Here is a 72,089-nt window from a genome sequence, read left to right as displayed (position 1 = left end):
AATATTTTGTTAAAATAATATATAAAATTCAAGTGTCCATATATAAATTACCATTATATTAGAGACCATCAATAGTTTTTCAGTACATGTATGTAGCTACACATATTTTTGTTACATAGGCTTCTACTACAATAGTGGATACTTGCTCCCTTTAAATTAACCTAAGCAATTAATCAAGCAAAATTACAAAATGGCTGAGAGAATTAAAAACAAAGAACCAGGTTAACCAAAAAAATCTAAAATGAGTGTGTTGGCAAACCTTTATATGCTTAAGCAAGCCCAATTGAAGTAAATAATAATCAAGGAAAGAGGTAAAGGTAATCTAAGATAATTATCCTAGCTAGGTTTAAAAAAAGAAACAATTTCAGCCCATTCCATTTGAATGGGTCAAAACATCATTATGTGACATGGGATATTTATATAAATAGAAAAAGAGGTAGAAGTGTAGAAGAGTTAAACAAACCATGTATGGTGGGGGTATTTGTTTGATAATTTTGCCCATAAAAGTATATTAAAAAAGAAAAGAGAAAAATCAATTTGTGAGAACATAGGGAACCTTGAAAGACATCAATAGATATTACCTAACATTCAGCAATGGCCCCCATCCACCTCTCATCTCCACACTTGACACTCCACTCTTATTCATTTCATTTTTTCACAGTTGTGTCTAGTCTATTACTTGGAATGATTATTCATTTCATTCAGTTTATATCACTCACCAAATGCACAAACCAAACTACACATTAATTCATGAAGTAAATACTTTTACCAACAAAAGTGTATCTTTGTACTATAATATAAATATAGTAAGAAAATATATTGAATGACACAACTGAAATAATATAATATATTAGATATATAATAATTATCTTGTCTATTCAATTGTAACTTAATTTTTTCTTCTTCTATATATCAACACAACAAATGAAAAACACTCTCATATCATAACTCTCTTCAATTGAGCAAAGACATGTGTATGTATACAAAATTAAATACTAATAAAAGAAAGAAAGAGCAAAATAAACAAAAAAATGAGCATGGTATTATTAGAACCATGATTTTCCCCACCTAGTCTGAATCTGTAAGCAATGGAAACCACATTCATAAAAAAGGGTCAAACCTAGTTGTTGACCATCTTGGGTTTAGCATATATTTCAGAGTCAAAGGTTTCTTAAGGTCGCAGCACCAAGACCCAAGTTTTTCCATCTGCCTAACTTTGCTAACTCCAAATTAATTAAAATAAAAATAAAATATATTAATAAATAATAGTACATTTAATATATTTATGAATGAATGAATGAGATGAGTGGGGTGGGAATTGTTTGGATAGAATAGAATAGAAGAGAGAGAGGAGCGTCCCCTTTCATTTCTCATATATGCTTTGTTTCTTCTTCCCTCTCTCTGAAAGTGGTCCAGCCTTTCACACGTGAAGACGCTCCTCTTCTGCAATTATATTCACGTGCATTATCATACTCTTCTATCTTAATCACTTAATCATTTTTTATATATTTCTTTTTTTATTTATTTATTATAATGTGTTTTTTGCTTCCTCATACTTTGGCTTTCTAATTATGGCCCAAAAAACTTTCATAAAAAAGAAGATGAATAAAATTATTATGGCCCAAAACCTTTCTCCTCCTAAAAATAAAAACATTTACAAGAGTGGAGTGGTAGGACCTTTTTTTTAATGTCCATGGACAAGTGAAATTAGATTTATGTTTATTGCAATTACTAATTACACATTCCCTTTTGTACGAGATTTTTTTTTTTTTTTCAATGTCTTTTGCGCCAAATTAAGAGATAATGTAAAAAGAGCTTTTGTGTAAACAAATTACTTACCATGTTCAAAGTATGGAGAGGAACTAGTTGTATCAATTAAGGGATAATAGTAACAAAACTCTTGTATGTTTATTAAGTCGAAAGAAATAAATGAGTTTAAAATATTATTATTATTTTATTATGTTGTTTGGTAAACTCACTAAAAAAATATAATTATTTTATTATTTTGTTTATATAGGAAGTGAAATCAAAATATTAGTCTCAAATTGATTAGAAACATATATTCAATCCACTTATTAGTCTCAAATTTTTGTTTTTTTTTGTTTTTTTGAGTGTAGCGTAATAGTATTTTTACAATCAATTAATAGCTTGTAAATTAAAAGTCTTGAGTTCGAACTCATGACCTCTCCCTTTTCTCATCCCTCACTCACCACTAAGCTAGCCTTAGTGGCTTATCTCAATAAATTTCTTAATATAGTATGGCAGTAGATCCAATTTTGTAATGTTAGGTGACTCCAATATCAATTTATTCACATAAAGGGATATGTTAGAGTCTCAAATTAGCTGAAAATATATACTCGATCCCCTTAATTAAATAAAAAACAATCATAACAAGTATGGATTAGGTTCAATAACTTTTATAATACAAAATTTTTTAATTTAATTATATTGTCATTTTAAAAAAAAAAAAAAATTTGTAAGGCATATTTAAGGGTTTTTTCATTTTTACACCTTAATACAATTTTTGTTTGTTTGTATTTTTACGGAATTCCACACATAAACTCTTATAGCAACTAACGGAGTAACCAAAATCGGTATAACAACCCACATAGAAACTACCGGAGCAACCCAAACCGTAAATTTTAAAAAAATAGTTAAAAAATAGTATATGAAATAATTCCCCACATATTTATCTTTTTTTTTTTAATTAAGAAAAAATTGAAATAAAATAAATCCTGAAAAGGAATATAAAAATTGAAGTTTCTTTTCTCTTTTATTTATGTGGCCCTACTAGTTCTTTTCATTTAAGTTTAGTAAATAAATGAATGAGAATAACACTTGATGTTATGCAACCTACTTTTTAAGTAATTACATGTTATTAAGTAGTTTCATTTTATAACACTTGATTCTCTGTGTAAAATATTTGATAAAAAAAAATTCTCTTTAAACTTATTGTAATTCACTTTTTTAATTTATTTATTTACTTTTGTCAGGATTTCAATTTTTAATGTTTAACCTAGTGTTAAGCTTTTACTCAAAAAAAAAAAAAAACAAAAACCTAGTGTTAAGCTAAAATCACATATTTCATCATCATATTGGCCCAAAAATAGTTTTAATTCAATAATTGCTATAAAATCAATTAAAATATATTTTAAATATTAAATAATTAAAAATTAACTAGTAGATCTAAAAATTGAACCAAAAAAAAAATCCTAAAATCAAGAAAATAAATAGCAAAACAAATTAAATTTAATATTAAAAATTTAAAATAGAAGTTTAAAAGTTACATTTTCATTAGTTTCTTAATTTTAGTTTTGAAAATAGAACAAAAAATTACTTTAATGATTTTTAAATATATTTTAATTAATTTTATAATAATTATTTGATTAAAATTATATTGGACCAATATGATTTTAAGATGTGTTTAAACTTAACACTTAACTTAACAATAAGAAGTAAATTGCAGCAAATTCTTCAGCAGTTTTGCTACCAAATATTTTTTACATAAAGAGTTAAAATGTTTCGGGGCTAATATTCTAGATTTCTTTCAAGTAATTTAAACTAATCAAGTCAATATTTTCCTAAGTTAATTGTTAATTAGTTAGAGCTAATTACTACAAGAATAATAACCTTTAATGATTGTTCAAAGTCCTCATTAAAGGTGAGAGTATCAGTGAAAACATTGAAAGGTTGTCGCTGATAAAAACTATTTTTTTTTTTGTAAAATTAAACATTAGTGGCGATGTGCCACTTTCAATGACGACAATATTATCAGTAATTTTTTTTTTTTTTGAAAAATGAGTGGGTAGGAATTTTTCCATCAAAAACATTACTAACGACAAAGTCTTTATTGATGGATTGCCACGTTGATCAGTGAACAGACCATCAATGACAACTTTGTCGTCAATGATGTTGGGGCGAAATGAATTCTTAAAACTTGATCCCCTTCATCATTTTATCCATTCCATTTTATTTCTTTTCATTTTTTCTCTGTAAGAACCGACCCCTTTAACCATTTTGTCCATTTCATTTTTTCTTTAATTCTAATTTGCCATTGTTGCTTCTTTCCTTGTCGGACCACCACTCCACGAACGACAGCTAAACAGTAGCTCACGACATAAGAAAAATGAGAGGGAGCAGCTAGAGACCTCGGGGATCACAAATCATGGTGTTTCAAGGGAGTTCAGCCATGGCCTCCGTTTTTGCCAATGGTGGCTAGAGACGTATTGTCGGAGTGGGCTGAATGAAACAGAGAGAGAGAGAGAGAGAGAGAGAGAGAGAGAGAGAGAGAGAGAGAGAGAGAGAGAGAGAGAAGAAAGATGAGAAAGAGAACGAGAGAGGGAATCAGGATAAGGGGTTTGGGCTTTTGGGAATTTTGGTGACAAGAAAGGCCACTGTGGCTAGGGTTGTTCATCCGATCCAATTCGCACTTTTTTGGTCAAACAACATTCAATCCGCACTAAGTGCGGATATCAAATTTTGAATCCAATCCAATCTGCATAACAGTTTAAATCTAATCCAATCCAATCTGTAATAGTGCGGATTGGATCGGTTATTTTTTTTAATGTTGAAAATTATTTAATATTTTATTAAAAAATTAAATGTAAAAAAAAACCCTACACACGCAACAGTAGTTAGCACAATCAGAATTTAAGTTTAACAAACACTAAAAAAAATTATTATTTATTTTCTAACAACACATTACACTCTCATAAAAATAAATCATGACAGTTAAAAAAACAAGTTCCATATTCTAAACCTTAATAATCGTTTCACTTAATTATATGTTTAGAATTTTTTAATAAAAGGGCTAATTATTAGGTTTAGAATTAAAAATTAGAAATTTGTTTTTTTTTAATATTACAGTAATATTATATTATATATTATTACTAGAAATTAAAATAATATTATATATATTATAATTTTTTAAAATATATAATTAAGTGCGGATTTGATTGGTTACTTTTTGAGGTCAAACACCATTCAATCCACACAAGTGTAAATTTCAAATTTTTCAATCCAATCCAATCCGTACAAGTGTGAATATCTACATTTTGAGGATTGGATTGGATCGTGCAGATTGGATCGAATCAGATACTTTATGAACAACCCTAACCGTGGCCTTACTTTTGGCTGGCGGGGATGAGATGCAGCTCTTTGCGGAGCTGGTAGGGATGCCGCACAAGGAGACACACACACACACACAAAGAGAGAGAGAGAGAGAGAGAGAGAGAGAGAGAGAGAGAGAGAGAGAGAGAGAGAGAGAGAGAGAGAGAGAGAGAGAGAGAGAGAGAGAGAGAGAGAGAGAGAGAGCGATGGGGTCGAGGTTGTTGGTTCTCGCTAGGCGCCACCCCGAGAAGGGGAGAGAGGAATCAAGAAAGAGAGAGGGAAAGAGATGAGGTGTTTATTTTGGGTTTTGAAAATTAGGGTTTTATATATAAAAAAATAATTTGATTTATAATTATTTTTATTATTTAAAAAAAACTAACACATATCAGTGACGACTTAATAGTTTAATGTTTTTTTTTTTTTAAAAAAAATACAAATAACCAATGACGACATTATCGTCATTGATGTTTATTTTTAGTGATGACTTTGAATATCGTCATTGATACTTACTTTCAGCAATAATCACTGACAACCTTTTAGTGAGGACATGTCGCCATTGACATTTATTACTGACAAAAAAACAACCTTCGCTGACGAAATTTATCCTCATTGAAGCTTATTTTTTTGTAGTATAATTAAGTACTTATTAACCAAGCCATATAATGGATAGGGTTGAGCATAAAATCTAGAAAACTAAAAAAAAAATATTGTTCAAACCGACCTGCCGAACACCGCTAGAATTGAAACCGGCGGAACTGAAATCGAAACCGGCAGAATTAAAAACTAAAAAAACCGCCATTGAACGGTCTATTATTTTTTGGGTAATAAATCGATCGAAAAAACTGAAACCGACCGTTATACATATATATATATTAATTTATTAAGTTTTTTTTTTGTTTTTTGCTTTATGGATTGTAGCTACTAATAATATATAATAAGAATATAATATTATTTTATTAATATTAAAGTTAAAAAAATAATAAGACAATTAATTTTTGAACAATTAATTTGTATGTTTGTAGTTGTAGAATGTAAAATAATGTGCTTATAGAATAAATTTGATTATATTTTTTTTTTTTTTAAAAAAAAAAAAAAGTTCGGTTTGGGCGGTTTAAACTGACCAAATCGAGATTTAAAATGGTCAGTTCTAAGATAGGTTCTAGATTGGTCAGTCAGTTTTCAAATTGTACCAATCCAGACTAAAAACTAAATTTTAGATTTTTATACAATGAAAAAACTGACCAATCCAATCGATACTCAGTTCTAAAATGGATTACGATTTTTCTTTAAGAAGTGAAAGATGATTAATAGTATATGATTATCATTAATTAAGTTCCACTTTTTGAAATTGAGAGAGTTAGATATCCATATTCCTTTGATCAAATTCTAGGATTTGATAGCCAAGACAAAAAATTGCATAAAAACTAACATTAGCTATGTTGATTGGTAAAAAATTCAACATCCGTAAATAATTAGCAAGGATGTACATCATCATTTTTTCAAATGGGTGTGTATAGATAGCATCATTCAATATTATATTATTTATATATATGAACATAAATAGATTTATATATTATATAAGACTGAGCAATATTCTTATCTAACCTGTTACAGTTTTATTATATGCCATTTAACCACTTATAATGACAGGCCAATTTTCGGATCTTGTGTCCATTGTTTAAACCTTTTTTTTTTCTTAAATTAATATTAACAATTATTTCATTCAAATTTTCCACTTAAAGAAATACATATGGGCAGAAGAACCTCCTCCTGCCCCATAAAAAAATAAAAAATAAAAAAAGCACACTTTATTCTTCATGCTTATTGGAACCTACATAGTAAATACAATGATAAAAATAGTGTTTAAGATAACCTAAATGTTTAACAAGTCAGAAACACAAAAGGGTGGAGAGTGGAGTCTCAATGGAAAATAAAGGTTTATTTATTCTCAAAATCCAAGGTGCCCAGAGAATCAGTAATTAAAAGTATCCTTTAACTAAAAAAAGAACAAAAAGTTTGTTTTATTAAATTAAATGAAGGACACTATGACTATGTTATCACGTTTGGACCACCATCCACAGTATATAATCCAACCTCATTTTACATTAATACATAATAATAATAAGTTAATAACCTCACCACATACATCTACTTTGTCAAAATAAGGGTCAAGCCTCTCATAATTAAAAAGATTTAAATTTGTTTAGTCTTCATTTTTATTGTCTCTTCTATATCCTATTATTTTTTTTAACAACCCTATGTCTTATTATTGGTTAAAAATAATTACTGTTATAAAATAATATAAAGTAGAAGAGAAGAAAGAAGAAAAAAATGAAGAGAGAAAGAGAAAGTGAATGAGAATTTCTGAGTTGTTTATTTTAATTGGGTGAACTCCTATTTATACAAATACAAGAGTGAAATATTAAGAAACTAAGAAAAATGAAAACTAAGAAAAAAATGAATGTTAATTACAATTAATGGTAATAAATAAAAGATTTGGGCATCCACATAATTATTAATATTTATAACACTCCCCATTGGATGTCCATAATAACTGCTTTATTAAAAATCTTGTTGAAAACTTGATCAAAGAAAAAGAGTATAGTGTAAACTAACTCCCCCTCATTTAGGCATTTGTAGAGATCTTCTAATCGACGAATTTTGATCTTGTCTGTCGTTTTCTCAAATGTTGATGTTGGTAATAACTTTGTGAATAAGTTTGCAAGATTGACACTTGATTGAATATGTTGAACACCAATATGCATTTTCTTGAAGCGTATAAAGAAGAATTTCGTGAAATGTGTTCTAACTCTATCTCCTTCAATGTACCTCCTTTTAGTTGAGCGATGCAAGCAATATTATCCATAGAGAATTGCTTGGGTTGATACTTCTTTATTGAGTGCAATCTATACGATTCCCGAATATGCTATGTCAATGATCTCACTCACACACATTTTCTACTTGCTTCATAAAATGCAAGTATGTTAACATGATTTATAGTTGCCTCGTTAAAAACCTTGCCAGAAAAACCCAGTGGGACAAAATCTGAGCTAAGGAAAAAAAGAGTACAATACATATTTCATATTCATAACTATTTGCAAGTTGCCTCGTTTAAAACCTTGCCAAGAAAACCCAATGGGACAAAACCTGAGCTAAGGGAAAAAGAGTGCAACATGAATATGTCTCCCCCTCGTGCACATATGATCCATAATTCTTTTGGTGATAATAGATCTCATAAGATTATTGTTATCACTTTTAAAATATCACCATATACAATCTTTGATCATATATTTTCTATAACTCTTTCAGAGTATGTATGGACTTCTAAATTATAGATGAGGGGTTCGTGGAACATTAATATTTATCCAACTAATTGTATCATTCATGTGTATATACAATCTTGTTCATACTAAAATTTAACATTTCAAGTAAATATGAACATAACACATTAATGATAATATAAATTTTCATTTATGACAATGATGGTACTCCAAGACCATATATTTGTTCCATCTTGTTGTATGATCTTAATTTTCATATCAAATGATCAAATATCTATAATTCTTAATACATATGAAGTACTTCAGGACTTCAATACTAATGAACAAAATTTATACATTTAATATTTCTCGATATACAAAAGAAATAAAAGTTTGTTTTGCAATAAATCAAAAACTCTTCAAGAGTCTATCACAACGTATAATTTACGTATTTATACTGCATAGACAACCATAGGTATTTTTCAAACAATAATTTACTTACATGTCTTTATTTCATACAAAGATCTTTGTCATATAGTGCGCGCGACTTAGAATTTATATCACTTAAGACATGTATTAAATTCTTCTAGAATTTTTAAATAAGGCTTATTTCAAATTCTCACCATATTAGGAGCTCCAAATAAATAACTTTTTGTTGCAACATTTATGTGACGCTTATAAATCCTCATAAAATATATTCCAGGCTATAATCAAATCATGATTATATTTTCTCAATATTTAAGCCTTACTTCAATCAATCTCATGTCTATGCAAACTTTGTACAACAATTCATTATGTACAAATACATATATGCAAATTTCTCATTATAAATATTTATTTGCACACCCTACAGGTCTTACTTCACTTTATGTGAGTAAACTTGCCTGGACTGCGCCATAATATTTTGGCCAAAAATAAAATATATGTCGATGATTCTCGACAAATCTAATACCATGATCCTTGCTATCTCATGTTAGTTTATTGCATATGCACACATTCAATATTTATTGTCGACAAAAATTATATGATAATTTCCTCCCATATTGACATAACTTATAGAGATCTCTTTAATTTATAGGTACCTATATAAAATCACTTCAGGGATTCAATTATGATCAAATGTGTTATGTCTAACTTCTCTTGGGAGTCTCTTCAAGTACCGTTTTCATCACGGTTATCATTTTAATACTTTATAACATTAAGGTATCTCCATGAGTACCTCTAGATTTAACAACTTCAGGGCAAATCAAATGAACATTTACTAACAATTTCTATATTGTTCATTTACGCTTCAGGCGTTTTCAACTCAATCTAACTCAACTTTGAATAATATTGATTTGCAGTTGGTATATATCATTTTGAACTATATCGTTCTTATATACTTTGTACAAGGATCATTTTTCAAAAATTATCATCGATCCCAACTGCTTCTCTCCCCCTGATTGAGAGAATTTTTAAAAATTATGATATCTAATAATATTAATATACCTGTAGGGATTTCAGTATATCACAATGCGTCAATATTTATTTAAACTCGTATATACTATATGACATTGAACTTCAAATTCAATAAACTTCAGTTTCAAGTTCAATACTTATGAACTTAATTCATTTCTAAGAATGAGTCATACGTGTATAATTAGAAATACATAAATTTACACATTTTGTAAATGCATGATCATAAAATCTTATCACATCGATAAGAAACTATGCAATAAAAATCTAACAATGGCTCAAGATTGTTAAAAAAATATAATTTAAATATTTTTTATGTGCAAATATATGCATATTCTTCTTTTGAACCTTATAAATTAATAATGAGAAGAATCTTCTGGTTCTTCAACAAAATTTAGTCAAATCCTTTGACAATTTATTGCATATGATTGATCATGTCAAAATAATTCAATTCATGAACTTCAGGTTCACTATAATTTATATTTCAATGAAACTTTCAAAAGGTAATGTAAATTCATTACAACATAATTATTACAAGTTTCATTTTTATATACACGAATAATATAATTATATTATTCTCCAAAACATACACTCTTCAGGAGTCACTATATTATGTTTATCAAACTTTATATTTCTTCAGGAATCACTATCATCAATTCAATGATGTGTATAATTTAAAAGATACATGACAACTTTATCATGTTATTGTAATGGTTAAATAGATATAACCATAATATATCATTTATTTTTCCTGGTATTTTTTTAACAAGTCGTCTAATTTATTAATAGACTATTCATCAGTCTAATTATCATGACTTGATATATTATATATTTAAATGTACAACCAGTACATATAATAAGTTATTTCTTATCACTTTCATAACTAGATAAAAGTTATACATCTAGGTACATACAAAAATATTTTACTACTCAAAGTAGCAATTGTATGAAAGACTTCTTCAGGAAGCTTTTCAAATAATCATTTTGTGATTCTTTATCACTTTGATTATATTGGATCACTAACAAATATTAGTAAATTATATATCCACTTTTGGAAATATGCAAACTGAATTATATAGTAACTATGTATATACATATCCTGTACCAACAATAGTTTGAAACTATTGATTTCAAGAAATAATAAAATATGTATATATTAATTTGCTTCTGGCATTACCAATATATGTGAAATCTATATTCTTTGAAATAGAATTTCATGTCTATTCATTCTCTTCAGGGAATGATATTTAAATATTCTAAATGTACAATAAGTTTGTACAATTCACATTCTATTAAATAATCAAGTATACTTTTATCTTGATTATAAGTGTGTCCGTACTACAGGTACGCGGCCACTATTATTCAATTCCACACATGATATATAGATTTCATGCACTTTGATTGTGTGTGGTATCTCATCTTTTGGTTGTTTCCACTTTTTTCTGAAAATATTTGAGTAGTAAATAATGTCATTGATTATTTAAAATCATTACATTCACTTCGGGGAATGACGTTGAACAAGTAGAACATTATTATAAATTTTTTACAAATTTATTACTTGTTCATATATAAAAAGAAATTACTCAGCAATTTCTTTAACAATATTTCAAAGAATATATGAATACAATTTTTGCATAATCTCCAAGATGTATGCAAAATTTGATCTTTAATATATGTCACATGCAATAATTTCCAACATTGCAAGTAATAACAATGTATAGTAACATCACTAATACAAATAATCTTTAAAAGTAGTTGAATTCAATTCGTATCATTCTCTGCAGGGAATGATGAACAATAAATACATGTCTCATGTATTTAAATAACATTAGTCATGCTCACTGTTATTCTTATACTTTGATGTTTCAATGCAATTTTCTTAATATTATTTTTAGGTATTCAAAACCCACTATAAAATTGCATCAATAATAATCATTTTTAATGATTCTTTAGTTGTATTCACATAAATACAATCATTTTTTTTTTTTGACAAATATAAAACATTTACTTCAGGAAATGTTTGTCAAAATCTATATCGATATTAGATTACTTTTCATTGTCCTCAAAGAATACAAGAGCATATATATAAATATGTATTCATCTCTTTCATTATATATCCATCAACTATATAATGAATATTACGTTTGCATAATCTTCAGGATATATGCAAGATTTTATTGATGACGCATAATCTTCAGGATATATGCAATATTTTATCGAGGATGCATAATCTTCAGGATATATGCAATATTTTATCGATGATGCATAATCTTCAGGATATATGCAATATTTTATCGATGATACATAATCTTCTGGATATATGTATAATTTATATAGATTTTCTCTATCATATCATAGGCACACATATATTGTAAATATTATGAATGATAAGAACATAATATATATATATATGAAATCAATAATAAATATATAAAAACATATACATGCATATATAATATATAGATATATAGATAAAAAGAAAAAAAAATCAAATGATTCTTGAAATTGTTTCAGTCAGAGGAGTATATATATAAATATATATTTAGTGTATTTTGACTTTGAAACAATTCAAGAACTTTAATAAGATACTTACATTGGAACTTGGGCAGAGACTCATGCTTGAAGCTTGGGCAGAGACTCGTACTGATAAAGTGTTATAAAATAATATAAAGTAGATGAGAAGAAAGAAGAAGAAGATGAAGAGAGAAAGTGAATGAGAATTTCTGAGTTGTTTATTTCAATTGGGTGAACTCCTATTTATACAAATACAAGAGTGAAATATTAAGAAACTAAGAAAAAAATGAATGTTGATTACAATTAATGGTGATAAATAAAAGATTTAGGCATCCACATAATTATTAATATTTATAACAATTACAACTTTTTTATATAATTATAAGTAGTCATTTTTTTTAATTATATAATTATAAGTAGTCATTTTTTTAATATAAATCTATCTTGAGGCTATTTTTGTTCTATTATTATTTTTAGAAGTATTGGAGCTTGTATGTTTACAATTACCCGATCTGATATTATTGAGACTTTAGTAAGAAATTGATGTAAGGACCCTCTTGAGAACTGTTTTAATAAAAATATAGGAAGCATATTTTGCTCTAGGGTATACCTCGCCCCCCTCATAATTAGGGAATATTTTATTTAATGGCTGAGCTAATTGAATAGTTATTAGTTATTTTGAAGTAAAAGTACATCCAATAAAACTTAACATGGTTAATAAACACCTCATGTAAATATTTTAGGGTTGGTTTAGTACTCTCTATTGGAATATTTGCAATAGATAGCTATAAATATAAGAGTATATATATATTTTAGTTGATGTTTGTAAAATTAAATTAAATTCCAATATAATGTGATTTGAATTTGGCACAAATGTATTAAATTTGGCATTATAGGAATGCTACTGTCAACCTCTTATTACAATTTTTTTAATCAATTACCTCCACACACAAAATCATATACTAGAATTTTTTTTATTTTTTTTCATAGCGGTGTTCGTTATAGTTACAATATTATCTCTGTAAATTTTTGAAAAATTCTAAATAGTTTATAGTATCGAAATAGAGTTTCTCATAATTTATTTTACCACGTGTGTTCAGAAAAACCTCAAACCTATTTTCGACATTGTAAACTATTTATAAAAATTTAAAATTTTATAAGGACAATGTTGTAACTATAACGAACACCGTCAAGAAAAAAAAATATTTCGGCATCTGTTTTCAAGCACGGAGGTTGACTAAGAGATTGCAATAGGAGGTTGGCGGTAGCATTCCAAGAGTAATGCTAATTACAATCTCTTAGTCAACCTCCACGCTTAAAATTATCTGTCGAATATTTTTTTTTCATTTTTATAGCAGTATTTGTTATAATTATAATATCATTCTTGTAAATTTTTAAAAAATTCTAAATAGTTTACAGTACTGAAATTAGAGTTCCTGATATTCTAGTTTACGATGTGTGATCAAAAAACTTCAAATATATTTTTCGCATTGTAAATTATTCAAAAATTTACAGTAATGATGTTGTAACTATGACGAACACCTAAGAAATTTTTTGTGGAAAATAATATTTTGGCATGTATTTTCAGACACGGAGGTTGACTAAGAGGTTGTAATAGAAGGTTGACGCTATGGACATTTTAATGATCAGATCAAAAATAATTAGGAAGAATCATTAAAAAAATTCATTTTGGACAACCCATGAGACCTTTTGCTGAGTATTATTACAAGAAAATAGGATAGTTTCCCAATACACTATGTCTGATTGTTAAAAGGAGAAATTGCACTCTAATGGACATGGTTAGAAGCAAGATGAGTAGATCAAATCTACCAGAGTTCTTATGAGGTGAAACACTCATGATTGCTACTTGTATTTTGAATCGTATTCTAAGTAAATCTGCTCTAAAAATACCTTTTTGAGTTGTGGACTGGAAGAAAACCTAGTTTAAATCATCTTCGTGTATGGGTTGTTCAGTTAAAGTAAGGATTTATGATCCTAATTTGCAAGAGTTAAATCCGAGAACAGCTTGATATTTTTTTATTGATTATCCAATGCACTCAAAATGCTATCGCTTTTACTATCCTACTCATGGTATGAGAATTGTTGAATCTCAGACTGCTAAATTTCTAAAATTTGATGTTGCTAAAAATATTCTTTCAACATCTCTTGAAACAGGAGAGTCATTCTACGAGATTTTTTTATTCATATGTCGTTAGATAATAATAGCGGTCTTATTCCTACTCCGGTTGATAATGCTCTCATTGTTGATGAATATATATTGCAAATAATAATAATAATAATAATAATAATAATAATAATAATAATAATAATAATAATAATAATAATAATAGCACAAAGGTTAACTAAGAGGTTGTAATTTGCATTGCTCTTTGGCACAAACTAACATAAGCCTAATTTTACAACACAATAAATATCAACTTTTTATTTACTATTACTAACTTTTTATATATTTAATATGATTTTTATATACTTCTAATAAAATTTTAATGTTATTGTTGACTTCTTTTTTACACATTTTTATTAAAATAAAATTTATTTTATTAATGCATTGGAGCATAATTGTACAATTTAAACCAAATATAACATTGATTTATTTTTTAAGCTAAATTTAACACAAAATTTACACTATCAATTGAAAATAATCTTAATTAGGTCGTATTATATTATATTGAATTATATGCTATATTTTTTTTTTTATATAATATTATGTTAAAATTTTAATTTATAATGGTCAATATTATAGATTTACATAAAAATATGATAAAATATAATTTAATATAATAATATACAATACGGTATAATATTACGTAAATAAATCCTTAAAGTGTCCAATAATTATTGGTTTCTCACCAACCATTGATATCAGCTTGCTCTTGCACACATTAAGAATCCAATGCAAAAGCCCCAAGAGGAAGTAACAAATAAACTTAAAACATAAATATAAACAAGACACAAGTTTTATAGTGGTTTAATTATCCATGGTGGGGAATCTAAGAGGTTGTTTGGCTTTACAGTTTAAAAACTGTTTTCTGTAAACTGAAAAACAGTTTTTAAAAACTATTAGGAGTCCTTTGGCAAAAAATTTTAAAAACTGTTTTTTAAAAATTGAGTTTTAAAAAACTAGAAAACAGAAAACATCAAAATGTTGTTTTCAATTTTTCAAAAATATTTTTTTTTGTCTAACATATTATATTATATATTTTGCTCACATACTTGGATCTTAGACCTGAAACCATACCCGAAACCATACCCGAATCTAGATCCGGATGGATTAATGTTATGGTATGGTACTAAAATATTGATTTTTTTTCGTAAGAAAAAATCTAAAAACAGTTTTTAAAAATTTGTGCCAAACACTATTAAATTTTTAAAATGATAAAAAACTGTTTTCTATTCTCATTTTCAAATAAACACAATTTTAAAAACTGAAAACTGAAAACACAGCCAAACAAGCTCTAAGTCTCTCTCGAACTCCTTGTAGAATGGGTTCAATTCAAGCACACCATCAATGGTAGAAGATTGATTACAACACTCAAACAACACAAGAAGTGTTCATAGATCCCCTCTCTAAATTATAACAAGAATATTTCAATTCTTCTCTCTTTTTCTTTCTTTCAATACAAATCAAATCACTTGTCTAATGTTACAAAAGACTGAATTTAAATTAACTTAACTACCAAACCAAAGATGAGCGCATGAACACGTAATTGTAAACAAAATTAAAGAAAGGTAAAGCCAATAATAGTCATATTTGAGAAAATTATATTGCTATGCACTAAGCTCTATGAAAGTTTAACCCAAAACAATTGAGCTGAATTTTATTTATATGAGAATTGTTTTACAAGAGAAATGTACTATAACAGCCATGTGTTTTAATAAATTAATCCTATTAATTGAGGTTTATAAACCAAGTGATTTGAAATAATTATTAAACTTAATTAAATAAATAATTTATAATAATATCAACTTTATTTTAAACTAATATATTTAAAGTTACATATTTGCGATCCCGTAAAATTTATTTTTAAAATATTACAAGTTATTTCATATACAGGCCGACCTAGGCGATAAAATGGAATTTCTATACAATTTCCTATTTGACCCAACCCTCGTGGTCTAGCTTGGCTAGAACATGTACAATTCATCTTTAAACCCTCGAACTCATGACTAACCCGACACTGCTTTACTCTTGCCTGCACAATAGAGAACTCGTGAGCCAAGACCCAACAAGACAGAATAATAATACAGTATGAACAATTATAATAATCACATTTCATACATTACGCCTCTGTAAATATAATTGTGCCACCGTACTGTATATCTCATTATCTCATATATAATAATATCACTGCACCTAATGTCTATATAACATAAACCTACGTGTCACGCTCACATATTTTTTTTACATATAAGACCTTGCGGGTTTATCTCAGTTTTAGTTGCCAATTACTTGTCGGTCTATTTCATACTTTCATTGGGAACTTGATAATTCAATTGAGTGGGAGCATTCATCATAGATATGGACATTTATATCTTCTATGATTATTTAGAAATAAAACGATAGTTTCTTTTGAGCTTGGCTAAACGAGATTAAATAGTAGAGTACTAATTTCAGTAATTTTGTTAGTTTACTGAAATATCATTTACAAGAAGGTAAGTTTTTGAAGGATAAAAAACATTGAAAAAATAAAACGATAATTTTGTCCGTACTTAATGTAGACTGTTTATAGAAGATCATTGATTATTTTGATTGTGACAATGGATGATTCATAACGTATCTATATTGGAGCTATATAGTGTTCTATGTAATTAAGAGTGCAATTCTAAGTCTATAGTGGAGTATGCATCGGAAGGGACCGATATTGAACTTGAACTAGATATGATAATCCTACCGTAATATCTATTCAATTCAATATCACCAAGTTGATCCTAGATCAAATGATCTCAATCCTGAGATGGTTAGGCTCAATCTCAAAAGTGTTATTTGTGTTCTTTGATTTGTTAGCTAAGCCTACCTTTTAGTCCGAGTGATACGTACATTTTGGGAACATGGTAGTATAATTGAGTGGGAGCGCTAATTGTCACGGGCCGCCTATTTGGACACCCCCAAGTAGGTGGAACATGCGGCACTTGCTGGCACACCGAGCTAGCAAGTCAGCCTAAACGCGCCTGCAGGCAAACAAGTTCAAAGGTTAGGCACGATACATGTCTCGCACATGTTGAGTGCAAACAAGAAGCATGAGCAAGCAAACACAAAGCGTCCCCCAAGGACCAATCTCACACAACCCACAAGCAAACATATAGACAAATGGCACGCAATGGCCCAACAAAGGCAACAAACAGGCATCACAAAGACCATATAGAAGCATACACAAGAAGCATGGATAAACATCGTTTTATTAATATATGGCCTTGATAGGGCAAGGGAGTACACAGCTGGGCCCCTATCATGCTGGTGACAAGGTGCTTCATAAGTCACCTGGTCACCCCCCCTAAAGAGCTTATTGGGGTTTTAAGGGATTTCCAGGAACATAGATGATTTTAGCTCTGTAGACATATGTGAAGGAAATACAAATAAAGAAAGCTAAACAACAAAAGGTTCCCAACCCCCATGAGGTGCTTGGTGCAAGACTTGACTAATGATCAAGCACCAAGGCATGCTCATGTTACAAAATACCCCAATGAGGTGCTTGGTGCGAGACTTGACTAATGATCAAGCACCAAGGCATGCTCATGTTACAAAATGGCCCTAGTGTGGGTGTGCCATGGGGCAGCACGCCACATTCTCCCCCACTTAATTGTTCGGCGTCCTCGACGAACCTGCAGCATGATCTTCAATCTTCTGTATAAACTGCTGCAAGTCCTCCGCCTTTTCCCAGCTGATCTCGTCATCAGCAAGGCCTTTCCATTTGACCAGGTACTCTTTTCTCTTCTTTTTCTTCACACGAACGGTTCTTTCGGCAAGGATTTCTTCTGGTTCTCTGCTGCTGCGTCGTTGAATGCTGATGTCGTCCCTGGTAGACTGGTTGCGCGCCCGGATCTTCCGGATCTTCATGATACGGCTTGAGGTTGCCGACGTGCAGGACCGGGTGTATCTTCATCCATGAAGGTAGTTCGACTTTGTAGGATGTTAGGCCAATTTTGGAGATGACTGGAACAGGGCCCTCGTATTTGCGTACGAGTCTGATGTCCTTGTCCCCTCGGAATCTCAATTGTTCTGGCCGCAGTTTGATCAACACTAAGTCACCTGTCTTGAACTCCAGCGGTCGGCGTTTCTGATCTGCCCACTTCTTCATTCTTCGTGAAGCTTTCTCTAAATATGCTTGGGCAATCTCTGTGTTCTTCTTCCAGTCTTTTGTAAAATTAAAGGCCCGCGGATTCCGTCCGTGGTATTCATCCACTGTGTGGGGTAACAGTGGTTGCTGTCCGTTCACAACTTCAAAAGGGCTCTTGTTTGATGAAGAACTCTTCTGAGAGTTGAAACAAAATTGAGCTACGTCTAGTAGTTGCGGCCAATTCTTCTGGTTGGCATTGACAAAGTGCCGCAAATACTCCTCCAACATCCCATTGAATCTTTCTGTCCGCCCATCCGTCCGTGGATGGTAGCTCGAGGAGATGTTCATCCGTGACCCAAGAAGCTTGAATAATTCGGACCGGAAGGTCCCCGTGAATCTTCGATCTCGGCCACTTACTATATTCGGGGTACTCCCCAGTACTTTACTATATGCTTGAAGAAAAGTTGAGCTGTCTCTTCTGCCGGACACTGCTTCGACACCGAGATGAAGGTTGCATACTTAGAAAATCTATCCACAATCACCAAGATTGCATTCAAGTCCCCAGTCTTAGGCAAACCTGAGATGAAATCAAGCGAGACACTCTCCCATGGCCTGCTTGGGACCGACAGAGGTTCTAACAACCCTGGCGTCTTATGCCTCTCCACTTTGTCTTGTTGGCAGACGAGACAGGTCCTTGTGTAGTCCACCACATCTTCCCGCATCTGCGGCCAATAGTACCCATGCTTCAAAAGGGCATGTGTCCTATGCCACCCTTGATGACCCGCCCACAACGTGTCATGACACTCACTCAAATAGCCGTCCTCCTTAGATCGCCTGCCTTTGGAACGAACAACCGCCCACCTTTGGCCCACAAGAGGTCATCCTCTACCCAAAACTGAGTTGTCTTTCCCTTTCTTGCGAGAGTCATGATGTTCTTTGCAACTGGGTCCTTCTCCAAGTTCTCCTTGATGCGCTCTTTGATTGGTGTACCCACTTGGCTAGCTGACATGCCCGCTAACACCTTTAGTGCCGCCAACTCTGCTCTACGACTAAGGGCATCAGCTGCCTGATTAAGACGTCCAGCCTTGTGCTCGAAATAGAAGTCGAATTCTGCCAAGAACTCCTGCCATCTGGCCTGCTTGGGAGTCAGTTTTGGCTGTGTGAGGAAATGACTAACAGCAGTATTGTCCGTCTTCACCACAAACTTTGACCCCAGCAAGTAATGCCTCCACGTCCGTAAACAATGAATAACTGCCAAGAGCTCTTTCTCTTGCGCAGTGTACCGCCTCTCTGCTTCGGAAAGTTTGCGGCTCTCAAATGCCACGGGGTGGCCCTCCTGCACGAGTACCCCTCCTAAAGCATAATCTGACGCATCAGTCTGTACTTCAAAAGGCTTGCATACATCGGGCAGGGCTAATACAGGATCTTCGACCATGGCTTCTTTCAGACTTCGAAAAGCTTCTTCGCACTTCTCAGACCACGTCCATGTAACACCCTTCTTCAATAACTCTGTTAAGGGTGTCGCTCTTCTCGAATAGCACTCCACAAATCTTCTATAGTAATTGGCTAGACCGAGAAACGAGCGAAGTTGTTTCACGTTGGTTGGGGTCGTCCACTCTTGGATCGCCCGCACCTTTTCCATGTCCATACGGATTTTCCCGTGTTCCACAATATGACCCAGGAACTTGATACTTTTCTGAGCGAAAGAACACTTCTCGCGCTTTACATACAATTGTTCCTTCCTCAGCTTCTGAAACACCGTTGTCAAGTGTTCCTGATGCTCTTCTAAAGTGGCGCTGTAGACCACGATATCATCCAAGTACACCACCACGAACTTGTCTAAGACATCATGGAAGACTTCATTCATCAGTGTACAGAATGTGGCTGGCGCATTTGTTAACCCAAACGGCATGACGCGAAACTCAAACGCCCCATACCGAGTAACACAAGTGGTCTTTGGTTCATCCCCTTCGGCGATCCGAACTTGATAGTATCCTGATCTCAAGTCCAACTTCGTGAAGTATTTTGCCCCACTCAGCTGGTCAAACAGATCCGCGATCAAGGGAATGGGGTATCTGTTGCGCACAAATACCACCTTGGTTGAGGGGCACCCGTAGTCTATGCACAGTCTCAAGGTCCCGTCCTTCTTCTTTTGGAACAACACGGGGGCACCAAAAGGTGCCTTTGAGGGTTTGATGAATTCTGCCTCCAGCATCTCCGTTAGCTGACTCTTCAACTCCTTAAGTTCTGGAGGAGACATTCGATATGCTGCTTTAGCTGGGGCCTTTGCACCTGGCACCAGCTCAATTTGGTGATCAACTCCCCTCCTGGGAGGCAGTCTCTTTGGAATCTCGTCTAGCATCACATCCTTGAATTCATCTAACACCTTCTTGATTACAGGTGGAGTGGACTCCTCCACTTTTTCGTCGTACACGGTGGGAGCGATGACAAATGTTGGCCTCTTCTTCTTCAGGCCCCTCTTCAGTTGCAGGGCTGATAGTAGCTTGACTTCTGGGGGCTGTCTCACTTTGGCGGGTACCATTGAAGGATTCTCACCCATGATCAGGAAATTCCCTGTTGCTGGAATCGGGATGCCCCCCTTCTCTGCTAGAAACTCCATTCCCAACACCACATCGAAGTCATCCATGCGAACCGCTACGAGGTCAAGTTGTCCCTCCCATCCGTCAATCTTGACATTCACCTTTCTGGCCACTCCAGTTGTGGCCATGGCCTTTGAATTGACTGCCTTCATGCGACCCACATCTTTCTCCAGTTTTAGGCCCACCCTCTTAGCTTCAATTTCTGAGATGAAGTTGTGTGTTGCGCCGGTGTCAATCAGTACGCTCTTGGCCTGCTTACCGTTATGTCGTGTTACCAAGCTTCCCTTTTCTCTTGGCTCTGATACCAACTGTCACGGGCCGCCTATTTGGACACCCCCAAGTAGGTGGAACGTGCGGCACTTGCTGGCACACCGAGCTAGCAAGTCAGCCTAAACGCGCCTGCAGGCAAACAAGTTCAAAGGTTAGGCACGATACATGTCTCGCACATGTTGAGTGCAAACAAGAAGCCTGAGCAAGCAAACACAAAGCGTCCCCCAAGGACCAATCTCACACAACCCACAAGCAAACATATAGACAAATGGCACGCAATGGCCCAACAAAGGCAACAAACAGGCATCACAAAGACCATATAGAAGCATACACAAGAAGCATGGATAAACATCGTTTTATTAATATATGGCCTTGATAGGGCAAGGGAGTACACAGCTGGGCCCCTATCATGCTGGTGACAAGGTGCTTCATAAGTCACCTGGTCACCCCCCCTAAAGAGCTTATTGGGGTTTTAAGGGATTTCCAGGAACATAGATGATTTTAGCTCTGTAGACATATGTGAAGGAAATACAAATAAAGAAAGCTAAACAACAAAAGGTTCCCAACCCCCATGAGGTGCTTGGTGCAAGACTTGACTAATGATCAAGCACCAAGGCATGCTCATGTTACAAAATACCCCAATGAGGTGCTTGGTGCGAGACTTGACTAATGATCAAGCACCAAGGCATGCTCATGTTACAAAATGGCCCTAGTGTGGGTGTGCCATGGGGCAGCACGCCACACTAATCATAGATATGGAATCTATAGCTTCTATCCAGACATAGAAGTGAAACGATGATTTCCTTCGAGCTTGGCTAAATAGAGATAAATGATAGAGCGCTCATTTTAGTGATTATATTAGTTCACTAAAATATCATTTATAGGTGGTTAAGTGTTTTAAGGATAAAATACATTGAAAGGGTGTAACGATAATTTTGTCCCTATGCAATGTAAATCATCTATAGAGGATCATTGATTATTGGGATTATAACAATGGATAATTAATAGCGTATTTATATCGTGGAACATATAGAGCATTCTATATAACTGCTTATTGGAAGCTCAGTTATATAGGCACATGGTCCCTATACTAGTTGAGACAAACTGCTTGTAAGACTCAGTTAATTGATTTTGATTAATCAATTTTAATTCTAAAATTAGACTATGTCTAGTTTATGAATTTTCACTATGTAATGGCTTAATTGTGAAGGAATGGTATTTAGGGCTAATTTATTAATTAAGAGACTTTATGGAGTCTAATTAATAAATATTATAAATGATAATTTTATTTGATAATTATTTTAATTATTAAATAAATAGTTTTGACATTTATAGGGTTGAAGTTGCAAAAAGTGGTATTAGTGAATAAAATAGTTGAGAAAAATGGCAAAAACCAAACCAATGTGGGGCCCAATATGTGGTCGGCCACTTGGTGCTCATTTTGCTCTATTTTTATCATTCTTTATTCCTAATAATTCAACCCTAACCCTATGGAAATTAGTATAAAAGGATAGCTATGGTCTCATTATCCAACTAATGCCTCCAAAGCTAAAAACCTAGTTTTCTCTCTAGGTTGATGATACCTCTTCCTTTCTTCTCTTGAATTCAAAAATACCATAGCCTATTCTTCACAAACCAAATTCAGCCATTAGTGATTGAGTGCATGCCCACACATAACAACTTGGTCATCAATCATAGTATGTAAGACTGTGAAGAATCCAAACAACAAGAAGGAGAATCGGGCTCAGATCTTGGTGATACTCTGCTACGGAAAGGATACAAGAGTTAGAGATCTGAGTGGAAGGATTCATTTAATTTCGCTGCAACCACTGTAAGGTTTCTCATACCTTTTATGTGTTTATTTTTATCATTTTTAAAAATTCATATTAGGATGTTAAAAATATACTTGTTAGTAAATCTAGATCCTGGTAAAATATATTCCAACAAGTGTTTCTAGCGTGCTTTGTCCTCACTCACACGCTTCCTGAGAAAATTTCTCAGTAGGTCACCCATCCTAGAATTACCCCAGGTCAAGCACGCTTAACTGTGGAGTTCTTTTGTGATGGGCTACTAGAAAACAAGATGCACCTTATTGATATAGGTAGCACCAATCAATCCATTTAAGCTCTCTTCAACTATGTAGTTCCATAACTACACAATCTCAGAATTATCTCACTTGACATTGCCCATGCGATGTAGGATTGTACAGTTTATCCAGTATTTCCCCTTACGAATCACAGAACTACTGACTGTCACAATCACCCCCCTTACGGGGTTCGACATCCTCATCGACCATACTTCTGGCTAGGTCAAGGCTCTAATACTATTTTGTAATGTCCCCGCTTTAAGCCTCTATTGGGCCCTTACACCCACAGAATGACGACTCTTATAGACGAGTACGTCACTCTGGTTGGTTCACACTACAACATTTATCATCATTAGGGGCGGAGCCTTCCGCCGCTAATTATAATGTCAGATTCGTAAACTGACACTATTATTAGCGGCGGGCTAGTCCGCCTCTAATGTTTTTTTTTAATTTTTTTAATATAAATTATTAATCAATATATTTTAAATAAAAAATAGTATTGCTTTAAAAAATATATTAAATAATAAACTTTAAGTCAAATAATTAACATAAACTTAAATTAAAATTAAGTTTAATATTGAATGATAATAGTCATTACACAAATTAGTTAATACAATATTCTCTAAGTAAATAATTACAATGTCTTAATATAACAAAAATACAAAAGTTAATCACTAGTCTCGTTTATAATCACTCCAAAAAATATAAGGTTAAATGTGATTGTTGTGGCTATAGTTGTGGCCGACAGAGAAGATCGAGGTCCCCAAACTAATCTCAAAACTCTGGGTGTATTGGGGTAGATAAAAATGTTATTCCTGTTAACAAGTCAATAAACTCACTATTATTATTAAATATTTAAATGAAATAAGACTATATAATAAATGATTATTTAAACCTAATAGATTAGTCATAAAATAATTTTAACAAGCCAAAGAAAATCTTATATTATTAAAAACATACCTTTCACAAATATAAATTTGTGAATAATACTGATCCAATAAGCTGTAAAATATTCCAAAAAAAAAGTTCTCCCAAATCTGAAAAAACACAAAGATTATAATCAAATAATAAATACATAAAGCATTGAGATTATTATTATATATTACATCTATATAATCATATAAATGAATGCATACATATATACTATAAATATAATATAGAAAAATATTAATTTTTTCAAATTTTTTAGTCGTACATATATATATACACACTTAACCAAACCATATATATTTTAAACGTTCACACTAAAAATAATCAAATATATTTTGTTAAAAAAAAATTATAAGTTGTAAGGAAAAAAAAGAGATGAAAAAACTGACCTACTAAAAAATATGCATCGGTTGTGCACTTTTGGTTTCGGCCAATAGTGGTTGAGATAGTAGAAACCTTAACAATAATAGAAAAAAATTAGAAAAATATTTATAAAATTAAAAATATATTTTTATATATATAAATAATAAATGTTAAAATAGAAAACTTACTGTTAAAAAAACTTGCACTGGTCGTATATCGTTAAGGGTGGTGGTGTTGCTCCGGGCAGAGGGGTTTAGGGTGGGCGGAGGGAGGCGGGGAAGGGCTGAGGAAGGTGAGTGTAGAGGAGAAATTTTTGAGAGAGAAGAGAAAGAAAAATGAAGGAAAGGAAAATGAAGGAAAATGAATCTGATAGCATTTTTTATACGATATTATTAGCGGCAGACTATTCCGCTGGTAATAATAGGATTCCGCCGCTAATAATAAAATTGTCAGATTTCTTATTACTAGCGGCGAATTTCCGCCGCTAATAACAAAAAAAATCTGCTGCTAAAATTTTTTGAAAATATTTGAGTGGGAAATTTCCCGCACTTTTTTTATTTTAATATTAGCGGCGGACCCCCGCCGCTAATAGTACATGGGTCCGCCGCTAATACATTTTTACACAAAAAAAAAATAAATAACATTTAATAGCATAAGTCCGCCGGTACTAGTCCTATAAGTAGCGGCGGATTTGCTCCGCTGCTAATAACCAAAATTCTTGTAGTGTCATGCAGTGATGGCTGACCCTACAGACCAACAGGAGTATTTCTAGCGTGCTTTGTCCTCACTCACACGCTTCCTTGGAAAACTTCCCAGGAGGTCACCCATCCTAGAATTATCCTAGGTTAAGCACGCTTAAGTGTGGAGTTCTTTTGTGATGGGCTACCATAAAAACAAGATGCACCTTGTTGATATAGGTAGTACCAATCAATCCATTTAAGCTCTCTTCAACTGTGTAGTCTCATACCTACACAGTCTCAGAATCATCCCACTTGACATTTCCCAAGCGATGTGGGATTGTACAGCTTACCCAGTATTTCCTCTTACGGATCACGAGACTATTGACCGTCACAAATAATTTTTTGGTCTGTGTGGGGGTAGCTGAATCAAGATTTTCAATTCCATAGGTGACATGATTTGTAGCCCAAGTGTCAGCATACCAGGTGTCATCATCACTAAAATGTGGTAGCGCAGTAGTGGAGTAAACATGGGGATCATACTCGAATTCTTGCTCAACAAGGTAGGCTTGAGGAGGTGGTCTTGGTTTAGAAGTGACCCAATTCTTGTCAAATCGATAGTGATAGATGGCAGCTATGTGCCCAATCTTTAAGCAAACTTGACACACAAGATGCATTGGAGGGCCACGATGATAGCCTCGACCACGACCAAGAGCAGAGAAGGCTTCACCAAGACCAGATCGAGAATTTGGGAAAGATTAAGATCTACCATTTCAAGAGGAAACAAACACAAGGTTTTCTTGCATTTTGAGAGAGAGATCAATCATAGTAGAGTGACGATCAAGACAACTTTCATGTGCAAAAGTAAGGCTTGAACTTCTTCAAGACTCAGAACATCACTTCTTGAAGTAATTCCTAAAACAATGGGATTGATGTTTCCGATCAAGGCCATTGAGCTACTAAAGAATGAGATCTTGATCATTTACTAGTGAACCAGCAACAACCAAGGCATCGAAGATGGATTGAATCCTGTCAACATAATCTGATAGTAAGATTTTCCTTTAAATGGTAGAGAACTGTCATTTTAATTGAGGACGCCACACCTTGGTTTGGCTCAAGAGTGTGCCAAATAGTTTAGGAGGTGTGATGATTTGCCACAGATGCCAAGATACCCTCAGCCATCGAAGATCGAATCTAGGAAAGTAAGAGTTGATCTTTTCACTTTCATTGAGAGTATGCCAAATTGATTTCACTATTGATGAGAGTTTGTGGAGAAGGAACACTAATGAAGAGAATTTCATCAAGATCATGACCTATGACTGTTGGTACCACTTGCGATTTCTAAGCCAGGAAATTTAGGCGATCAAGATTGTGAGCGATGAAGTGAGAATGGAAGAACAAATTCTAGACATTTTTAGGGGAGTTGGAGTCACTGGAGCTGGAGTAGTTGTCATCAATGATGGAACAGTGGTAACCATTGGTGCAACGGTATTGCTAGGATCAAAAGTTAAAAAATTTATGGATGTAAATCAGAGGTGATTGATACCATGTAAACAAGGCAAAGCCAAGAACAAAATAATATTTGAGAAAAAAAATTATTGCTATGAGCTAAGCGCTTGAAAAGCTTAACCTAAAATAATTGACTGAACTTTATTTATATGAGAATTGTTTTACAAGAGAAATGTACAACATAAGGCTAACTAACTGAGTTTGACTAACAAGATTAATTAGTATGTTGGTTTACAATAATAAACATTTATGTATGAGATGACTCATAAATAACAATGCTCCATAATATATATTAATTGAGAAAAAAAAAATTAAAGCCTTGAGCTTTTTGACTACCCTTTAACTCAGAATTTATAGGAAAACATACAAAATAAACACACAATATTTTTATTTAGGATTGAAATTTGATAATTGTTAACTCACAAAATTGTCTCTAACCAATAGTGAGTATGAAAAAAGAGTCAATAATATAGAACTAGAAGAACAAATAGAGTGTGACAGTTGGATACAACAATTGCACAAGTCAATAAATGTTTGAAAAAGTATATATAACTGCCAAATTTTGCTTTCCAATCACAATCAATGGTTCCTAATATTTGCCTTTCAACTGCTAATCAGAGTACTAAACCATGATCATTATTAACAAAGTTGAAATAATTTGGTTAATTTTTACATGAACAATATTGGTGCAAATTAGAGAGCATTTTGCATCCCATAAACCCCACCCCACCAACAACCCCCAACCCCCAAAAAGATAAAAGAGAAGAAAATTAAAATTAAAAAAAAAAATAGAAAAAAAAAAAAAAAAAGAGTGAGCAATGCAAGCGTTGATGGTTATGAATGATGAAGCTCATGACCAAAAATGAGTCCCCTCTTAATAATATGGGACAAAACTTGCAATCCTACAGCTGTCCAAAGTTTTAGGGACACACCCAAAAAAGTGGTACAACAGCATGTACCTAATCAGTACCCTAAACTCAAACCCCACGTATACATAATACATATTTAATATTATTACAGAAAAAAAAAACATATGCAAAATAAAAGAAGAAAAAAAAAACAGATCATGGCCATGGGTGGAAGTAGTAGTGTACCAAGTATGTATCTATGTTATATAGTATCGTGTATGTATACAGTAATATGTATATATATACTCTGCTACACTACATTACTATGTAACTGTTACTATTAACTTCCCCACTCACTCTTCTAATTCTATATCTCATCCGCTTATTTTGGCGGCACCAAAACCGCTACTTTCCTCCTCTCACTCCCCAGATTATACTCCCTCTTTCACTCTCTCTCTCTCAATTGTGCTAAATCTTAGTCTTGAGGAGTTGGTGGATGGAATCAAAGCAATACCCAGATGGTGTTTTGTAGAGATTTTGGCTTTATAATTCTCTCATTATAGATGAAAATAGAGATTGAGGAGGAGAAGCAACAAGAATGGGAGACTCTGCTACTGCTGATGAAACTTCATTGTGTTTTTCTAGCCTTTTGTGCCAAGAAGATGAGTCATGTTTAAACGAGGAAAGTTTCGATACTTGTATAGATATTATGTCATATTGTTTTGTTGCTGAAGATGAGGATGAGTATATTGAAAACTTGTTCAAGAGAGAAATAACTGCTACTTGTTTTGGATCCAAAGGCATCGCAACTTCTGATGATTGTTCCACTGTTTGTCAAACCTGGTTGAAATCTGCTCGTTTGGATGCTGTTGAATGGATTTTCAATGTTTGTTTCTCTACTTTACCATTGACCTTCTTTTTCTTTCTTCATTTTTTTTTTCTTTTTAGTGTTTTGAGCTAAAAGTTTCCATATTTTTGTGAATCAGACTCGAGCAGTTTTTGGGTTTCATTACAGAACAGCTTATCTCTCAGTCACTTATTTTGATCGGTTTATTTCCAGGAGATACATTGATGTAAGTAACTAATTAACTATTTTCCCATTCTTAGGATTAATGTTGTGTGAATGTTTTAATCATTTTTGGTAAATATTTGAATGTAATGGCTAATATCAGAATGGGAAGATGTGGGCTATTCGATTATTATCAGTAGCTTGTTTATCATTGGCGGCTAAGATGGAGGAATGTAATGTCCCAATACTTTCAGAATTCCCAACTACAGATTATGACTTTAAAAGTGATATGATTCAGAGAATGGAGCTAATGGTTTTAAGTACCTTGGAATGGAAATTGGGATCAATAACTCCATTTACTTATCTAAATTACTTCATCAATAAGTTCTGTGGTGATTCTAGACCAAAAGGACTAGTCTCTAGTGCTGTTCAACTGATTGTGGCTGTGGCAAAAGGTAAAAAAAAACAATGACATTTGATACCAATCCCAAATTAGTTTTTCCCTTTTTGTTACATTTGCCACTAATAATCAATCTCTTTCTCTTTTTATTGCTAATCAATCTGTGTTATATCTGGTTTAGAGGCTAATTTGATGGACACTCGGCCGTCTATTATTGCTGCTGCCGCGGTATTAGCTGCTCTTGATTGCCAATTAACAAGAAAGATAATGGAGCTTAAGATGAATGTGGTCTCATTCTGGCGATCAGATGACAAGGTGAGTGAGCTTATTATAATCATAATCATAATGTTTTCAATGAATTGAGGAAAAGGGGTTGGTTGGCATAAGATGTTTCACACTGATATAATCTTTTTCTCTATTGGAACAGGAACTTTTGTATTCAACTTATAATCTAATGCAAGATATAGAAAAAGGAACAATAAGGACACCAGAGTTATCAATCCATTCAAGCTCTCATTACCTTAATGAGAATGCATCATTCAACTCTGGGGTTGGAACTAAAAGAAGGCTTACATTCAATGAGTCTGATCACAGTAGTCCAATAAAGAAAGGTCACAGGACATAGGAAAATTTGTTCTTCTTCTTCTGCACCAGAGATATATTTGAGTTCCCTTTATTAGACTACAGGTTTTTCTTTCTTTCTTTCCTTTTTTTTCCACCTTTTGAAATTGATTTTTTTCTTTATTTTTATATTAGATGGAGTTATTATAGGTTTAATCAGGGGTTTAAAAACCATATGACATGGTATTATTTGCAATTTGATGATTGAGGTTACAATTTCCAATACCAAAAAACAAAAGTTTTTCAGCCAGTGAGTGATGAGAAAAGAAGATAGAGAAAAGGGAAAGTATGTAAATAAAAGAAGATAACTTTAGCCTACAGTAAGAAACAAGTAAGAAGCTGACTGAAGTTCAAAAGAGGCCATTAAGGGAGTGAAGAAGGTCAATAGTGAATCAGAAAAGCCATGGAAGACTGCTTGTCTATATTGAGTGTTTAGCATAGCACTAGCTTTCATAATGCTACTATTGCTTACCAGCCACTTTTTTTTTTCCTTTCTTTTTTGATTTATTTGTTTCATCTTCATTTAAGAAGAAAAAAAAGAACATTTTATTAATGTTATACATCACTAGCAAACCCCTACCTTTTGATGTGGGGGGGACTTGGGATGCTTCCTATGTCTTTCAAAAGGCTGAAAGCCATGAGGAATGAGGAATTGTTTTAGTTTGATTTGATGTATCTGTGTTAAATATTGGGCCATTGAATGAAAAGTATATAAAGTTGAACATGATTTTATTTGCTGGGAATGTTGGGTTTTTCTCCTTTTATGAGTGGGTTTTAGCTTCTTTCCCACTTTTTACTGTTTAAGGTTGCACTTTGGAAGGGGTTCATGAAACCTGAGTCTAATATTGACAAACAAATCAATGAATAAATCACCAAGTGGATTTTCACACATGTTTCTTCCTCCTCCTAAATATCTCAGGTAGTGCTTATCAATGAGTCAAACCATTGTACAACACATCTTTTTTTTTTTCATTTTATCAAGTGGTGGTGGAGGATATCAAATATGTAATGTGACATTGTTAATACACACAACTTGGTGAGAGCATATCTTGGGAAAAGCTAATGTTGCTGAATTCACTAGCAATTAAGATTGCTGATGGCTGATGATATTTGCATCACCTCATTCAGTGAAGGGTAGTAGTGAAGAGTAGCAATAGCAGTAGTAGTAAATAGTAGGAGGACCCAAATAAACTAATCATGATGAATGAGAATAGAGACCCTTGTTTTGGGGTGGTGTGGGTTTTATTGAGAAGGGCATCAGATTCATGGAAAAAAATAAATAAATTAGTGTCAGAAGGCTGAAACCCTTCCACATGCCTTCTTAGGGGTTTTTCATATCCAGTCTGGCTGTCATATACATAAATATATTTATATTTATATAAATTATGTATAGAAGAAGTGGCAGTAGTACAATTCATTTTTTCAGAGTCAGTAGCAATTACCATGCTGCCAACAACTCTCCTCTATTCATAACAAAACAGTTGCATCTATTATCTAGTATTCTGCTCTGCTAGCTGCAGACCAGTGTTGTTCCCTCCTCACTAAAATATAAATAATATCAATCATGACTTGGTAAAAGCTTCTTAGATTCATTGACTGGGAAGATGAGAACAACTGTTGGCCAAAAAAAGAGGTAACATGGTCTATCTATGACTGTGACTATGATTCTATAGATGTAAATTTTTTAGTATTTTTACCTTGCTAACAGTGCCTATTGCATTGCATTTACCATAGATACTATTGGTTTCCTACTATAATTTTATTGGGAGGGTATGACTTCATTTTCATTATAATATTGATCTTTATTATTATTCCTTTTTAACATAGATTAATCTTACTTTATAATTGTAAATCAGGCTGCATTATTTTTAGTTTTAGTTTTACACTTTGATAGAATCTGATCTGATTGCTGGTGTAGAAGTGTTGCATGTATGAATTGAAGATAATCTTTTGGAAACTAAAGCAGAGAAGTGCAGTAATATTATTCTAGACTTAATTAGAAATTCATTTACTTTTCTCAATAAGAAAAAGAAAAGAGTACAATTATTGTAGTCTGTTTCTGATACTAGAAATATATTATTGTAGTACTGAAAGTTTTGTCACATCATAAATATATGAATATAAATACTTAAAAATATAGGCATAATTAAATATATATATATATATATATAGTGTTTATTAGAGCTCTGTTTTTTGGGTTATTGGATTCTTCATGATATGGATGGACTGGACCACAATAAAATTAACGTATCTACATCATATGGATGGATTGATAAGTTATTTGTAATTTTATGCCATGAAGAACAACATATCTCTTCTTTTGAGAGAAAATGACCATTTTAAGTATTTTGACTTTTAAGAATATATTTTTTTCAATATATAAAGGAAGGAACATGAATTGTCACCACTGGCAATGTGCTTAAATTCTAACCAAAATTATAATAATATTAACAACAATAATAATATCAATTAGTACATGTACATTATAATCTGTTGTCATGGCCATTAAGGATGTATTTAGAAGAGAGCTTTGAGGATTTATACATTGCTCTTATAATTTATATTTATGTATATTTTCTTTTATTTTTTCGATAAGTCCATTCAGTATTTTTATTGAATTTGGCTTATCAGACCTCGAGTTAGATGTAGCTCATCTAAATTTTGACAAAGCCTTTTTTTTTCTTTTAATAATTAATCAATTTCTTAATTTAAATAAATATACAGCTAACTTCAGCCTAATTTCTTAATTGGGACTAATTGCCACCACTGGCAGGTAGTGGGCTTAAATCTAACCAAAACCCATAATAATAATAACAACTACTAATTACATAATAATTTTTTTGCCAATGCCATTGAAGATGTGATCAACTGCTAAAACATGTTTATTGGAAAAATGAAGAACACATGCCATTTTCCTTCAATTTCTTTCCTTGAATGAATAAAATAAACAACTAACTAATAATATATTAAGACTAAAGAAATTGTTGATGTTGAGTGGTGCTTTGTAGGGTTTTTTTACTAGTATTTTTTCTCTTTAGAGTTATATATATATATATATATATATATATATATATATATATATGATAAGAACCTTATACATTTATAAATTTTCTATGGATAGTGGGTGGTAGGGAGAGGGATCAAAAGTAACTTTGGCTTTGGAATAGCATCAAATCTATTATCTTGTTCTATCATAAATCAGCAATGGAACCTCAACCTCCTTCTATTCTTCATCATTTCATCTATTCTCTATTTCTTTAACTTTTTCTTATAGAAAGGCAATAAGAACTTGTTTGGATTCAATTGATGTCAATAAAGAAAGATTCTATATCTTTTAATGCAATACATTGTTTCTTCAGAACTATGCAACTGAGTATATACATGTGCTGATACATTTGACATTTTTTTAAGCAGTCTTCAAAGAGGTATAATAAAAAAAAAATAGTCAAATTGACTTCTATTACAACTTGAAAAACTTACAACAATAGTTTTATCTACTATATCATCACTTAGTAAAATAGACAAGCTGGTAATATTAAAATTGGTAGAAGTATTATAATTTGTAAAGGTTCGAGAGTAGGATCAATGTCAATATTTATATATTTATGTATATATTTGTCTTCTTAGTATTCTGGTGGCATTATTTTTGTAGATTTCAAAAAAAAAGAAAAGAAAAGAAAGAAATTAATATTGGGCTAGATGTGTGCAACTGATGGGCTGGTTTGCCGCTAGACGGACATGGGTAAGCCCAATCTCCCGCAACTGTTAAAAAAAAAAAAAAGAAATGTAGCGCGAAATATATTTTAAAATTTTTAAAACTGTAACGTAACATCCTTTGGCTGACCTCTTAAGAAACGGACTAATCATAGAAAAGAAAATGGAGTGATTTTAAGCTTCAAACTGAAACTACTTCCCTCAATTTTGTTATCATTTCCATTCTCCAACAATCAAGCTCCACAAAAAACTGATAATCGCCATTGTTGTTACGATTAACTATGGAGAAGCAACTTCGTTCCACTCTTCAATCCTCACCAAACGAATTCATCGCTTCAGCTTCAAAATTCGCCCTCAAATCTTCAAGGACAGCTCTCAAAACCCTAATTCACGCTATTAAGCCCTCTTCCGACCTCTGCTCCTCTTTACCGTCCTCTCTTAATGCCTACATTTCTCAAGCTATCCAATCATTTTGCAACCCTACTGCACCCAAATTCGAACAGGAATCCAACAGGAGTCCCGCTAAGTCGTCGCTCTCGCCCCCAACTAAACGTCACCGAAGATCATCTCGGATCCCCAGAACCCGGATCGAACGAGACCCGGAACTCAATTCGGCGCCGAATACAGATGAGGAGAAGCATAAAATCACCCAAAGTCTTCAAGCCATCGCTTACATTGTACGAATGTGCGTTTCGCACCCGAAGAAGGTGTTTTCTCCGTTGGATTTGTTGCCGGGAGTTCAAAGTTTGCATGATAATCTGATTGTTTTGGAGTCTGATTCTGCGTTGTCATCGGAGATTGTGAACTTGTGCGAAGAGTGGTGGAAGGAGGATTTGGCGGGTCGTGAATCGTTGATTTCTCAGTCACTTCCATTCTTGCTGTCGAGGTCATTGAGTTTGAATAAGAAGCAGGATGTGTATAGAGTATGTGGTCTTCGTGAGGCCTTTGTTCTGTTCGATTTTGTGGACGAAAGCATTGAAGACCTCAAGCTTTTGTTAAATCGGTGTGTGATTGCTCCATTGTATATGAAAACAGAAGAAGGGAGGAGATTCATTGCTTTCGCTTTTGGGTTAAGTAGGCAGATGTTGAAGGAGTTTCTGGCCATGATACGGTCTCAAATTCCGTTCGGAAGTAAATCAATGCTGGAGGCTTATGGTGATGTTTTGTTTCGAGCTTGGAAAGTCGCCGAGATGGACACCAAGGAGGAGATTGAAACTGGGTTTTTGCAGGGTTTAGTAGAAGGTGCCATATATGCAAGCTCTGCGACATTGGCTGCTTCTGTTAGGAGGGTTTTGGGAGCTTTTATTAATCAGCGGACCACAAATGGTGTCGAGAAACTACTTTTTGGGCTTACTGAGCCTGTAATATTTCGGTCTTTACAGGTATTGTTGTAGGCGTTTTTCTATGCATGTATGATTTTACAATTGATTTTGATTATGATGTTAAAGAGAGAGAGGTAAGAGCAAATTTAATTATCAACACAAAAGTTCAGTTTGGGTGTTGCAATTGGTCAAGCTTAATATGATTCATTTCCATCGAATCTACGTGTTAAATTTTGTTGTTTGTCAATTGCTGTGTCTTTGTATTTTCATGTTTGTCAAACAAGTCAATTTTCTGGTGAAGAAAATGATGATGATTAATCGTTAAGTACAAAATTCAGTTGAGGGAGGAAGAGTATGTCATAATTAATTTATGTGTTCTCTATTTCAGGTTGCTAACACAAATGTTCGTCAAAATGCACTACATCTGTTTCTGGACTTGTTTCCTTTTGAAGATCCTGATGCAACGAAGGAGGTGAAAGATGCTTTGCTTGATAAGCAATTTTACTTGTTGGAGAGAATGCTCATGGATGACAGTCCTGACATAAGAGTTGTTGCAGTAGAAGGTTCTTGCCGCATACTGCATTTATTTTGGGAAATCATCCCTTCACCAACCATCACAAAGATACTAACGAAAGTTTTTAATGACATGTCTCGTGACATATGCAACGAAGTCAGGCTTTCCACATTGAATGGCATTATTTATTTACTTGGAAATCCACAATCTCATGAAATTTTAAAAGTGCTTCTGCCTAGAATGGGGCATTTGATAGTTGATAATGTCCTTTCAACACGACTAGCTGTGGTAGATCTTCTCCTTGTGATAAGGGATATTCGAAATTTTCAGTTTCATAAGGTATAGTGAGTTGAAGAATTTACTTTGTTTATATATATATATATTTATATATATTTATATATATGTATATGTATTGTGAGTTGATTATTTTGTTTTCTTTGTTTATTTCATTCTGTTCACAGGTGGTGGAGTTAGATTTGTTATTGTCTACACTAGCTGATGATCATTCTCAAGTGGCTCAGAAAATAACGAAATTGCTTATACCCTCATATTTCCCCTCTAAAGCATCCACCGAAGAGGCTTGTAACCGTTGTGTTACACTTATAAAAAGATCTCCAATGGCTGGAGCAAGGTTCTGTGAGTTTGCTGTATCAGAGGGGGCATCGCTCAAGTCTGTCTTCGAACTTGTGAAAGTAATCATGAGCTTGGTCTTGTCGCTTGATAAACTGCAAGTAGATCACGTTAATGGTTTTCTTCTTGCTGCTTCCAATCTTTGCAGTAACCTTACCATTGAGCCAAAATACAAGGATGCTCTTAGAGAATTCTTTGTTGATGAAAAGTTGAAGCGATTGTTCACTAAAGCAGCATCTAGTAAGCATGCTCAGTCTTCAATCTTCAACATTGCGTCCATCATCTCAGCAGATGATGTGATTGAGATTCTTAAAGGATGCATAGATTTAATAACAAAGTGTAGTGGTTTATCTGGAGATGTAGAAAGACAAGCTGAAGTGAGGTCCGCTCACAAGTTATTACTGTCTTGTGGTCAGCTTGATAGTATGCTTGAAGTTCTAACATCACTTCTACAAAAAACGGCTTACCGTTGCCATGTCAAATTTAATATTGAAGTACCTAACCCAAGTGTTTTCTCTAAGAAAAGAAAACAGGGTAGGTCGGCCAGCAAAATTGTAGATCAGTGGAAAAGTGTCAGTAAGAAAAAGCCAGGCAATTTTGAAGAGGACTATGCAGTCTCTGTAGGAATAGCCTGGCAAATTGAAGACTTGCTTAAATCAGAGGATAGTAGAAAAGTTATATTGGAATCTCAGAATCTAGAACCACTAGTTCTAGCTTTAAAGGCCATTTCTGAAATCAGCATTTTGCAGTGCTTAAATTGTGAATATATGGACGTGTCTTCTGTTTTGGCATACACAACTCTTTCATTGCACATGACTCTTGAAAATGTTAGAATAAGTAGTTTTTTAGATTGTGGTAACATGGAGAATGATAGCTCTGATTCTTCACAAGCAAGTCTGAAGGCAAGTGGTTTCTCAGTTCTCATAATTTATGTGCTTACTTTATTATTGCTTTTCTCTATAATGGTAGCTCTTACATGTAAAATAGCATAGTGATATTTCTTACATTTCTCATTTTATTTTGTCAAGCCAGCTGCTATGCAACTGAAGTTTGTAGTACCTCGTACTATTACTAAATATTAAAATCATCTTTTTTCTGCAGACAGTTATTGAACAGGCACTGGGGCACTTGCTTAACTGTACAGAGAAGCTATTCCAAGAAGGTGACATGGAAAAGTTGAGGAAACCATATTCAGAGTCTAAGCAAGCAAAGAGTACTCGCAAAAAAAGGAACAAGGAACCAGAAGCGGATGCTACTCGTCTTAGTGATAATGGTAAGTGATGAACATACATATATATATGTATGTATTTATATTTGTGGATAATGCTCACATTTATGACATATATGCAGGATCTGTCTGTACTGAATCAAAAAAGATGTCAAATAAGGTGAAAATGCTTACTTCAGTTCTCAAATTCATGGCTGATGCTACTACAATGGGTTTTGTTTTTCATAATCACGAGCGGTGCTTAAAATTCACATCAGACTATTTACGACATATAGCATCAACCTTAAGGAATCAATCTAATAACCTGAATCATTTTGAAGAGGATGATGTGAAAGATATAATTTTGTGTCTGAAGAGCTCCCTCACATATGCAGCAAAACTACTCAATCTAGCTCTTAAAGACATAACAGAAGCTTCACCGCCTAGGCCACAAACTTTTGTTCTTGCCAATGACATGCTTGATCTACTGACCTCAATTGAACAGCATCTGGGCTCTGGTTATGCTGCAAGGTTTGTGGCCGCAGCTAAGCCTTGGCTGCCTGATTTGATTCTGGCATTAGGATATGGGCACATGCTGAAACAGATACATGGAGAAGTGGCACAAAGGACTGTCCTTGATTCCTTCAGGCTCCATTTTCCATCGTGGCTCGCGGCCTTGGCTAAGATTGAGCTAGCTGAGCTGCAGAAAACCGAACTTGATGTGGAAGATGAAAGAGCTTCTGAACCAGAAGAATTACCTGCTTTCAAGAAACTTTTGGAAATGATTCTCGTTTTGGTGAAAGGAAATCCCAGCATACTCGATGCTGCTGGTGAAATTTTCTTGGTTGGCTCCTTAGTTGGGTTAGAAGGGAAGAATAAGGGGCTGGTATTAGGACTAGTACACTTTGTATGTACCAAGTTATTCAGACATGATGACAAGGAGTGGGATGATATAATGTTGGCTTCTCTCCAACACATATATCCTCAGATTGAAAGACACATTGAAGAAGAAAGTGATGAAGATGAAAAACAGAAATTAGAGAGTGCTAGAGTGTTGCTTGAACCTGTTTGGATGTATCATGTTTATGAAACAGGCAGAGTTTCTGAGATGGAAGAATAACTAGACTCTTTTGCAAAAGAGTTTTTCATATATGTGAAGAAAAAGGATATAATAGCTCTTACTTTAATGCTATTGCTTTCTTGGTTACAAGTTCCACGTGCATATAATAATGAGAAAATGAAGCCTTGTGAAGAAATTTAACTAGAAGTCACTTTACTTACCGTTTTAGTATATGAAAACAGTTTGGCCTGTTTTTAAGGTGTACTTTCTGAGTTATTTCACATTTTTATTCCGAGGGTCGTTGTATTTAAATATGACTTTGCTAGGAGATTAATAATTGGAAATGATTCTATTTAAACATTCTTCTACTCAATTTTTTTTAAAAGATTTGCCTTTGTGTTCGAAAACATATTAATATTTAAAGTTAAGGAACAGCAAAGCGCAAAAAATAGTCAACAAACAAAGTTTAGGAGAATATTACAAATATTCCAGTACCATAATAGAATATTACATGTCACTTGCAAAGAGAAATAATAGGATAGCAATGAAGAGAATCTAGCCTTACAAAGAAAATTTTGGTGAAACGACTAACAAAAAAATAATAATAAATAAAATAAAGAAAGAGAGAAGGAATCAAAGTTAATTTACAAGACTACAAACTGTAAAAAAAAATGGAACTTGGGCTCTGTTTGGACTCAATTTATAGAGAACATCCCATTCCATACAATTTTCTCTTCAAATTTAGTTTTGGGAACTTTTTTTAGTCATCCAAATTACGTTAAGCTTATGTTATATAGTCCCTCTATTTTGTTATTTCTATTTTCCTCATAAAATCTGGGTTCCAAACAGAGGTTTAACTAAAAATATACCTGAAAATTGTTTTTATTTAAGCTTATGTCACGATCTGTCTTGTTCTCTAACTTGATGATATATAGAAACCAATCTGCTGAGAATGAATGTTAATTCAAAGCAAGTGTGGTTCAAACAGGGATCATCTTCAAACCGGCAGCAACAGGCATGCCTAGAAACCCAATGAACAAACTCACAAACCACTGTGAAAGAGTGAGGGGAGAGGTGTTTGCAAATGTTCCAAGGAATTCAATGATAATTATTTGGAAGACCACAGTGCATGCAAGGACCCCCACGAACACATAATTATCCAATATGCCCTTGAAAACATTTATCTCCTCCATCTCTCGTGAGCTTATCTCATTGAAAACCTATAAGAATAAAAGGATGAAGGGAAAAACAACTAAGTCACCTTTGTGAAACAATATGTAGACCAAAACACTTTAGATGGTAATTGGTAGCTTTGCTTAAGATAGCTGTAGAAATGTTTACCTGGCAAAAGACAAATGAATTGAAAATAAGCGTGTTAAGGATCAAATCAGAATCCGAGCCACTTAGACCAAATATCTCTTTCCCTTTAACCTGGAGAAACCATATTATCACAAACTGGTAAATAGATTGACCCAGGATATTCCTCCACATGACATTGCTGATGAAGTTTCCTTTTCTTCCAACTGGTGTTCGCTTCATTAAGTCGTCGGTTGGAGGCTCAGTTGCAAGCGCGAGAGCTCCAAGGGTGTCCATGATCATGTTCACCCACAAAAGTTGAACAGCTGTGAGAGGAGCACTTCCTGGAGCAGGATTTTTATAGGAAAAAAAGAAAGTTAGAAGTTGAAAATGATTTCTTTGATTATGAAAACTTATGATAGGCTTCCTAACCTGTTAGACAAGCTGAAGAGAAGTTCACAATTAAAGCAACCACATTAACTGTCAACTGAAACTGAACGAACTTCTGAATGTTTATGTAAACTGAACGTCCCCATTTCGCCACTGTAGCAATCGTGGTGAAATTGTCATCTAGAATTATGACATCTGCACTCTCTTTAGCCACCTGAAGATAAGAAACAAATATAGGTTGGACTTATTGCATTGTTAAGATCATTGATTTACAGCTTGAAATATCATTGTCACTCGTTGGGACAATGCAATTTTAGCAAATGAAAATTAGTATCACACTCACCTCAGTTCCAGCAATACCCATGGCTAATCCAATATCTGCCTCATGAAGTGCTGGGGCATCGTTTGTTCCATCACCAGTTACAGCAACAACTTCACCAAATGTAGTCCTCAACTGCTTCACCAGTGTATGCTTGTCCAAAGGTGAAGATCGAGCCATCACCTATAGAGGAAGTATGATTCAAAGTCAGTAATTAGAATTAATTACCATCACTATGCAGTAAGTAGGTAGAGAGAAATAAAGGTAGGACCTGAATTTTAGGTATAAGTTCAAGCCATTCCTCTTGACTCTTCTCCCTAAATACAGGACCTTCAATGGCAATTCCATCATCTGTAAGTATTCCACATTCCCTGGCTATAGCCTTGGCAGTGTTTATATTGTCACCTGTAACCATTCTTACTGTGATGCCAGCAGCACGGCAAACTGCAACAGACTCCTTGACTCCAGGACGGACAGGATCCTTAATACCAACAACTCCTATACAAGTATAGCCAGAAATTGGTATAGGAGTCTCAGGAGAGAATCCATCTTCAAGTTCTATGTAGGCAAGGCATAGAGTTCGAAGTGCCTCGCTAGCAAATTGGTTAATTGTTGCATTGAGATGTTCAATAGATGCTTCATCAAGTGGAACAATTTCACCATTTGCATTGATAGCCTTGTCACAGTTAGCCAAGACTATCTCAGAAGCACCTTTAGTATGAGCTCGCAAACCTCCTTCAGGAATCTCCAACACCACACCCATCCGTTTCTTTGTTGAGTTAAAAGGCTCAACTTTAATGAGCTTAGATGCTTGTCTCTCTGCCTGAAAGTCTCCACCCAAAGACAAGGCAAATTCCAGCAAAGCAGTATCAGTTGGTGTTCCCAATATCTCACGTTTCCCATCTTTGTTAACCACAACTTCTCCACCAGTGTTAGTGAAAATTGATTGTAGGAGAAGCTTGACAACAAAATCAGGTAAATCGGAAAGCAAGTCATTATTTTCTTTGCTTACATCCTTGACATTCATACAAATGCATGATTTCACAACAGTCATGTGGTTAGTGGTCAGTGTCCCAGTTTTGTCACTACAGATACTTGTGGCTGATCCCATAGTCTCACAAGCAGCAAGGTGTCTTACAAGTGCTTTTTCATTCATCATTTTCTTCATGGCAAAGGCAAGGCTAAGAGTTACAGCTAATGGCAACCCCTCTGGAACAGCAACAACAACAATTGTAACTGCAATAGCAAAGAATTCCAACATTTCCAATGCCTCATCACCAGACCAGGTCCAGTGACTCCCCTCTCGCAGCTTACGATTAACTAGCCCTTGAACTAAAACTGCAAAAGTCACAACAGCAAAGAAAAGGCCTATCTTTCCAATAATGGTGGCCACTCCATTCAACTTTACTTGCAACGGGGTTTCATCATCTCCACCTTCACTAAGAGTGGCCATAAGTTTACCCCATTGTGTTCTCATTCCAACTGTGGTAACCATCATCTTGCATGATCCATCTTGAACCTTAGTTCCAGAAAGAAGGAAAGGGTTTTCAGCGGTTACCATTACTGGCTCACTCTCACCAGTTAAACTCGATTCATCAATCAAGACAGAGAATCCTGAGACAAATAGTCCATCTGCAGGAACTTGATCACCAATAGAAAGATGTACTATATCACCAGGAAGTAAATCATAAATTGACATTTTCTGCCTGAATCCATTTCTTGTAACCTGAATAGATATTTTCTTTTTCTCCTTGTCCAAGTCCTTGAACTGCAAAGATTGGCGATAATCACTTATTGCTGTGACAAAGACAACTAGCAAGATACTCGCCACGATACCAAGGCCATCATGAGCACCCTTTGGCCACCCTTCCATTACAATGCCAACTATTAAAGACACAAAAGCACAAACACCAAGAATCATAAGAGTCATATCTTGCAATGCTTCCCAAACAAATACCAAGAAGCTCCTTGTTTGACTCTCTGTGAACTTATTGAGTCCATAAACGCCTATCCTTCGGTTTAGTGACTCAGCATCAGTGTTGAGCCCACTATCAATTGATGTGGTTAGCTTTCCTGCAATGCCATTAACACCACCATGAACTTTAAGCTTCTTTAAATCGTGGCCTTCAACAATGTACCCCAATTCATCACCACAAATCTCAAAACCAGCGGCTTTGACTTCCTCTGGTACCGTGTAATCACTTGGCTGCACTCCTGTAAGGACATCAGAGTATGTCACGAGAAAGAACTTGCGCAAAATCAAACTTTATAAATAAATATGATAATTACTATCAAGATTAAAAACAGGAACTTTTAAATTCACCTTGAATAAATTGAAATGCAGCTTTCGAAACCAAAACAGCAACTCGTAGCTTCTCCTGCAGTTTAGGACAGAAGACCATCAATATAATATTCACATTAATAATCTTATAACATAGTGAAATTCTTCTTTATCAGTAAAGTAATAGATTTAGTAATTTGTATTCATTATGAAGAATCACTAAGCTCCTGTTTGGGAGGTGTTCAGCACCAAATTTTTTTCTTTTTTAAAAAAACATCAAGCTAAGAAACAGTCTGTGTTTATGAATGCATGGAAACTGATTTCTTCATAGTTTTACATTTTCTGAAATTTAAGTAACGCCATCCTCTATCACTTCTCTAACTTTTAAGAGTTTTCTCCTATACCTATGGTAGCTTACCTCAATTGCCTCTAACAAATAAAGAGGGAATTTTAATCTTACTAATTTACAATAGTTATAGATAAATTTCATACGTTACACTTACACACATGTTATATATTAAAGTTATGCCTTAGTGATAAATTTGTAGTAAAATAGACTTACTATGTCATAGAGAAACAATGTTATGTGTTAGTAAAAAAAAGGTACATCATTTAGAAATTAATTACTATATCAAATGAGGAAATAGCCATGGTTCCTATTTTATAGAATGGTTATTTATTCATCTTTACTTTTTCAAAGCTGAAAGTTTAATCACCAACTCCAGCTGGTTTTATTTAAAGTAAATCTGTTTTAAACATTTAATATCATTATATATTTTTTTATTGATATATGTATGTATAAAATATAATTCATCATTTGTAAATATAGCACATGCAGATCCACCAACATCCTACCCCACATTCAAAAAACAATCAAGTAAAAAGTACTAATTAAAAAATCAAGTTGCCTCAAAAATTTGAATATTTCAAAACAATACAATATTACAATCCAAACACGGTCGAGGCACGTCTTCTAATTTGAATAGTCAAACTTTTTGTTAGGTTTAATAAAAAAATTAAAATTAAAAATGTTTTAAAAACCTGATTGGTCCGGCGCATAGCAGCGGCTTCGAAACGCTTGGAGAGATTCGCAGTGAAACGAAATCGGCGTTTGGGGTTTTTGACGACGGAGCATAGTTGTCTCCATTTCTGCAACGCCTCATCCGACGAGTGTTTCGCCTGAACTGCTCTAAAATTTTCATTCAGATAATTTTCCATCTCATAAGTCTTATAAAACCCTCTTCTTCTTCTTCACCAGTAACTATAACTACTACTATATCGATTTATATATATAGATGGAGAATCAAATCAAAACGCGTATGAACACAATTAATTACTGTTGGAGAATATATGAATAAACTTGCTTAAAATTTTAAGAGGAAATACGAGGAAACAAAGCTCTCTCTCTCTCTCTTTTCTTTTTTGAGACAGAAACAAAGGTCTGTTAAATAGTGGAAATGAAATAATACAAAATAATAATAAAGAACGCGTTTTTTGGTGAAAAATAAAGCGGATTCGTTTAGTAAGGAGTTGGGTATGTAAGTACCAAAGAGAAAACGATAGGAAAGGAAGGAAAGTGTGAATGAAGATAGAAGAAGTTACTATGTGATTTCGTGGTTTTTATTGAACATAAATAATGTTAAGATTAATTAATCAGAATTAGTAATTATTTTAGTGCAACAAAATCGGAGGAGAAGAAATTGGAGTTAGAACGAGTGAGGAGGAGAAACCCCATTTTATTTGGTGCTTCTTTCTTATTATTAGTACTTCTACCATCTCCAATTCTTTTGGAACTAATTCATTTTATTAACTTGGTCAACCTCTAATTCTCTTTTTTAAAAAAGAAAAACAAAAAAAATTATGCAAAATTTATTTAGCTTCGTGTTTTGGAATTTATATGTGTGTTGACAAGGACTTAACTTTAGTTTGGTTTTGATAATGAATCCCTTTCTACTCATTATGTAAATTGGTTAGGTATATTAATACAAGACGCGGAGTCCATAAAGAAGCTAGCACAAGAACAAAATATCCATCACATTTCCATTTTTTTTAACTAATTATATTAAATATGTGAAGTAGAATTTTGTAGAAAAAACCAAATTTTTGGAAACCAAATATGTGAAGTAGGATTCTTCTTCAAAAATTTAAAATATAATAAAATTAAAGAAATAGCTCAAAAATGAAGAACGAGACGAATTTTTATTTGGTTCAAAGATTATTAACCGTCTACGAGTCAATATTATTATATGGCTAGAAAAATCTGTTAGACTTTTATTTGGGCTTACATTAAATTTTATTGGTTTTATTAAAACTTGGGTTGATTGGATAGTTCTTTGCTGTGTTAGCCCATGTTGTTGGTGATCAATTGTTAATGGGCTTAGCATCTGTGAGTAAAGTCTAGGTGAAGCAGAAGTGTGGGCTTTTCTAGTTAGGGGTGAACATCGGTCGGTTATGGTCGGTTTTTAAAATTTTATAACCGACCGGACGGTTACGGTTTTTATTTTACGAAAACCGTAACCGACCGTTTAGAAATTATAACCGTATAAAACCGACCGTACGGTTTTTGGCGGTTTTCGGTTTGGCGGTTTTAGGCGGTTTTTGGCGGTTTTGGGCGGTTTTTGGCGGTTTTAGGCGGTTTTTGGCGGTTTTGGGCGGTTTTGACGGTTTTTTGGTTAAACTATTTTTTTATTTCAAAAACCGAAACCGACCGCCAAATTCGGTGATGACGTGGAACCGAAAATTCGGTTACGGTCTGGTCGGTTTGATGGTCGGTTTCGGTTTTTCGGTTTTTATGAACACCCCTATTTCTAGTTGACTGAAGCCTTTGATGAGCAGGCCCAGCCCAACTAGGGTTTTGTAGCTAAGTCCCCTCCCTAACTCTATAAATACATACTGTCTCATCACAATTGTATACCTTTTGATAATCAGAGAAAATAAACTGCTTCTGATTTAGAGATTTAGGGAGGAAGACTTAGTTGGTAGTATTGCACTATCAAATTGGAGTAACTGCTGTGGATCAATCAGAGATAATTGCTATGGATCAATCAGGTACACATACTCAATTATCATATACTATTATTGTGTTCTATGTTATATACAAATAGATCTTGGGTTAATTGTTAATTTATCTAACATGTGGTATCAGATTGCCTATTGTATATGATTTAGAACCTATAATTAGTATAATTAATTTGTATATATTAATTATTCATAATTTCATATTAATTTCGTTATTATTTTATGTGTAATTTTTTGTTTATAAATCTTAAAACTTTAGGAATTTTATTGATCTTTAAATTCTCTTTCAATTGATATATTATATGTTTGAATTCATTGTGTATATTAAGAGAATTTTAATTTTAAAGTTTTAGGGTTTATATGATTATAATATGAAATTATATTTTGTGTATTTTGATTTTATTGTTTTTGATCTAAAATTGATAATAGATTTCTCATTATCAATTGTTTAAGAATGTTTCTACATAATTAATTTCGGATTTATATAAGATAAGCATTACAATTTTTTTTTCTTTTGTGTTCTTCAATTTTGGGATTGATTTTAGCCATAGATCTACCCATTTATTTTTTTAATACACGAAATTAATAGTGTAAATCAACTAGAAATTGATTCCCCATCGAAACCCATCAATTTCCCCATCTTTTAGTCGATTTTTGGCCGGAAAAACGAGCAGACCCGACTGGAGGAGATCCGGGTCGCGTACCCGGTTTCAGACCCGGCTGGAGGAAGAAGATGGACGCCAGCCAGCAACGCCCACTCGCGGCAGGTGGCGCGTGGGGCGCGTGGGGCCTCGTCCGATGTCCGTTTTCGACGATTTTTTTTTTCAGTATTATTAGAATTTGATTTCTGATTTTTTGGTGATTTTTAATTAATTTTTTGACGCCGTTTAATAATTATTATTATTTTAATGATAATTATGCAGTTAAAAAATTATTAAAAATAATTTTTGATGATTTTTCAAAATCCGTAAATCATAGAAAATTTTTTGGGTTTCTTCTCGTTCCGTATGACATAGTCACTCTCTTGTTTAATTTATCTTGACTATGTAATCTCCACCAATATTCTTTATTTCACATTTTTCCATTAATTGTTGTTCTAAAGTTATAAAACTTGATTATTTGATATAAAAATAATGTGTTATGGTGGACACTTTATTTTTTTTATTATCAATATAATAAAAGCAATTATATATCTCTTTTGGAAATTTGGTTGAAAATTATTAATTTTCAATGATTGTTTTATCACCAAATTTCACATGTTGAAGAAAATATTATATTTTTGGTTGACTATATGTGTAATTACTTGCCCAAAGGTAGTATTTACATATATTAGTTCACATTCCATGAAGTGAGTTAATATTAAATGTATATATTTTAATTATTTGCCCAAAGGTAATAATTTAAATATATAAATTTATTATTATTTTTTGCTTGAATTAATACATATTTTTAAGAAATTTATTTGCCCAAAGGTAATAAAATTCTTAAATGATATGTATTTTTTCTTTGTTGTTAACTTCATGAAGGTAGATCATGTGTGTGTTATATTCTCACCCCAAAGGGGAGTTTATAATGACCAGTTGATTCTACAATATTTTCTAATACATTGCTCATATTGCTTATTCAAGTTTTAATTTTTGAATTTTTCAGTCTCCTTTTCTGTGAACAACAATAATGCTTCCATCCATATTTTGAACGCTTCCAACTACAAGACATGGAAACGAGATGTGGAATTTACTTTAGGCATAATGGATTTGGACTTGTGCCTACGAGAAGAAAAACCCGCCGATCTTATCGACTCCAAAGATGTACCGCCGAGAGAACTCATCATGCACAATGGGAAAAGTCAAGTCGACTTAGTCTTCTTACTATGAAAAGATCCATTCCTGAACATCTATTGAGTGGTTTGCCAGACACTACAAATGCCAAAGAGTTTTTTTCAATGCTGTAGAAAAATTATACGACACTGGTGAAAACGCTGAAGCTGGACATCTTATGGATGAAATGACAACCATTAAGTATGATGAATTAAAAGGAGTGCGAGATTTTATTCTGAAATTGGTGAATGTTCACCCAAGTTGAAAGATCATAATATTCCTCTTCCCGACTCTTTCATAATTCATCGAGCTCTTCATGCTCTTCCCCGCCTCTTTCAGCTTTATCAAGACAAACCTACAACACTTACAATCAAACATGGACTATCAGCGACCTAATTTCTCAGTGTGTAGCTGAAGAAAGCAAGCTTAAAAGGGAGAAGAATGAATCTGCTAACTATGTTTCTCACCTCAAGCCCAACAAAGGAAAAGGAAAATTCAAGAATAAAAATGATAGTGCTACTAAACAGAATGGTAATGGTAAGGAGCATAAGAATAAACAGAAGAATAACAACGGAAAGTCCAAATACTCTAATGTGAAGTGTTACTTTTGTGAAAAATTGGGGCATCGGAGAACAGACTGTCACAAATTTAAGACTTGGTTAGAAAAGAAGCAAGCACAATCGTGTAATCCATTGGCATGTGTTTGTTTTGAATCTAATCTAGTTGATGTTCCTATTGATTCTTGGTGGTTAGACGGTGGTGCTACCGTTCATGTTTCGCTTCCTTACGAGGGCTAAGGGATCTCAGGAAGCCAAGTGAGAGGGAGTCCAAGCTTAAAGTGGGCAATGATGTTGGAGTTGACGTTATCTATGTTGGAACATTTATTCTTGAATTACAGTCTCGTGATAAGATTATTCTGAACAATACTTTTTATGTTCCTACTTTTAAAAGGAATTTAGTTTCGCTTCCGCTTTTGGTTAAACAAGGATATTCTTTTCATTTTGCAAATGATAATGTTGACATTATGCTTGACTCTCGAATTATTGGAAATTGCTTTTATTCTGATGGTCTTTACAAGTTGTCATTGGCTCCTTTAGATTCCTCTTTTAATGTTGTGAATACTGTGGGTAAAAGACCTCATATTAAGGAAACATCCTTATTGTTATGTCACAAAAGATTGGGTCATATTTCCGGAGAAAGTGGTTGATCGTTTAATTAAATGCGAAATACTTCCTCCTCTTGATGCTTCGATTGGGATACTTGTGTTGATTGTACTCGTGGAAAATTGACTAAAACAAGAAAGAAGACTGCAAACCGCAGTCAATCTTTATTGGAAATTATCCACACGGACATCAGTGGTCCTTATTCCACCACGTTGTGCAGAAACAAGTATTTTATCACTTTTATCGATGATTTTTCTCGTAATGGATTCACCTATTTAATTAAAGAAAAATCTGACGCCCTTGATAAACTCAAAATTTTTCGAAAGGAGGTTGAGAAACAATTAGGAAGAGTCATCAAAGTTGTTCATTCTGATCGTGGAGGAGAATATTATGGTCGTTATACGTAATCCGGACAACACATGGGGCTTTTTGCAGAAAGTACTTACAAGAAAATGGTATAGTTGCTCAATACACTATGCCCGGTTCACTCCGAGCAAAATGGCGTTGCCGAAAGGAGAAATCGCACTCTCATGGATATGGTTAGAAGTATGATGAGTAGAACAAATCTTCCGCAGTTTTTATGGGGTGAAGCACTTATGATCGCAACTTATATTTTAAATCGTGTTCCCGGTAAACTGCTCCCAAGACCCCTTTTGAGTTGTGGACTGGGCGGAAGCCTAGTCTAAATCATCTTCGTGTATGGGGTTGTCCAAATTAAGTAAAGATTTATGATCCTAATTTGAAAAAGTTAGATCCGAGAACAAATCGCCGTTATTTCATTGGTTATCCAATGCGCTCAAAAGGCTATCGCTTTTACCGTCCCACTCGTGGTACGCGAATTGTTGAATCTCGCATCGCTAAATTTCGGAATTTGATGTTGCCGAGAAAATTCCTTCAACATCTCTTGAAATGGGGAGTCCTCTAAAGGAATTTGTATTCCTATGTCATTTTCAAGCAGATGATAATAGTAGTCTCCATCCTACTCCATTGGTAATGCTCCCATTGTTGATGAATATATTGCTCCCGATATCGAAGATGATGAAGGTCCTATTATTGATGAAGGGCCTATTAATGATGAAGCTCCTATTGTTAATGAGAATCCCGTTATTGAAGAAATTCCGGTTGTGGAAGATGTTATTCAAAACAATGATCAACAAAGAGAAGTTATTCCGAAGTACCTCCTCTAAGAAGATCTCGCAGACAAAAGAAGTCAACAAAGTGTCATGATAATTTTGTTTATCTTTGAGAAGGAGAATATGATATTGATCACTTTGTGGATCCTGTCACTTTTAGTGAAGCACTTAATAGTCCACAATCTTCAAAATGGTTAGCAGCTACGGATGATGAGATCGACTCCATGAAGAAAGATGGTGTATGGGAGCTAGTTTTATTACTCGATGGTTTCAAACCAATAGGTTGTAAGTGGATTTTAAAGGCTAAAAGTGGATAAAAAGGGACAGATTGAAAGGTTTAAAGCGCGTTTAGTGGCTAAAGGCTTTACTCAAAGAGAAGGTATTGATTACACCGAAACTTTCTCACCTCGTTTCCACTAAAGATTCATTCGGAATTATTATGGCCTTAGTTGCGCATTTTGATTTAGAGTTGCATCAAATGGATGTTAAAACCGTTTCGAATGGAGAATTGAATGAGGAAGTCTATATGTCTCAACTCGAAGGCTACAAGGAGAATGGAAAAGAACACTTAGTTTGCAAGTTGAAACGATCCATTTATGGTCTCAAACAGCATCTCGCCGGGGTACTTGAAGTTTGACAAGGTTGTGACATCGTTTGGTTTCGTAGAGAACAAGTTTGATCGTTGTATTTATATGAAGATCAGTGGGAGTCGTTATATTTTTCTTGTTCTTTATGTAGATGACATTTTACTTGCCAGTGATTTGTCACTACTAAATGAGACCAAAAATTTTCTCGTCTTCCAATTTTGATATGAAAGATCTTGGAGAGGCATCCTATGTTTTGGGGATTGAGATCCATCGTGACAGGAATCGAAAAGTTCTTGGCTTATCTCAAGAAGCTTACATTAATCGTGTGCTCAAAAGGTTCAACATGGATTTATGTAAAGCCGGTTCTGTTCCTATTCTGAAAGGGGACAAGTTCACTAAGCAGCAATGTCCTAAGAACGAATTGGAAAGAGGAGCAATGAAGAACATGCCTTATGCAAGTGTAGTAGGGAGTTTGATGTATGCTCAGGTTTGCACTCGACCTGACATAGCTTTCGTAGTCAATGTTCTTGGGAGATATTTATCTGATCCTGGCCTTGATCATTGGGTTGCAGCCAAGAAAGTTTTGAGATATTTGCAAAGAACGAAGAGTTTTATGCTTGTGTATAAGCATGTTGACAATCTTCGAGTTGTTGGTTATTCAGATTCAGATTTTGGTGGTTGTGTAGATGATATAAAGACAACTTCAGGCTATATTTTCACCTTGGCAGGTGCTGCTATTTCTTGGAAGAGTGTCAAACAGACTTTGATCACATCATCTACTATGTATGCTGAGTTTGTTGCATGTTATGGGGCATCTTTGCAAGCTTTGTGGCTGAAGAATTTTATTTCGGAGATACGAGTGGTTGATTCTATTTCCACACCTATGCTAATCTATTGTGATAATGATGCTGCTGTTTTCTTTTCAAAGAATAACAAGATTAGTAGTGCTTCTAAACATATGGAAATAAAGTATCTCACTGTCAGAGACTTGGTCAAGAAAGGAGACATTGTCATTGAAAATTGCAAGACCGAGTCGATGTTAGCTGATCCTCTAACCAAAGGGTTAAATGTCGTGCTGTTTAATAAACATGTTGTTAATATGGGCATTTTAGAATCTTTTGATCTTTTGGGTTAGTGGGAGTTTTGTTTTCTGTTTGTTTTTAGAAATTATTATTTATAATTTTCTGAATAAAGTTATGAACTACATTTTATGTTTCAATATTTTTATTATTGAATGGATATGTTTTCAATTATGTTTTGTTATATTCTCGAGAATGATTGAATTGAAAGCATGTGGTTCATATTGTTGTGATCATTGTCTTTTAAATTTATTTGCTTATTGACAATGATATGTTGTTGGCTTAATTCTTTAAGCAAGTTTAGTGACACTTACTTATTTTAAGTGGTGTATGTTTAATTTCACTGGCTTATTTATTAAGCATCACGGTATCAGTGAAATTGAGGACTGATAAGGATATTATGTTATTTTATATTGATCACATGTTGAACATAATTCCTTACCACACTACTAGACTTATTGACCATGTCGATTTAATACTTTGGTATTTGTGATTATGAATGTCTTTTGTTGAGCTAAAAACAATATGACTGTCATAGTTCATTATCAAAGGTTAAATTGGACCGTATGTTGAGATGCTATCGTAGAACTATCAGCTTTAAAGTGGCCACAAATATTTTCCTGTTGTTCAACCCATGAGTCGTTTTCAAACAAAATTATTTTGATATATAATATATATGTATTAAAATCAATGTAGCCCAAGTGGGAGAATGTTAGACTTTTATTTGGGCTTACATTAAATTTTATTGGTTTTATTAAAACTTGGGTTGATTGGATAGTTCTTTGCTGTGTTAGCCCATGTTGTTGGTGATCAATTGTTAATGGGCTTAGCATCTGTGAGTAAAGTCTAGGTGAAGCAGAAGTGTGGGCTTTTCTAGTTGACTGAAGCCTTTGATGAGCAGGCCCAGCCCAACTAGGGTTTTGTAGCTAAGTCCCCTCCCTAACTCTATAAATACATACTGTCTCATCACAATTGTATACCTTTTGATAATCAGAGAAAATAAACTGCTTCTGATTTAGAGATTTAGGGAGGAAGACTTAGTTGGTAGTATTGCACTATCAAATTGGAGTAACTGCTGTGGATCAATCAGAGATAATTGCTATGGATCAATCAGGTACACATACTCAATTATCATATACTATTATTGTGTTCTATGTTATATACAAATAGATCTTGGGTTAATTGTTAATTTATCTAACAAAATCTACTTGATTTATACAAGTGTTTGGCCAAGATTATGAACCTTGGAATTTGCCTTAGCTTTCAAATCTCAAGATTCTAACCCAAATAGGTTTTCTTATATTTATAGAATTAGATTTCTTGTATGTACACTTTGCCTATTAATGGAGTAAATATAAATAACATATTGACATTCGGTCCATCTGATGGAGCCCAACCCATGAGATATTGATCTTCTCCTGACGTAGATGTTACATTATATTGATAGTTATCAAAACGTGTCCTACCTTTGTGGATGATAAAGACACATAAATAGTTGATTGATAATTACTTCATTTCCTTATTTAAAATATTTGATTCTCGAACGTGATCCTAGAAATAAATTCTTAATATTGTGGGATTTAATAATAAATGAGTGAGATACGGAGCTGGATATCTGGACGTCCCTTAACCACTTTCTCTGAAGCACTACTTGATGTTATCTGGAGAGTTACTATGCTAGATGCTTATCTCGTTTGGACGAGATCTCTGTCCATCATCCTGAAGGCTTGACCTCGCTAATGGATCCAGTCCATTATCTTAGTTGGGCCTACATTTGGGTCTGTTGTAGCTGAAGTAAACCATCTTAGAATTACACGTCTTCTGTCCAGAAACACATATGACATTTACCCCCAAGCCTTCGCTTGCATTCTTCTTTCTAGATGGCATGAGGACATGTAGAGGCTAAAAAGGTGAAAACCTTTTTGAATTCCAAATAAACAAGTGGTGATTGACAACTTCTTGCTTTTTGGAATGGAGCAACATGTGGCATTTTTTATTGGCTCGTGCAAATTACGCGTACTGAAAAGGCGCGTGAAGCGTGGATTTACGAAACAACGCTTGATCATGTCAGTGAGTGTCCCGAGGTGAATGTCATCATTCGAATATCTTAGTTCCAAGCAATGCATTAAATGTAAAACTGGCAGCTTTTTCGAACCATGTTTGACTTATTTTGTATTTTTTTGGATACAATCTGAGCCATTGATTTAAGGGCACGCAAATTGCCAATTCATTACTATAAATATTGCAAAAATCATTTGTTCACCATTTTTACCTATTTTGAATTTTGCATTCAAATATTTAGAGAAAAAAGTAAAAATTATTTCTCTGGTGAATGAACCATTACTTCGACGAGTGACTTCATCTTCTTTTTCATATCCGTGCACGTGAATACCTAGGAGCGCCATCCTAGTCCTAACCATTGATTCTTCGACACCATCAAGACCACATGATCTTCAGGCGGAGATTGAATCGCTCATTAATAAAGCTCGCTCCCTTCAAACCACCGTTGTGCACCTCGACCAATCTTCCTCAATGGGATTTTATTTAAGACTGAAGCACGACATTCAAATTCCCACTTCAAATCCTCCACCTTTCCTAAGTTCTTCATCTTCATCAAGTAAGTAATCTTTAAGTTTTTGAAATTCTGAATAGTGTTTGAGTTTTGTTTTTCTTATTTAATGATTGCATGTTTGTTGTAGTAGAAGGTAGAAAAATAAGATTTAAGGCTTTGGGGAAGTTCTGAACATCCCTTTAAAATATTGACCTTTTACATATACTATCTAGTGAATTTCTAGTTATATAGTCAAAAGTTAGCAAAAGACGCTCAAGTATGGCTGAATTTTAATTCATTTGTTCGGGATCCTTATACTTCCAGATGATATACTTTGTGATATTTCAATAAATTCTTTGTGTTCTTGATTTGATCGTCTTAGAACAATGTTCCTTGAGAATCTTACTTCAGGACATAGGGTTTGGTGGGGACCTCTCCAAGCAATGATAGGAAAGGATTCTCCTATACCCTTGCTATCTTCTTTAGTGTGGGTATTTAAATGCTTAATTTTTATTTTTATTCTTTTTTTAGGGTATGCTTAGTTTTTGTTATAAAATTAATTATAACATATATATGTTGGGTTTTATGCCCTAAATAAAACTTCATTTCAATGTAGTCTTTATTCTTTAAATATCAATAAAGAAACAGAAGTATTTTTTTTCACTCATTTGTGTGTTATTTGGTTCATGTTATCATTTACTTGTTTATTTGATTTATAAATTCATCCAAACCCTTATCGCATTTATGTTCTTGTTTATTGTGTCGTCAGCACAATGGAAAGTAATCAAGATTATGTGATTAAAGATATATTCCTAGATTTATCAGTACACAGAGGGTTTAACTGATATGATAATTTACAACATAGTTTACTTGCACCTTGGATAAGTGCTATGTTCTTTCCAGAGCATTGGTCAAAGTAAAGCTTGGGTTGGATGCATGGAGTATGCATCGGAAGGGACCGATATTGAACTTTGATTCAGATATATTAAAGTTACCATAATATATATTCAATTCGATATCACCTAGTTGATCCTAGATCAAATGATCTTAATCCTGATATGGTTAGGTTCAATCTCAAGAGTATTACACATGATCTTTTATTTGTTAGTTAAGCCTACTTTTGGGTCAGGGTGATTCGTACATTTTGGGAACATGGTAGTGCAATTGAGTGGGAGCGCTAAACATAGATATGGAATTTACAGCTTCTATCTAGCAAATAGAAAGTGAAATGATAATTTCCTTCGAGTTTGGCCAAACAGAGATAAATGGTTGAGTACTCATTTCACTTCGCTGAAATATCATTTATACGAGGCTAAGTGTTTTAAGGATGAAATACATTGAAGGGTGTAACGGTAATTTAATATACAATGTAGATCATCTTTTAGAGGATCATTGATCAAATTAGGATTATAACAATAGATAATTAATAGCGTATCTATATGGTGAAACATATAGAGCGTTCTATATAACTAAGAGTGCAATTCTGAGTTCTATGCGTGGATGCAACAAAGAAATAATAACTCAATGAATTTACTTGGTAAGTTCTTGGTCTGTTTATTGAAAACTCGAATATATAGGCCCATGGTCCCCATACTAGTTGAGACAATACTGTTGGGTTTTATGCCCTAAATAAAACTCATTTCATATAATCAGATTTACTTATTAATAAAGATCAGAAATAACATTTTATGTTGCATGGTTCACATGATTTATTTCATGATTATATGTATATAATGTATGAATTCTTTTTAAGTCCAGAACATATGAGTTTGTTAAGATTATAGTGTTGTCAGCACAGTGAAATATGATCTTAATTATATGTTCAAAAGTTTATTCCCTAATTTGTCGGAACATTGGATTTAGACTGACATGGTATAATCAGCGATAGGTATTCTTACACCTTGGAAAAGTGTTATGTCCTTTCCAGGACATTGGCAAAGTTTACCAGTATCGGATGTATGGAGTATACATCGGAAGGGACCGATATTGAATTTTGATTAGATATATTAAAATTTACCGTAATATCTATTCAATTCAATATCACTTGTTGATCCTAGATCAAATGATCTCAATCCTGATATGGTTAGGCTCAATCTCAAGAGTGTTATACGTGTTCTTTGATTTGTTAGTTAAGCCTAGTTTTGTGTTAGGGTGATACGTACATTTTGAGAACACGGTAATGCAATTGAGTGGGAGCGCTAACATAAATATGGAATCTATAGCTTCTATTTGGCAAATAGAAGTAAAGGATGATTTCCTTCGAGCTTAACCAAACGAAGATAAATGGTGGAGATCTCATTTCACTTAGGTGAAATATCATTTATACAGGGTTAAGTGTTTTAAGTATAAAATACATTGAAGGTGTAGCGGTAACAGTAGTGCCTTTTCAATGTAAATCATCTATATAGAGGATCATTGATCACATTAGGGTTATAACAATGGATAACTAATGGCGTGTCTATATCGTGGAACATATAGAGCGTTTCTATATGACTGAGAGTGCAATTCCAAGTTCTAAGTGTGGATTCAATGAGGAATTAATAAGTTAGGGAATTTACTTGGTAAATTCAGTTTGACTTATTAGAAGCTCGGTTATATAGACCCATGGTCCCCATACTAGTTGAGACCATACTGCTTGTAAGACTCAGTTAGTTGATTTTAATTAATCAATTAAAATTCTAAAAGTTAGACTATGTCTACTTTATGAATTTTCACTAAGCAAGGGCGAAATTGTAAAGAAAAGAGATTTTAGGTTTATTTATTGATTAAGAGACTTTATATGTCTAAATTAATAAATATATTAAATGGCAATATTATTTAATAATTATTTCCAAGTTATTAAATAATTAGAATTGGCATTTAAAAGGTTAAATTGGAAAATTGGCATTTTTAAGAAAATGAGAATGGAAAATAACAAAATGGGAAAGTTGCAAAGTGAGGCCCAATACCCTTTGTATGGCCGGCCCTATGCATGAGAAATACCATTTGTAGTTTCCATTATTTTAATGCCATACAATTCTAACATAAACCTAGAGGGTTTTCTATAAATAGAAAGTGTTGGCTTGAGGAAACACACACACATCTTTGATCACTTTGTTTCTCTCAGAAAAAGCCTCACATGCCACCTTCTCTCTCTCTTTTCTTCTTTGTATTTTCGAAAATCCTTGAGTGATGAGTAGTGCCCACACACATCAAGTGGTATCTCAATCATAGTATGTAAGACTATGGAAATTCTGCATCAAAGAAGGAGAAAAGAAGATCCAGCTTCAGATCTTGGTGATGCTCTGCTACAGAAAAGAATCAAGGGCTAGAGATCTGAACAGCAGGAGTCATATTATTCTGCTGCACCCACTGTAAGGTTTTCTAACTTTATATGTATTTATTTTCATTGTTTTAGAATTCATATTAGGTTGTTAATCCAACATACTTGTTAGTAAATCTAGATCCTGGTAAAATAATTTCCAACAACTGGCACCAGAGCCATGGTAATGATTTACTTTCATGTAATATGAATTAAAACGATGATTGCATGTTTTTGTGTTGATTTGGATGGTTTCATGTTGGTTTATGTGTTGTTTGATGAATGTTGATGTTGTACGAAATTTTTCCATGAACTATATTTTTTCAATTTTTGAAAATATTTTATTTGGATTCCTTGTGAAAAATTGAGCAATTTTTGTTTTTACGGAACTCGATTCCGATAAAAATTGAAAAAGCTATGAATTTTGGAAAATCGGGATTTCGGGTATGCATGGTGCTCAATCGCGCACGCGTGACACGCCCGAGTGCACCCTGCATCTGCCCGTGAGCCTCGCCCGTGTGCACCCTGCCAGCGCCAAGTTTTCTCGGCGCCCCTGCTCACGATCCGCGCGCGTATGGGCTGCAGTTGCAGCCTACTGGGCAGCCCTAGTGGCAGTTTCCCAAAAAGTTGCGATTTTTAGGATTTTTCCCCAAAAATCCAATTTTTTTTATGGGATTGTTTCCCAAAATTTATTTTTCTATTTTTAAATATTTCTAAATTGAAATGTTTCCAATTTTAAATATTTTCAATTTACAATTTTTTCCAATTTTAAATATTTCTATTTTGGAATGTTTCCAATTTTAAATATTTCCTATTGTGGTCAGATTTAAAAATTTGTTAACTTCTTTAATATTTATTTATTATTTAATTATAACATTAGATATTTTGATATTTAAGATATTTTAAATTAAAAGATAACTTTGTCTTTTTATTTAAAATATTATATTAAAATTATCTTATAAGATAAATTAAATAATTAATAAATTTGAAATTAACATAGATATTTTTATAGATATACTTACCATAATGTTTTCAAATTCAAAAGTTTGTTATTTATTTAAATATTTAATTATTTATAAATTATATAAATTATAAGTTTAAAATGATATTTTTTCTATATATATCATTTTTCCTTATTAGAAATTTATAAATCATATCTTAAATATTTAAATAACATAGATATTTTTGTAGAGATTTGAATATTGCTTAATTTGAGATATTTTGACATATAATTATGGTAATTATTATTCATTTATTATTTTATTCCTAAAATAACAATTATCTAACTAAATCTATTTTAAAATTGGTTTATTTTATTAAATTATAAGATCTGAAAGTGATATTGAAGATTTTTTCCTTTCAAATCATTGATCTTATTAGATATTTAATTTAATTTGATTCAAATAAACCTAGATATTTTAAAATTAGTTTCCTTTATTTGGTTAGTTTAAGAATAATAATTTAATTATATTAATATCTTATTTCACATCTGTTACATGGACAATGTTTGTTTATTAAATATTGTTTATTCAAAATTTTTTTTAGCAAACCTATTATTTATCTGATCTAAATTGCTATGATTAACTTATTGATAGATCATGATCCAATGATCTGATTTTAATCATAGTCCAATTGACGATAGATCTTATAAATAATTTGTAACAGGTAAATTTTGTACTTCTTTCATCTGTGTAAACCTAGTAACATGATAGGGCCCATCCAAATCATTTGACATGTGTGAGCCTATATGTTTGCTTTTGGGCTTAGATGCATATAGGAAGCCCATTTAAGTTTTTACTAAGTAAATGGACTAGGTTGCTAAAATAAATTTTGACATAAGGAAATTTATTTAGGTCCAATTAGATTTGGGCTTATTCAATGAATAACAATTGTTTATTTAAAGGTTAAATTCTTCTCTTTTGGGCCTTGTGTGAGAGTTTGGGGCCATAGAAGTGGGTACGACATACTGAACCCAGCTCCCCCTCACATGAACTACCCAAATTGTGAAAGCCCATTTTCCTTATTTAAACAATTGTATTAGGTTAATTATATTAGTCTAACCTAATTAAAATTGAAGGGAAATTTGATCTTTCATGCTTCAAAATAACACCATGTGTTATTTTGAACCAAAAAATTACACATTGTGTAAATATGCCTATTTTGTCATGGGAACCCCAAAATGCCCTCCCTATCTAACAGCCTCCCCTTCTCTCTCTTTCCCTCTCGTTTGATCTCTCTCTCTCTCTACTCGCATCTCTCTCTTTCACTTTCTCTCTCTCTCTCTCTCTCTCTCTCTCTCTCTCTCTCTCTCTCTCTCTCTCTCTCTCTCTCTCTCTTTCTCTCTCTCTCTCTCTCTCTATCACTGCCTACTGTCGCCGGCTGCCACCACCACCACCACCAACTGAACGTCTCGGCCAGCCTACACCTTTATCATTTTCAACCTCAAGGTCAACCACACTCAACAAAGCATTGGGTAAGTGTTTTTCTTAGTAAATAGTGTTGTTTTTTGTTATATTGTATGGATCTGAACGTTGTTAGTTGTAATTTGTGTCATTTGTGTCCTTAAAATAGAGGTAGAGTGTGGTCCGAATAGTCTGTGATTTTCTGGGTTTTTTCATTTTTGTGCGATTTTATGCGACTTTATACGATTCTTTGTGCAATTTCATGAGAAATCTGAGGTTAGGGATGACATGAGTAATTTTGGCGACATTGTACGATGGTTATGCGATTATGTGCGATTTTGATGTTAGGCGATTTGTGTGCGACATGTTGTGCAGCATTATGCGATTTTGTCATGCATGTGTTCTTGTGCGACTTTATGCGATATTGTCCCTTGTCTGTGCGATTATTGTGCGACTTCATACTTCAACATATTATTGTTGTATTAGGCGACGTTGTGCGACCTCTGTAGTACCTTGTGCGATGTATGTGCGATATTGTATGCTGATTTTTTCTATGTTTTTCTTTGTATTTTTCTGTGGGACAGATTCATCTGTATTTGTGCCTGTGCTGTATGATGGCGTTTGGACTGTGGAGGGTTTCAACTGGGTATTTGATTCCTCAAAAAGTAAGACATTGATATTGGACATTGACTGTACACTGAAAAAGTTGCGTGAAGTTTTGCATGAGGAGTTGGAGGTGGACCCATTGGTGTATGAATTGAAGTTAGAAGTTCTTTACATGTACATGAAAGGCACTAAGTTTCCACCTGAGGTTTTAGTGAAAGATAGTCAACTACGAGTGTTCTTGAGCATGAAGGCAAAAATGAGTGTGGACAACTTGTTGCCACTATTTGTGACTAAGGTGAAGAAGAATGTGAATTTGGAGCAGACTCCCCGAAATGTAACCCCTAGAAGTGTTGTTGGGACCTTTGTCCCAAAAACTGATCTGGGGGTTGGTTTGGACGAGCAAGTTGGCACTAATGTAGATGATGAGAGAGTGGGTATCGAATTTCATCATTCAGATGAGTTCGATGCTCCCTTTTACAACAATGATCCTGTGGTTGATTTGGGTGTGGATGATGATGTGGCTACAGATGTACCTCCCCTGAGGATGGAACTAACTCCAAGCAACCAAGTAGAGCGACAAAGAAGACCCCCTCGTAGTGAGAATCGCCAAACACCAGGAACTAGTAGCAGTCGGCCAGGTCCTTCTGATAGTGCTCCTGTATCTGAATTTGAAGTTTCTACTAAATTCAAACCTCTTGTGTGGACAAGGGAAGACATAGAGGAAAATAATGTGTGTACAACATCTCTTAGTGGTACGCCTTCAGGGGAGATATATCTTGGCAAGTTGTACAAAAACAAGGAAGAATTAAAGAATGTAGTGGGAAGGTATGCACTGAAAAATAATTTTGAGTGGATGGTAAGTAAGTCTGGCACTGATGTGTTTTACGTTACTTGTAAGGATGAAAATTGTAAATGGAGATTAAGGGGGAAGAAGAAGGCACTTTGTGACATGTTTGAGGTTACTGTGTTTCACAACGAACACACATGTAACTTGGATTCTAGACATTCTGATCACCGGCAAGCAGCACCGTGGGTCATTGGTCACATTATTAAGAACAAGTACACATCAGATGGATCTAACTACAAGGCAAAGGACATACAGAGGGATATGTTTGATGAATATGGCATCAAGATGAGTTATGAGAAAGCTTGGAGATGCAGAGAGAAGGCAGTTGAGTACAAGAGGGGTACTCCAGCAGAATCTTATACAAAATTATATGGTTACTTCTACATGCTGGAACAGAAGAATCCAGGCACTATTACTGACATTGTCAGCGAGGATAACCGGTTCAAGTACTGTTTCTGGTCACTCGATGCTTGTAGGAAGGGATTTAAGTTTTGTCGTCCTGTGATTAGTATCGACGGAACATTCTTGAAGACGATGCAAACAACCAATTGTTTCCGGTAGCCTTTGTAATTGTTGACAATGAGAATCATGACTCTTGGAAGTATTTCTTGCGGAAGTTGAAGGAAGCCATTGGTGAGGTTGAAAATCTTATGTTCATATCGGATAGGCATCAAAGCATTGAACATGCTGTTGATGTTGTTTTCCCAGAAGCATGCCACTGTGCATGCTTCAAGCATATTACTATGAATGTCGTTCATAAGTTTAAGACTGATGTATGCAACAAGCAAATATGGCTTGCAGCTTACGCATGGAACAAGACGAAATGTGATAGGCATTTTGAGGTGCTGAAACAGATGGACCCTGCCATTGCTACATACGTCGAGCAAATAGGGTTTGAAAAGTGGGCTCATCCTTATTGTCCAGGCGATCGGTACAACATAATGACAAGCAACGCTGCCGAAAGCTTCAATAAGGTGACAGAAGAATTCAGAAAATATCTAGTAACTATTTTGGTTGACTTCATCAGGTTCACACTTCAAAATTGGTTTGCTTCTCGTCTCGAAAAGGCTAGTAAGTGCGCTACTCCTTTGGCTACTACTTTTGAAAATGATTTAAAGGATCAACATAAAGATGGTATGTTCAGGAGTGTCCTTCGTAATGGTGCCCAATTGTTCAACGTTGGTACGAGTCCTCAAGGTGAGAGAGGTGGTGATGTGAACTTAGTGGAGAGAACATGCACTTGCGGACTTTTCCAAATGCTCAAAATCCCTTGTCCCCATGCATGTGCCGCAGTAGTTAGTCAGAATGTGAGCGTGTACACACTTTGCTCTCCATATTACACTAAAGAAACGTGGAAGAAGATCTACGATGCCACAATTAATATTGTTGGCGAGGAGGATGAGTGGGTACTACCGGAACATATCAAGAACATAAGAATCGGGGTACCAGTGGAGAAAAAACCAGTAGGTCGGCCTAGGAAGAGCAATGCAGGTAGAAGACCGACGAAGCGTCGACCGTCTAATGGTCAGGTGGTAGTGGAACCTCGTCATTGTTCGCTATGTCACAGTTCAGGGCACAACAGAGCTACATGCAAAGCTCGAGTTTGAACCATTTCTCTAATATTTAAATGAATATGTGTTGTATTGCTGGTTGTTGGATATTGTGCGATTTTCTCCTAGATTAATACTTTTTTGGTTTGTTTACTGACTTTTAGGCGACATTATGCGATTTTAGTGCGATTTTTAACTGAAAGGAGCTTGTTTTTTTAGTTTGTTTTGTTCTTTATTTTTTGGCGATATTATGCGATTATTGTGCGATTTTAGTGCGATGTTAACTGACAGGGTCTTGTTTTTTAGTTTGCTTGGTTCTGTATTTTTTGGCGATATTATGCGATTAGTGTGTGATTTTCGTGCGATGTTAACTGACGGGATCTTGTTTTTGGTTCTGTATTTTTTGGCGATATTATGCGATTAGTGTGTGATTTTTGTGCGATGTCAAAATCATCTTGATTTTTTAGTTTGTTTGGTTCTGTATTTTCGGCGATATTATGCGATTAATGTGCGATTTTTATGCGATTCTTACCAAAATAATTTTTCAATATGTCATCATTTGACAGGTATTTATCAAAAATTAAAAAAAATAAAGAAATTGATACAAGCAACAATTTAAATAGCTTTAAATTTACTTGTTATACATAATACAATTACAAAAGGGGAGTTTATGTGTATAAGAATAACATTACAAAAACCTAAAAAAAACTACCATGTCAAGTTCTGGTAAAATAGGTCCACACACCACCTATGTCTAAAGGTGAGCATGTTATCATCATGAACATGCTCCAACGACCGTTCCAGCATCAAGTGCTCAATGTGCTCCATGGCATACATTCCACAATTGCCACTAAAAAAAAATTACTAAATATTAACAACAATTAAGTTAAGTAATTCATAATGGAGTGGAAAATTAAATAAATTACTCAAATTATACAAAAAAAAAAAAAGATTCACCTGCTGTTCGTTTGTGGTGCAACCTAAGAGGTAACTCGTCTATAATGCAGGGGTAGGAGCTGACTGAGATCGCCCAACTCCACTGGATGTACATAATTGTTGTATAGGAAATAACCGCTAGCTCGAATTAGATTCGCAAATAGCTCGCTGTAAGGCTTCAAATATGACTCCATGCATGCCTCAACGGTGCCACCGATATCAGAATCATATACAATGATCTCCCAGTTCTCGATATCCACCTCAACTGCCACCCAGTGGCGCTCTTTGGGAAGGTGCAACACAAAGTATATGTACTCCTGGTTCTCCCAACATGGCAAGTATCTGTGCGGTATCCCCTACACGTAAGTCATAACGCCCTCATCCCATTTCATCTTGCTCTTGTCACCCTCATACATATTCCAAAACATGGAAAAGAACTGTGGAGCAGATGTGTCCAAAACTACACCTTCTCGAGTGTAGACTTCTGGGTACAGGGTCCGTCTTCTTCTCAATAAGTGCGCCATGGCATCAATTTGTTGTGTTCCAAAAGAAATAGTAAGACAGAAATCGCATAAAAGTCGCACAAATATCGCAGGAAATCGCACAAAGCAATTACCAAAATTATTTCTAACGTCGGACAAACATCGCACAGTAATCGCACATAAGTCGCAAAAAATACCCAAATCACTGAATAATAATCGCACACACATCGCATATAAATCGCATAAAAGTTGCATAAACAGATTAAACATAAAGTGTAAATATAGCATATAAATCGCATGTAAGTCGCACAGAAAATGAAAAACACAATAAATTAATTATGTTAAGAAATAACTTACAGCATCGTCGAGCCATTCGTTCAGCACCATCAATTTCACAAACCAGGATCTAGTGGCTTCGCCAGAGTGAACATCCCTAGGACGGCCATTGTCCCTAGCATAAGTAATCCACTTCTGAAAAAAATTTAACAATCGGGGGTCTGCCGGTTTCAGTGTGTCTACTACCATGGGCCCATGTCGTTGTTTCTTCTTCCCAGTTGTGTAGTCATTCAAGAAAACCAGCTTCCGCTTTCGCCTAAGCCTACAGAACTCCACCCCATCTGGTGGCCCCTGCAACTCTTCCACATCCTGAGATTCTGTATCACCCAGCGAAATGACAATGGCGTTTGCAGGAGTAGAAGGAACGTCACATACGTCAGGTTGCCAATCTTCTGGGTAGACATCATCATCATCATCATATGTCGGCGGTGATGGATGTACCATCTGTAATGGCTCTGTCGTGTCGGATGGATGTGTGGGGTCTGATTGATGTGCTGGCCCTGATGGTTGTGTCGGCTCCGAAGGCTGCTTCTGTAACAAACTTATCACGGTCGCAATTTGATCCATGATAAGATTCTTCATCTCTTTCTGACTTCTCTTGAAGTCACCCTTCATCTCAGTCTGGGCAGTGAGAATCGCAAGTTGTTGCGCTTCTACCTTCTCCAATCTCTTAGCCAACAAGAGGTAGTCGGAGTCATTGGCTAGAGCAGAGCTTGGGGGCACAGTGGCAGGCGTTGGGGGCACAGTGGCAGATGTGGAGGCGTCTGGTGCTTCTTTGGGTGGGGATGGTGGAATAATTTTGGACCTTTTAACATAATCCGCCACCCGTTCGGCTTGAGTCTGGAATGCGGTCGAATCTTGCGCCCCGACTTGCATTTCTTCGACCTCATCCAACCCCATTTCCCCCGTGGGGACCTCACCCTCACAATTGCTCTTCCAATAGTCTACCTCCCAATTCCTAGGATACAAAATTTGAAGAACAACCATCTGAAAAAAAAAACGAAAAAAAATATTAATTATCGCACAAATATCGCATACACGTCGCATAAAATCACAGAAAAGATCAGGTTGGTACACAGCATAAAACAGCATATGAAAGTCGCACAAATATCCAGTATAGTAAAGTCGCACAACAATCGCACGAAACTCGCATAAACTCGCAAAATAAAATAGTGGCAATTGAAAAAAAAGTCTAGATCGCACACAAATCGAATTGAAATCGCATAAACTCGCAAAATGAAACAGAGGTAAATGAAAAAACATGTTTAAATCGCACAAAAATCGCATTAAAATCGCATAAAATCGTTGAAAATCACAGTTTAGCAAAACAAATACCAAAACAACTGAGAAAGTCAGATTGACATACCCTTTTCTCAAATAGGGTAGCGACATCAGGTTGCTTCACATCATGTTTCGTAACCGTGTTGGGGGTGCTCCAATTCAACATTCGAGGGAATCTAGTCCCTCTGCATTGCCCGTACTTCTTCCCCAAATCTTGCATCACCTCAAAGGCCCAGTATTGTAGCGCCGGTGCATATCCGTAGAAATTGTACTTCGCCTCTGGTTGAGTAATTTTTTTCTCCTTCTTCCCTTTCTTCTTATCCTTAGTAGATTTATCAAGGTAGTTCTTCCTCAGGTCAGTCATACTTTTGGCTGTGGATGACAACAACTTCTGATATGAAAGAAGGCCCCACGGATATTCGAAGAACTTCTCCTCATTTTCTACTAACTTCAGCATATCCGACCATATATAAACACCCTCAGCCCTTGATAGTAGCACACCTTCAACAAATGCACACAGCCCCAGCTTGTACACGTCGTCGGCCACATCGCACGCCTCAAAAGCTAGCCAAAGGGTTTTGAAAGTGACCCGTTTGGCATTATTGAGGTAGTCCCGCAATATCCGATCAGACTCACATAGTGTAGTCAATTCTTCAGTCGAGGGGCCACCGCTCATCTTCAGGCCCGTGATCAATCCAAACTCAGACCTTTCAAATCTGGCCTCGGTTTTACCCACGTAAAACCACACTTCATCATTCTTTACCTCAGTCACTTTCATTTTCCTCAACAGTAGTTGATGCACAATCACCCCGGAGAATTTCAGATCATTCGCATTCCAAAAAACTCCAAAAGGAGTTTCCTTCACCCTCTCGGTCAGGTTAAAGGCTTCAAACTTTGCTTTAATTGAAGCAAAGTACCCATTTCCTCGGTAAGTGATACGCCCAGGAAAATGCTCAGCCAAGGGGAGAATGAGTTCTGGAGCCATCTGCAAATACAAACAGAAAGATTATAAATCGCATATACGTCGCATAGAAATCGCACAGAAATCGCATAACAGTCAATGAATAACATACTATATCGCACAAACTCGCACATAAATCGCACATCAATCGCACTACCATAAATAATTACATTCTGTTACCTGGTTGGCAACATATTTGAATATAAATCGCACAAACTCGCACAAGACGTCGAGAAAAATCGCACAAATAGAACAATTGCAGACACAGTAGTCATAAATCGCACAAACTCGCACAAGACATCGAGAAAAATCACACAAATTCAACAATTGCAGATACAGCAGTCAATTATCGCATAAAATCGCACATAATCGCACAGAAATCGCACACACAACCCACAACGATCCAGACCTTAAATTGTACCCCTAATCACACACATATCGCATACACATCGCACAATGTCGCACAAAATCAAAAAAAACCCCAAAATCTATCTCCCTAAACTCAGTTTCTTCCCCAAACTCTAAAATTGATAAATCCAAACAAATACATTTCAGTTATATCACAGATGCACAATGTAAATGATAAATTGCAAAAAAAAAAAATTAAGCTTAGCCCATACCTGGTTCGTGGATTGTGCTTGGGACGATTTCCAACGGAGTGGGTCTCGTGTGGGTCGTGTGGGTCGACTGCGTGCGTTGGGTTCTCCGTTCGTGTGGGTCGTGTGGGTGGACGGCGTGCGTTGGGTTCGACGGTTCGTGAGTCGACTGGGTTCGTGGGTGGTGTGGGTCGACTGGGTTCGTGGGTCGTGTGGGTCGGCTGGGTTCGTCTATCGTCTGGGTCGAGCGGTGGTGATAATGGTGCGGTGGTGAGGAAAGAGAGGGAGATAATGGTGCGGTGGTTGGGTTGGCTGAGTTTAAACCGAGAAAGGAAGAGAGAGAGGAGAGAGAGGGAAGTTAGAGAAATTGGGGGGAATTGAAATGATGGGGGTATTTTTGGAAGAAAATTGAAACATAGGTATATTTTTTTTATGTGTTATAATTGGGGATAATTAAACACCATGTTTAATTTTTTAGCATAGATTATCAAATTTCCCAAATTGAATTAGCAACATAATTAACTTTTAAAATATATGAAATTTATTTTTCATTGTAATATTTTAAAGTTAATTTTAGAAAAACACTTAGTCAATGATATATTCTAGATAGTTATTTCTAGTACTAGTTATTATTTCTAAAATTAAATAGGAAAATATCATAGATTGTGAAATTAATTGTTTCCTAATTAATTTTGGTACAATCTAAATTTAGTATATTTTCCTAGTATTAAACTAGAATTAATAATTAAGTTTCCTCTCTACTTAATTATTTATTTCTTGAAATTAATACATTTAATTAAATTGAAAATTTCAATATCTAAGTTGTTTTTCATCATGACACTTAAATGTTGTTATTTTCATGTAATTTAATTAAAATTGGAAATTATTTTAAGTTTGGAATCTTATTTCAGAATAACTTAAGTTTGAATAATTTTCAAAGTATATTTTATTTTTATTTTATTAATCATTTCCCAAAATTTCGAAATTGCATCACCTTGATGCAGAAATTTCAAATTTTATTTGAAAAATAGATTAAAGTTGAAAATTATTTATTTAATTTTGGACCAACTTAAATCACTAACTTTTTCATTTAATGGTTAATTAAAATAAATGAACTAAAATATATTATAATTAGAAATTGGATTAATTAGTCTACGAAAGTCTAGATAGATATTATCTGTTTTGCTTAAAGTATTTTTCTAGTGTATTTAATTAAATAGAAAATTAATATTTAAGTTGATTTTTAATCATGATACTTAAATATTTTACATTTTTCTTAGATATTTAATTAAATAGGGAAATTATATTTTTTGTTGAAAATTAATTTTTATTAATTTTGGGCCAACATAAAATTAGGGTAATTTTCCAGGATTTATTTTTATTTTATTTTAAAGCATTTTCGAAATGCAATATATATTTATAGAAAATTAAATTTAAGTTGTAAATTAATTTAAATTAATTTTGAAACAACTTAAATTGAATAATTTTCTAAATATTTATGGAAATTATTACTAAGATGGAAATAATTCACGTTATTTATCAATCTAAGTATAATTTATAAATATTAAATTAAAATTTATATTTGGAATTTTTCATTCTAAATTGGAAATTTTAATTAAATAAATATATATTTAAAATAAATGGATTAAAATAAATATTAGAAGAAAATACAACCCTTCATTAAATAATGAGCTTTATTATTATAAGGATATTCGATCTCCATTGTTGGTTTTACATAGCTATTGTTTTAGTGAGTAATCCTCTCTAATGGAGGAACGTTCATTAACAAGTTAGCACCGTTTAATCTCGAAAGATAAGTAATCTTGTAAGTTTTTTATATAGTTTATTCTCACCCTAATGGTGGCGACTGTATAAGACTTGCAAGAATATGAACAATGGTGGGAGCTCATAAGATAGAATAGCCTTGACTCTCGCCTAAACGGGACAACGCGGATTCAAATCTTGATCGAATAAAAGGTTGCTAGAATGTTGATCATTTTAGATGAGCTGACAACTCTGTTCAATGAATGGTAGCTTTGACTCTCGCCTAAACGGGACACTGATATCAGTTTGTTGAAAACCTTGGAAATTATTTAGGATTGTATGTTTTAGTATTTTCACTTGTCATTCCTACTTGCTATATGCTTCATAATTTCTAAATTGTGTATGAATTTGTATTGAACCATGTTATTTTCTGTTATTAAATTGTAGTTTAATTTCGAATCTTCATTGTTGGTCTAACTTGATTTGTTTTTCTAATGAGATAAATCCCTAATGGATTTTCACCATTAGACTAACATAATAGTGTTAGATCTCGAAAGATAAATATTGTATATGCAACATTTAGCTGTTTATCAATTGATGACACCTTACACTAGTATTTTACAATATGAAACAAGAAGATTGTATAAATAAGATTACTTTGACTCTCGCTAATCGGAGCATCGTTGGATTCTTATTTAAAACAAAATTATTCTAATTCCTCTTAGCTTATTCATTTCGAATTAGCTTAATGACATATCATTGGATGAATGGTCTATAAATCATATAAAGTCTTATTTTCTCTTAAGAAATTAGATGACGCATATGATTATATTCCCAAAATTTTATCCCAAAATGATATAAATCCTCAATCTTAGAAATCTCCTACTTGTATGGGCAAATCATAGAGTTAGATTAGTAGTGGTGGTCCAAGAAAGAATTACTCATTATACAGTTACACTTTCACAAGTGTTTCATAACCATTTTCTTTCAATGGATTTAAACTGTATGAGTTTAGTATTCTGTGACCAGAATCCACTTGCACTATTCTAAGAACTCTTTGATGTAACTAAAGTAAGTCATCAAAAGATACAACCACATTTTATAAATCTATGGCATTTGTATCTTGTTCATAGTGGTTTTGACAAGATCATTCTCTGCAAAGAGTTAATATGCCTATATCCACTGAAAGTATAATCATCTCATTCGCAGATGGATGTACATTCAGGGGTGGATATGAGTTTTCGTTGTATTCTTAAAACGATCACTCTAGATTTTACCTTATGCAAAAGAAATTTGAAATGTTTGAAAATTTTCATGAATTTCTAGCAATGGTAAGTGGTTAAAGATCTTGCGAACTGATAGGGGTGGAGAAAAAGTTAGTAGATATGCAGTTCAAAGATCATTAATTTGATTTTGAACTATATCCAAACTTACCCTGCCCAGAAATTCGAGTTGCATATTGATGATTAGTTACTAGTCATTGCCTAAATCCTTATATGGTAATAAAATTTCAGAATTATGCAATGGTTGTATACTTAATGTAAATCATTACTAGATTCATGGATGACCTAATCGAAATCTTAAGAAAAGCTAGAACTGCTAACCCTGGTTTGCATGTTTGTTAGCTATTCTAAGTGATTAGGGGTGGAGCATCCCATAGTCATTAGACAAGAAAGTGTTTGTTTAAACAAATACTACTTTTCTAAGAAAATGACTAAGTCTGAAAATAAAGTAGCAAATAAAGGAGATATTTTTTCTTGATTCCAAAAGTGTTCCATCATCTTATTCTACATATGATGATCCCACTGCCTCTGTTGTCTTAACACAACTGAAGAGGTCTATACCATTTAGTTTTCTTTGACATAGTTCACGGTACCTTGTTGTAGTGGGAGAGTTTCTAGGAACTCACCTTGTTATAACTTGGAAGACACTAGTGATTAAAATCCATTGTGAGTTTAAACAAATAATGGATTGTCAAGATAAGAAACTAAGAAGAAAGCCAAGAGAACTATGGTTTGATCCATTCACATGGAGTAACCTTAAGTTTTCTGTTACAAGGACATGAAAGGAAATTTTCGTTAATAAGTCTATTCAATGGACTTAACAAAACTTCTTGTTCCTAGTATTGTAGGTTTGAGTTTATCTAAACCTATGGCTTGTGGTATACCTGGTAATTACTTACTCTAATGCAAGCAACTTACTTTAGTAAGATGCTGAAGCATTTTTCTTTCCAATGGCAATCTATAGAAGCTTCACAACTTCTTAGATATAGATTTTATTTATCTAAGGAAAAGTATCAACTATTCCAGAGAAGATAAAGCCATGAAAGAATTTCTTCAACAGTGAGAGGTCTCAGATATGTTTTAGTATGCCTTAGACCAGACACCTGTTGTTGAGTGGGAGTAATGAGTAGGTATCATATTAATCCAGGAGAGGAACATTGGAAGACAATCAAGTAAATCTTAAGATTAAGAAGAGAAACTATATGTTAGTCAATAAAGGTGTGTTTGAAACTCTTTGACTACACCACATCAGATTTCGAGACTTGCCTGTGAGCTAGAAAGTTTGCTAATGAGATGGTGATTACTCTGGGGGTGGAATAGTGATTTTGGAGAAGTGTAAAAACCTATCTGAAATCTCTTGGTCTACCAGAGAGAGACTGAATGTTAAAAGTTGCAGGAAAGATACTTATTCAGTCTAAGGAAAGTTCTATACTTTTGTGGCACCGTTCAACCTTGCCTTAACTACTAGGGTTACTTCCTGAATAACCAAAGAGTAGTTGCCAAAAAGTATAAAATCCAGTATCCCAAGAGAGTAGACATATATAGAGGAATTTCACATTATCATGGATTTTGTGATTAAGGAAGAGTAATGGTGGAGAAGAGGTTGTGTTTGATTCAACCTGTCAGATCCTATTACGAGGAGTTTACTACTATTACACTTGATTTGTGTATCAAGGTGTTAATGATTATTTGAAATGCACTTTTTGTTTTATATTA

The 72,089-nt window shown here is 34.0% G+C and overlaps 3 protein-coding genes across 4 annotated transcripts; 2 read left to right on the top strand and 1 right to left on the bottom strand.

The window, feature by feature from the left end:
• Positions 1–28,080: 28,080 nt before the first annotated feature.
• LOC115714887 (cyclin-D5-1) lies at positions 28,081–30,671 on the top strand. Its single transcript, XM_030643645.2, has 5 exons — positions 28,081–28,803; positions 28,904–28,990; positions 29,090–29,381; positions 29,508–29,641; positions 29,754–30,671. Exons 1-5 carry the CDS (start codon positions 28,516–28,518, stop codon positions 29,949–29,951), a joined length of 999 nt encoding a protein of 332 aa, XP_030499505.2. The 5' UTR covers positions 28,081–28,515; the 3' UTR covers positions 29,952–30,671.
• Positions 30,672–33,234: 2,563 nt separating this feature from the next.
• On the top strand, positions 33,235–39,616 carry LOC115713067 (uncharacterized). 2 transcript variants are annotated; one of them, XM_061114877.1, is made up of 5 exons: positions 33,235–35,043; positions 35,372–35,836; positions 35,959–37,033; positions 37,233–37,400; positions 37,478–39,616. In XM_061114877.1, the coding sequence occupies exons 1-5, from the start codon at positions 33,943–33,945 to the stop codon at positions 38,452–38,454; spliced, it is 3,786 nt and encodes a 1,261-aa protein (XP_060970860.1). In that variant the 5' UTR covers positions 33,235–33,942; the 3' UTR covers positions 38,455–39,616. The 2 variants fall into 2 exon arrangements, with proteins under 2 accessions (XP_060970860.1, XP_030497409.2); XM_030641549.2 differs by having other exon boundaries at positions 33,236–35,043; positions 35,959–37,029; positions 37,229–37,400.
• On the bottom strand, positions 38,844–44,456 carry LOC115713068 (calcium-transporting ATPase 2, plasma membrane-type). Its single transcript, XM_030641550.2, has 7 exons — positions 43,722–44,456; positions 42,723–42,777; positions 40,671–42,613; positions 40,424–40,582; positions 40,123–40,294; positions 39,736–40,034; positions 38,844–39,614 (listed from the first exon to the last, which is right to left on the bottom strand). Exons 1-7 carry the CDS (start codon positions 43,896–43,898, stop codon positions 39,375–39,377), a joined length of 3,045 nt encoding a protein of 1,014 aa, XP_030497410.1. The 5' UTR covers positions 43,899–44,456; the 3' UTR covers positions 38,844–39,374.
• Between the last annotated feature and the right edge of the window lie 27,633 nt (positions 44,457–72,089).

This window comes from Cannabis sativa, chromosome 4 (genome assembly GCF_029168945.1).
Source record: "Cannabis sativa cultivar Pink pepper isolate KNU-18-1 chromosome 4, ASM2916894v1, whole genome shotgun sequence".
In the NCBI taxonomy this organism is placed as follows: domain Eukaryota; kingdom Viridiplantae; phylum Streptophyta; class Magnoliopsida; order Rosales; family Cannabaceae; genus Cannabis; species Cannabis sativa.
The sequence above is the reverse complement of the archived record's forward strand: the minus strand, read 5'-3'. Positions and strand labels throughout refer to the sequence as shown.

What these genes read in the sequence shown, in the direction of transcription:
- LOC115714887 (XM_030643645.2), top strand. Translation starts at nt 28,516, where the DNA reads ATGGGAGACTCTGCTACTGCTGATGAAACTTCATTGTGTTTTTCTAGC. An exon ending in GATTGTGGCTGTGGCAAAAG is followed by an intron (nt 29,382 to 29,507) that starts GTAAAAAAAAAC and finishes TATCTGGTTTAG; the next exon opens with AGGCTAATTTGATGGACACT. An exon ending in TCTGGCGATCAGATGACAAG is followed by an intron (nt 29,642 to 29,753) that starts GTGAGTGAGCTT and finishes CTATTGGAACAG; the next exon opens with GAACTTTTGTATTCAACTTA.
- LOC115713067 (XM_061114877.1), top strand. Translation starts at nt 33,943, where the DNA reads ATGGAGAAGCAACTTCGTTCCACTCTTCAATCCTCACCAAACGAATTC. An exon ending in TAATATTTCGGTCTTTACAG is followed by an intron (nt 35,044 to 35,371) that starts GTATTGTTGTAG and finishes TCTCTATTTCAG; the next exon opens with GTTGCTAACACAAATGTTCG. An exon ending in TACTCGTCTTAGTGATAATG is followed by an intron (nt 37,401 to 37,477) that starts GTAAGTGATGAA and finishes ACATATATGCAG; the next exon opens with GATCTGTCTGTACTGAATCA.
- LOC115713068 (XM_030641550.2), bottom strand. Translation starts at nt 43,898, where the DNA reads ATGGAAAATTATCTGAATGAAAATTTTAGAGCAGTTCAGGCGAAACAC. An exon ending in TGGGTATTGCTGGAACTGAG is followed by an intron (nt 40,295 to 40,423) that starts GTGAGTGTGATA and finishes TCTTATCTTCAG; the next exon opens with GTGGCTAAAGAGAGTGCAGA. An exon ending in ATTCATTTGTCTTTTGCCAG is followed by an intron (nt 39,615 to 39,735) that starts GTAAACATTTCT and finishes TTATTCTTATAG; the next exon opens with GTTTTCAATGAGATAAGCTC.